At 40.0% G+C, this 72,089-nt stretch overlaps 2 protein-coding genes across 2 annotated transcripts in view; both read right to left on the bottom strand.

The window, feature by feature from the left end:
- The window catches only part of B73 (molybdopterin biosynthesis CNX1 protein / molybdenum cofactor biosynthesis enzyme CNX1 (CNX1)), a 13,593-nt gene extending 4,239 nt beyond the window's left edge, over positions 1-9,354 (bottom strand). Inside the window, exons 1-10 of the mRNA XM_078578263.1 lie at positions 9,105-9,354; positions 8,409-8,535; positions 8,048-8,178; positions 3,989-4,090; positions 3,799-3,882; positions 3,086-3,313; positions 1,974-2,164; positions 1,532-1,636; positions 1,142-1,435; positions 496-653 (exon numbers count right to left, since the gene is read on the bottom strand). Coding sequence (XP_078434389.1) covers positions 496-653; positions 1,142-1,435; positions 1,532-1,636; positions 1,974-2,164; positions 3,086-3,313; positions 3,799-3,882; positions 3,989-4,090; positions 8,048-8,178; positions 8,409-8,535; positions 9,105-9,257 — 1,573 coding nt within the window. The 5' untranslated portion in view covers positions 9,258-9,354. The remainder of the gene's footprint in view (positions 1-495; positions 654-1,141; positions 1,436-1,531; positions 1,637-1,973; positions 2,165-3,085; positions 3,314-3,798; positions 3,883-3,988; positions 4,091-8,047; positions 8,179-8,408; positions 8,536-9,104) is intronic.
- A 24,736-nt stretch (positions 9,355-34,090) lies between these two features.
- LOC144705836 (cytidine/deoxycytidylate deaminase family protein) lies at positions 34,091-44,035 on the bottom strand. The gene is made up of 9 exons (XM_078578666.1): positions 43,649-44,035; positions 42,847-42,981; positions 42,557-42,656; positions 42,318-42,443; positions 41,427-41,740; positions 40,263-40,382; positions 39,680-39,913; positions 39,465-39,590; positions 34,091-34,550 (listed from the first exon to the last, which is right to left on the bottom strand). Exons 1-9 carry the CDS (start codon positions 44,012-44,014, stop codon positions 34,314-34,316), a joined length of 1,758 nt encoding a protein of 585 aa, XP_078434792.1. The 5' UTR covers positions 44,015-44,035; the 3' UTR covers positions 34,091-34,313.
- Between the last annotated feature and the right edge of the window lie 28,054 nt (positions 44,036-72,089).

Here is a 72,089-nt window from a genome sequence, read left to right as displayed (position 1 = left end):
CTTATTCACACGCGTGCGAATTAAGCCATGCCTAGTCCGCTGTTGTATGTCATGGGTAATCAATCCTAGAGTCTTAGTAAGAAAGGGGACTGTCTTTTCTAAAACTAGTCTGTTCTGCTCCAGCAGAACAGACAGCTATCTCAATCGATTTACCTGACTAGATCTAGATGTCTGACTGATCCCACGTACCAATCATTCCCATAGATAGAAGGCAATAGGGATTATCCTGATTAAAGAGCGTATTGGATCTCGCTGATCTGAATCACACCAAATTCCCAAACACTACTCTGCCCAAGCGAGTGATGATGATGATTTTGTCTCCAGTCATCAGAGGAAGGTTAAAAAACGAACAATGATGATGTTGTCTTGTCATCATTGTTGTCTTCCTGGCTAGAACAAACGACAAAGGCAATGATTCATCATCATCATCATAGGACAGTGAACAATAGTGTTAGGTCCAAAGGCAAAGAAGAAATTTGCTGATAGCACACTCACCAAGAGTCAGAATAAGATCAACTCTGTCGACATCACACCACTGCAGCAGCGTGCTCTTGATTCGATCAAGTTCATCGGGCACGACAGAAGTTGCAACAACTGTTGCTCCTCCGAGCTTTTCAGACATGGAATTCACAACAGAAATTGCTCTTGGCCCACTGAGAAGAATGAAGACAACATCAATTTACGCTTTTAAATCAGTGCGTGAAATCAACTGCAGAAGGAAATAATCTACGATATTTAATCAGATAAAGTTGTTGACTAAGCATGATCTTTACTCCGTTGTCTTCTCAAGCAAAGATAATTGATTAAGCTCAGCCATATTTGATTTAGCATCAGGAAAGTGGCCCCATTGAAACAAACATTCAAAGGGGTGTATCCAAATGCATGTCTTGAAACGAAGAATACAATTTTAAACATGAAATTAGCGTTTGTCGATTATGACCAATCCACCATCGTCATCCTCATGCTTGAATGATCATGACGATTTTTCATTGTCTCTTGCAATCAGAGAGAAGCTATGGGAAACTGATGAGAGCCAATTACAACTTTTTCTCATAATTGTCACCCTGCTGAATCATGGGTACATTAATGACTTGTCAACGTCAATGGTGAACAATATTTAGAATGAAGAAGTTTTTATTACCTTCTATCAGGTCCTTCTCCGGAGCTAACAGTGTCACTCACAGTAAGAATGGCGACTTTGGCCACCAAAGGTCCCGTCGCTTTGTGTGCATGATCAACACTGGATGTGATGGGGACCTTGACTTGTTCTAACTTTCCCGGAGGAAAACCAACGATATCTGAAATCAAGACGGCAGACACTAAGGTTCCTGGTGCAATCACACTGTCTACTGCGGGCAGTTCTAACAAAGAGTTGGCGCTTTTCATGCTCAATAAACGGCTGCTAGCTTGATTGCCGGTGCTCTCAGCGACAAAGCTGCAGACAAGATAAGAAATTACTTGATTCTAAGTTTCTAGCAGGATAAAATGGAAATTAAGAAAAATTATCAGTACCAAGAAGAGTAGCACTCACCCCGGATGGCCACTTCCATCATTAGCTGCCCATTGAATTATGGCACGATGAAATTCTGCACGAGAAGGGTCTGCCCTTATGGGATGACATATTCGGGCTTGGACTCTGTTGATATCATAGCAATCGAGGTTAAACAGTGGAGTTAAAATGTCGCTCCTTAAGACGGTTTTATGTAAAAGTGTATGTTTCTTTCTGTCTATCTAAGGCTGATCGAGTGAATGAAAAGATGAGTGATTCTACTGACAGTAAGAGGAACAGGGCATCAGTCCCTGTTTACCCTGACTCCTCTCTCTCCACAGATCATCCAAAAAGAAACATCTGGGAATCACTGGATTATCTTAAAAGGTTCAGTTCTATAAAAGATAATTTATTATCAGTATTTCTAATAAAGGGTCAAAGGAAATGATTTTTTAAAGAAATATAATAGAACGAAATAAATCACCTTTGAGGGAAAGGATGGTCCCATCCAGAAAGCTGACGAATAGCAGGAACAACGAAAAGATGGAAGCAGACTAAGCAGCTGACAGGATTTCCAGGTAAACCAAAGGCAAGAGCTTTCTTTGAAATTGTATCTTCTCTTGTTTGGACAGATACTTCTGCAAAAGTTAGTGGCTTGCCAGGCTTCATTGAAATCTGTTTCAGACATGCATTGGGTATCAATGTTGTATGATAAATTTATTTTTAAAGTCTACACAAATTAGAAGATTAGGGCATATCAAGAAATCATTTCAAAAGAGAAAGAGGATGAACTTCAAATCATTTGTGTTGTCCTATCATCAAATATTTCGATAAGATCATGATCCATATATCTTGATCAGATTGGTGAATGATAGCTTGGTGATGATCGGAAGAATAAAAAACGGAAAATCAAAAATGACCTCTCTCTCTTCTCATCTCACCACTTCTGATTAATGACACTCTGTTTCTCTTCACATCAGTCTCCACTCTGCATGTATCTCCTCCAGGAATGCTCTTCTCACCACCTACCTCCACCCATCCCTCAAAAGTATGTCTATCCCTGCGACAATAATACTGTAAAGCAGTGCTTCTGGGTGCTCCCTCCATTAGAAAAACAGCCGCAGCATTATTGGTCTATCAGAGGGCAGGAGATAGAGATTAATTGGTCTGCCATGTGCGTCATCTGATTGGACTATCCAGCCTATTCCACATTAGGCTGATCGGATGATCAACAATCACACAGCACTCTTGATAGGATCTTATTGATGGCCCAAGAATAACCCGAACACTTTTTTTCTGAAAATTAAGAACCCGACCATTCTGATCGAATGGGCTGATCAGATCACCATCTGGACTACCCGATGGATCAAAAAGTTTGTCAGGACTGATCCAATCAGTACCACTCACCAACCCATAGTGTTACAATTTCATTATGCCGTACTTTTCAAAAGGTTCCACTATCTTTGAAATGTTCAAACATTTGGAAAAACCATACAAGAACTTCCGATCAAAAGCATATGTCCATGCAGGGCAGTGCATCAAGATTACTTAACAAAAAATGCAGCGGTGAAGATAAACAACACACTGTGTACGCACCTTATCAAAGAGAATGGTGCCTTTCTTTTTGAGGATAGGCTTGACAAAGTCCCTGTCTCCCATTGACACACCACCAGAGGTCAAAAGTATGTCGATCCCAGAGGAGAAGGCATCACTTAGAACTTTATCGATATGCTCTTCACTGTCAGGAACAATTCCTAGGTCAACTATTTTGCAGTCTTGCTGTAGTGAAGATGCTATAAGCATGGAACGGTTGGAGTCTCTGATCTACAAAGTGACCAGTAGGTATCAAAATTCATTATGAAATGCTTACAAGTTCTAGAGCATTATTTGAGACCAGAAAAATAAGGCCACAAAACTCGAATTTGACAGTAGGTCTTGGCACCAATTCGTTATCAACACTCATTGGCACTGGCGTTTACAGCTTCAAGGCACGTTGAAGATGACACTGACAGGTGACCAAGTTGGCCAATGTTGATGGTTGATGATACCGTCAACGATAATGTCAACCGGATAACCCAAATAGACAGAGGCAGCCATTAATCACTGTCAGACACTCTGACATTGATGTTAATGTTGACGATTTTTCGTGGTTAAAGATGATCATGATGGTGATAAATATCCCTGGATGGTTGATGTCAAAGTTAACAGTGGTTGACGCAAATTGTCAACTGGTTGTCAACGTCCCAACTCAACGAGACAGAATCTCAGTTACTTATTTATTCTTCTTAATTTTTTTGAGAGAACGTAACCTGCCCTCCATGTAGATTCTGTGTAGCTGGCTCCACAATCTCATCGCCTGTAGATAGCACTGCAACAGTGGGCGTTGGATAGACCTGCGTGCACTTGGGCTCAGAGAACAGAAAGATATAATATTTTCTTTTCTGGAAACAGAGAACATTCGAGAAGGAAAAGTAACGGCTAAGAAAAGTGGGTCAGCACCTTAACAGTCATAATTCCAATCGTGGCAAGTAACCCTAGTTCGGCAGGTCCTATTCTCTCTCCAGACTTCAGAACAGTCACGTCCGTCTCGATGTCAGAGCCCTGGTCAGCAAATAGAGCGATGAAAATAAAGAAAACGTATCAATTCAGCAAAAACCCCGAAATTGAACAGATCACGCAAATTTGCATTTTTTGATTTTTTGACAAAAAACTAATTTTTGTTTGATGAATCAAAACCTGAGTACAGATAAGCAGTGAAATATGCATTCTAAAGTATTGCTTGGCGATAGTCTTGGGAAATAATAAGACAGATTATAGAAGAGCCCAAATTACATGATAGCTAATGCACTGTTTTGATATTAGGAATATGCCTGCATGGACTCGCAAAACAATGAAGTTACACCATCAGAAATGCACTGCAATGATAAACCATTGAAGTAGTTTGATCCCGGAATTCTCATCCTCTGATTGGCTCAACGCGCTAGCACTGGATTTCTCGTTTCAAAAACCAATGATAAATCATTGGATTTTATTTTTTTAATAAACCAAGGAACTGGCCGCTCTTTTAGGTAACTTCTCTTCTCCTAAGAATTTTCCTGATATCAGCGTCAAATGACATTTCTCTCTAAACGAAATGTGGTGAAAATTTAACTCGCAAGTATATAGTTGTACTAAGCGATTTAACATTACACTTGTAAAATAAAGGATCAGGGCCCTAAAAATCATGAAAATTATACAAACCAGATATGAAAGAAATTTAGCGCTTCTGATTTAATCCATTGCGGCAGATTTTTCTGGAACATATTTAATTATTTCCATGATTAAGAGAGTGATCATATAAACGGATTTAATAAGATAGACTTTCATAAAAGTAGACATTGAAAGGCCCTTTATGGGCTCTCGTAATCTCCATTTTGAGACTCTCAGAATAGCTTTAGTCAAGGTTCGTAACTTATCCTCTTGAAGGTTATGAGATAGGCCAGGATTTTGAAGGTTATGATATAGGCACGTTGGATGGCCTAACTGTCAGCAGACGTCCACTTTTTCTCTCTCTCTCTCTCTCTCTTTTATGTTTCTTACCCATGTATTTTCATTATTGGATATCTACCCTTATAATAATGGGTATACCCGATCCTTCATATTGGGTCCACGAGACCCAATACGAGTAAACCCAGTATAAATACTGGGTTATGATGGAACCCTAAGTGAATATGAATGTTATCCTAATTTCTTTGGGTTCTTCCTCGGGCGACTAGGGTTTGGACTGGTGGAGAAGAAGCCTCTCCATTGCTTTTCTCCAAGATCAGCTGAGAGCTGACACTAACCGTGCTTGCCTGCTGATCTCTCATAGCCACTTCCTAAAAAAATAAACTTGCCTAAAGCTCATCCTCAGAATCTCTCTAGCCTTCATTTATCATACATGACAGCTTGGATGGTGTCAGATTCTGCCATAGTCTGCCCTGGAACAAAAAATTCTCGACTAAGAACCACTATTTTTCTTTTTCTTACACCATCATTAAGTCTACACTAAAACAATAACTAGATCATCACAAACACAAAATTGGCATCAATCCAAACCTGACAACCACTCATTTGCAAATGAGGTTCAATCGCTGCCATCGCCACAGCCGCTGCCGACATCTACACGTGATGGTGACGCGAGGCGATGCGACAGGAGTCACAGGAAGGGAGGATGGAGGGAGGTGATGAGGAGGCATTGGAGAGAGCACAGAGGTTGATGGCGAAGATCGTGGAGAAGCGACCAAACCCTAGCCTTAGCATATTCATGTTCTTGCGACTATGCTGTAGTCTCAGGAGTCCGGGTGTTGGGCGAAGTCCATGGGCGAGGGAGATGTGAGGCAGAAACACTAGCCAACGTGGTGGAGAGGACCCCTGGCCACGCGATGGTGAGGGGATCCCGCTGGAGAAGGCATTGCAGTGGCTGGGGCATTGCGAGGGAGGGAACTTCAGCCACAAATCCGCGACACAATGGTGGGAAGGGCGTCAAGAGGTGCTCCCTGGCCGTCATGCATCACGAGAGGAAGGTTTCGTGAACCGTAGCCTTATGAGGCGAAGTGTCCATGTTGAGGAAAGCACCACAATGGAGGGAAGGACAATGCATGGGGAGGCATGGTAGCAGCGTGAGGCGTTCGCACTGATGCTGGCAAAGGCGGAGGGAAGGAGGCAGAGTGGAAATTCATGATTGCTAGTCACACCGCGACCACAACAATGTGAGGAGGTGGTCAAGCCAAGATCTTGGCGAAAACCGACGAGGGGTATTGGGAAATGCGGAGATATGGAGACAAAGTATTCTGGGCCGTGAATGGGAGATGCACAGATGAACCCTTGAGACACGGGTGGAAGAGCATCAGAACGGAGTAAGATTGCCAGGCCCCTCATTAGTTGCCACCAGCCGAGATATCGAGGAACAAGCGCCAGAAGATGGAGATGTAGAAGGTTAGTTGTGAGTCAGACCACGAGTAGTCAACTCCCCACCAACCTTTGACATACAAGATATAATGAAGGGGAGAGCAATGTTATCGGTGCCTAGAACGCAGACATCAGGTGAGGGAGTGTCGAGGCTTGCTGGTATGTCACAGGTATGGCCCATCAAATGGAGTGCCCAAGAGGAGGTAGAGAAACCACTGGTCTGATGGCCCACAAACCGGATGCTAAAGTCCTCGGGCCCCCCCAGTGGAAAGAAGAACCCCCAATGAAGAGAGGAGAGATGATGTGCTACCAGGGAGCTCAGACAAGCTGCCTATTAGGGGAGGTGTGGACGAACGCTGGGAAAAGCGGAAGACTGATGTTAGCAGCCGAGAGCAGGACAAGAGGCACCTTGTCACAGGGCAGTTATGGTTGGGGATTCAACTGGGATAAGAAAGCTGCCCTAGTCACAGGGCATTGCCATTCTGGCGGGGTCTGAGACAGATTTTCCCCTTAGTCAGAGACTTCTTCTCTTGCAGGTTAGGAGAAGGTCCGATATTTCAATTCTGGTCCGATATATGGTTCCTGTGTGGCCCTTTTGCGAGAGGCATTCCCTCGGCCTTTTGTGTTAGCCTGATGTCCAGATGCCATTGTGGAGGACCGCTGGAATAGCACATGGAACCCCTTGGTAGATGGAGCTCTGTCAGACTGGCGGGTGTGAGGTTCATGGTCATGCAACAAGCTTTGAATGTGAGCAGCCCACAACCTGGAAAAAAAGACAATTGGATATGGACTAGTGCTGCATTTTTTGTCCGAAGGCCATACACAAGGATCCAAGAGGGACCTGAGGGGGAGCAATCGAATTATCCGGGCATGTCACGTTATATGGTCACTAAAGGTTCTGTTGAAGGTAAAGATTTTCATGTGGCCTTTACAACAAAAGAAACTGATGACTTGCATAGTTTGTCAAAGGATGTACCCAGTTACATCAGCAGTTTGCACGTTATATACACGAGGCAATGAGCGTTGCAATAATCTATTATTTGACTGCCCCGTTGCCCACACGATCTAGGCCACCCAACTGCAAATGACGGCTGATGTGACATTGGAGGAGGCCTTCTGGGAGTCCCTCTGGAAAGGCGTCCCTAGGAGGAAGGAATAGAGGGGCTGAGAAATGGCAGTGCTCTAGGCAATATGGCTCAATCAGAATGAGGTGAAGTTTAGGGGGAGGAAGGTTTTTACGGACGACTTGTCCACGAGTCCGATGTCCTCATGGTGTCACGGTTTTCTCAAGATGTATACAGAGAGGGGAGAAGATGACCATGTATGGGTAGAGCTTTAGGGGCCTTCATGCCTATGGCGGGTGGTTACTGCTTCGGCCTGTGACTGGCTTTTTAATCATCTTCCAAAAGAAAATTGGCATTTATCCCTAAGAGAAAATTCCACACAGCAAAAATTCTCTAGCAAAGGAAGGCCATGCAAACCTATCTATGACCTCAAGATGAGCTGATTTGACAATATTAGAAAAAATTTGAACTTTGGGAAATCAACCCTGAATTCCATGATTTAGCTTGAATTTATGTTTGGTTCTGATAATAACACGGCAATGTAATTTAACATGTATTATCATACCACAGGACGGATGTGAAGTCCTTCAGTAGCCATCCTCAACACTCTTATCCGTCTCAATCCGCCAGATTTCTCTTCTATTTCTTCAGTGTCCTCAACTTGTACGACGGCATTGGCACCATTAGGTATTGGCCCTGAATAGAAAAAATAGAAATAAAGAAATGCAAGTAGATTACTGGTTCTTAAACCATGCAGGCCAAGATCAAAGCCCGCCACCAAATTAGTCTAAGATACTGGGTTTCTGTTTTGGGATTCAGACAAGCTGCCAATTTTCCAAGTTGGAGCGCCATAAATAGAATATAGTATCAATAAGAATCAAGATAAGCAGAATATCAACAGATACGTTTTTCAAGAAAAAATTTACCTCCAGTCGTTACATATGCGACAGTTCCAGGAATAACAGCAACACCAGAGCCATCATTTCCTGCTCTTAATTCAGTAATTACTGGATACTCTCCCGGGCCATCAGAAGCGATTACAGCATACCCATCCTAAAAAGGAAAAAAAGCCAGATAAAAATCTACCCAAATGAAAACAAGAAGAAGAAAGCACAATTGCCAGATGAATCCACTGAAACAACACAATTTCGGAATTATGGTATTTGCAGTAAAAAAAATACTCCTATTGTAGGAACTTGCCGATGAACAACGGGAAATCATTTAGACAGAGGGAAATATTAAGATCCTAAACTAAGTAGGAACTGTGAAACGTGAGTAGAAGAAAAGATTGAATTGCTTTTCCAACGCTGATACATTGAACTAATATTAAAACATCACCGCTATTTTCGTTACAGTTCAGGTAAGAAACCAACAAAATCCCATACCACAGCGTCCTCCATTCGAGTTTCTTCCTTAATCAGCGAAGAAACTCAATTTAAAATGCCCGATAGTAAATACCTCATCTTCAACCTCACACGAAATCCCCAAAATCCACTCATCAGCGCATCAGACAAGCGAAAAATTCATTTACATTCAAACCCTCGATCACTGTTTCGAAGAAACGATGAAATCATTTCACGAAAAGCCCAAGAACGCTTCATCAGTCACTTCCCTTGACCCACCTTGACAGAAGCACGATATGGAGGGAGAGGTTCGCGACCGCGAACATCCTCTGCAAGAATCCGGCCCAAAGCATTCTCGATAGGCAGAATTACGGGGTCGAGGCGCCGCGCCGCGCCAAGGACAATGCACAGAGCTTCTTCCGCGGTGATCATGGCGCCGGCGAAGGAATTCCGGAGTGGAAACGAAGTCTGGAAGAGATTTGTACTTCGCACACTGTCGATCTCCGCTGTCGGAGGCCATTGAATAAATAAAAAATATTCACAGACTTGCGTCGTTTCATGCCGCCGGAGATTTCGTATTTATTGGAGGAAACAGATTATTGCCATGGTTAATGACATAACACATTCACAGTATCATGTGTCTCAAATCTCAAAAACTAAGGTATCAAAAGGTCTAAAGTTAAAGAATAAAAGAAGTGTTTTACTTGCTAATATGCCCTGAATAATTTTTTTCGTCACATCCTTGTTCTTCCAGCAAGAGTCACCCTTCTCTCTCTCTCTCTCTCTCTCTCTCTCTCTCTCTCTCTCTCTCTCTCTCTCTCTCTCTCTCTCTCTCTCTCTCTCTCTCTCTCTCTCTCTCTCTCTCTCAATGTCTCATAATTTCTCTCCGTCTCTTGCACTCTCTCTCTCTCTCTCAATGTCTCATAATTTCTCTCCGTCTCTTGCACTCTCTCTCTCTCTCTCTCATTCATTTAAGTGCCTCATTCTTTCTCTCAGCCTTTTCCTCTATATCTTCAGATTCAGACGCGACAGATGGAGCGAAGATGAACTAAGGCGCGAGCAAGAAAGGAAGATTCATGTGTTACGAAGTCAATTCAGATTCAGATTCTAAGATATCTCTCATTGCTGTCACAACTCAGTGGTAGAGTGTCACCTTGACGTAGTGGAAGTCATCAGTTTGAGCCTGATTATCCCTAAACCTAATATGAGTTTTTTTTATTTTGACTTGCTCCCTTAGAGTGATCAAACGAGAATTAATAAGATGCTCATGGGATTGATTTGATAGGGTAGGGATGGCTATATTTCTGCGAGCAAACTCCAGGCTAATATGAAACTTTGCAAAGAGTCAAGGAAACTTTACAATGTTACAAAGAACTGTAGGACATTATCGCTATCATTAGATTAGATGAATTTATCCGAAGAGGATCGTTTAACCATAGCACGAGCACAAAAAAATTGAGTGTTTCTTATCACAATCATTCGTTGTAGTGGAAGTATTTGCTCGTTCTCCAGGGAAATATGTTGGCCTTGAAGAAACCCTTAGGGGCTTGAAACTTATTCAAGCAGTTAATGTACCTGCAGACGATTTGACTGACCCTGCGCTTGCAACAACATTTGCACATTTAGATGTGACTACCATACTATCGAGAGGATTAGCTGTTAAGTGGATTCTTTAGATTCAACGTCAGCAGCCAGAGATGTCTCTGCAACTTGTGAACATGTCAAAAGAGAGGAGCAAAGAGAGAGAGAGCCAGAAAAGGAGGAAGTGGAGGGAGGGAGAGAGAGCGAGAGAGAGAGAGAGCACAAGGGAGACATGGAAAGAGAGAGAAGAGAGCGAGAGGTCTAGTGAGACAGGGAAAGAGAGAGAGAGAGAGGAGAGCAAGAGGTCTAGGGAGACAGGGAAAGAGAGAGAGGAGAGAGAGGTGTAGGGAGAGAGAGGGAGAGGGAGAAGGAAAGGGAGATAGCTTTTGTTTTTTATGATTATTTCACGTAAAAAATCTAATTAAAACTTATATATGAAACAGCCTCATAGCATCATTTCATAATGTTATTAATGATAGGAAATTAATATCAATCTTTGGCATCATCCAATACACATAATAATGCCTTGTTCCACGGGGTTAATAAACTAACATTCTTATTTTTCAGTTTGATAAAAACTAAAATTTATTTAGAAATAAGTATTTGTTAATACGAGAAAATATTGAATAAGAAAATTGTATCATTAATTTATTCTTTTTTGGATTTTTATACATATATTGTTTGAAATATAAAAGGGATGACCACCCGACAAATAGGTGAACCTCCCAATTTTTATATTTATTTTAAAAACTAAATCTAGTTTAATGAAAGAAAACTAGAGAATATTAATTCAAAATAATTTTAGCAAATTCATAAAGTATTATCCTATTAATCTAAGTTTATTTTAAATTTATAAATAAATATTGAAATTCTATATTAGTTATCGTTGAAAGTACTAAGTATTTCTAATTAAAATACCTTAACCCCTGCTTGGGTAGCATTGAGTGATGGTTGGCAGTGGTGGAGTGAGTGAACTGAAGCAGAGGAATGAAATACCACCACTGATTTTGGCAGAGATGGTGGTGGATACATGTCAATGAACAATGGATTCAAAGCAGCAATAATAATATTATCATTGTCGATGGTGACGGAGATGTAGGCAGATGCACACTAACGAGTGACGGAATTGGAGGTGCGTATGTGAGTATTGAAAACCTACAATATCAGTGATGATAACCTATGAAAAAAGACGAAGGCGTGAGACATAAAACAATAATATCACACCAGCCTCATCATCGCATGTCTAAGGGACTAATCGGTGTTTTTTCTCCCTGAATCTTGATCTAAATGTCACCCCTTCAATCCTTTTCTCTAAGAGTCCAAAAGTAGACTGAAATGAGATTTTGAATGAGAAAACCACTATGTAAATCATAATTAGGAAAAAAATCCAAGGGTGCCCTTTTACAAGTATCAGGGGTCCCATTTTATAGATCCAAGAGAGTGGATGGATAAAGGAGGAAAAGACAGAACAGCCCTCAAAATTCCCTTTGGACCAATAGATACCATCATTTGAATTTGGAGCTATCCAAGCCATCTGATTTTCTCTCTCTGATTTGTGTGGCCGACTACCAGTGTGGCACACACTTCTAGGAGGAAAAAATTCCATAATTTCATTAAAAAATGTTTAAATGAACTTAAAGTTATACTTTCTGACTTAAAATTTTTTTCTCTATAAATTTAACACCTGAAAATTCTGTAGAATTTTCAAAAAAATACAAAAAATCAATAAATCAGAGAAACATTATAAAAATCTAATCAACCCCAGAGAAGTTTTATTTTAAAATATAAATTTATATTTTATGACCTATAAGAATATATTATTCTATAAATTTATGTCAGAAAATTATACTAACTACTACAAAATAGAGAAAGTTTTGAAACTCATTCAAAATATATAATAATTTTTTAAAACTTTAATAACATGGATTCATGATAATTTTAACGGAATGTACACAAAATACATGAAATTACTATGAAAATTGACATAATTTTTTGACCTATAATTTATTTTTTTTAGATCAAGAAAAATTACTCTATTTAGGAAATTATATCCGAAAATTATGTTAAGGATTAGAAAGTAGAGAAAAATTGAAATTCATTCAAAATACATAATAAATCTTTTTAACCTTTAATAACATGGATTCGTGATAATTTTAATGGAATATACACAAAATACATGAAATTACTATGAAAATTGACATTATCTTTTGACCTATAATTTATTTTTTGGATCAAGAAAAATACTCTATTTAGGAATTTATATCAGAAAATTATGTTAAGGATTAGAATGTAGAGAAAATTGAAATTCATTCAAAATATACAATAAATCTTTTAACCTTTAATAACATGGATTCGTGATAATTTTAATGGAATATACACAAAATAAATGAAATTACTATGAGAATTGACATAATTTTTCGACCTATAATTTATTTTTGGATCAAGAAAGATACTCTATTTAGGAATTTATATCAGAAAATTATGTTAAGGATTAGAATGTAGAGAAACATTGAAATTCATTCAAAATATACAATAAATCTTTTAACCTTTAATAACATGGATTCGTGATAATTTTAATGGAATATACACAAAATACATGAAATTACTATGAAAATTGACATTATCTTTTGACCTATAATTTATTTTTTGGATCAAGAAAAATACTCTATTTAGGAATTTATATCAGAAAATTATGTTAAGGATTAGAAAGTAGAGAAAAATTGAAATTCATTCAAAATATACAATAAATCTTTTTAACCTTTAATAACATGGATTCGTGATAATTTTAATGGAATATACACAAAATAAATGAAATTACTATGAGAATTGACATAATTTTTCGACCTATAATTTATTTTTTTGGATCAAGAAAGATACTCTATTTAGGAATTTATATCAGAAAATTATGTTAAGGATTAGAATGTAGAGAAACATTGAACCTCATTCAAAATATACAATAAATCTTTTAAAACTTTAATAACATGGATTCGCGATAATTTTAATGGAATATACACAAAATACATGAAATTACTATGAAAATTGACATTATCTTTTGACCTATAATTTATTTTTTGGATCAAGAAAAATACTCTATTTAGGAATTTATATCAGAAAATTATGTTAAGGATTAGAAAGTAGAGAAAAATTGAAATTCATTCAAAATATACAATAAATCTTTTTAACCTTTAATAACATGGATTCGTGATAATTTTAATGGAATATACACAAAATACATGAAATTACTATGAAAATTGACATTATCTTTTGACCTATAATTTATTTTTTGGATCAAGAAAAATACTCTATTTAGGAATTTATATCAGAAAATTATGTTAAGGATTAGAAAGTAGAGAAAATTGAAATTCATTCAAAATATACAATAAATCTTTTAACCTTTAATAACATGGATTAAGTGATAATTTTAATGGAATATACACAAAATAAATGAAATTACTATGAGAATTGACATAATTTTTCGACCTATAATTTATTTTTTTGGATCAAGAAAGATACTCTATTTAGGAATTTATATCAGAAAATTATGTTAAGGATTAGAATGTAGAGAAACATTGAAATTCATTCAAAATATACAATAAATCTTTTTAACCTTTAATAACATGGATTCGTGATAATTTTAATGGAATATACACAAAATACATGAAATTACTATGAAAATTGACATTATCTTTTGACCTATAATTTATTTTTTGGATCAAGAAAAATACTCTATTTAGGAATTTATATCAGAAAATTATGTTAAGGATTAGAAAGTAGAGAAAAATTGAAATTCATTCAAAATATACAATAAATCTTTTTAACCTTTAATAACATGGATTCGTGATAATTTTAATGGAATATACACAAAATAAATGAAATTACTATGAGAATTGACATAATTTTTCGACCTATAATTTATTTTTTTGGATCAAGAAAGATACTCTATTTAGGAATTTATATCAGAAAATTATGTTAAGGATTAGAATGTAGAGAAACATTGAACCTCATTCAAAATATACAATAAATCTTTTAAAACTTTAATAACATGGATTCGCGATAATTTTAATGGAATATACACAAAATACATGAAATTACTATGAAAATTGACATTATCTTTTGACCTATAATTTATTTTTTGGATCAAGAAAAATACTCTATTTAGGAATTTATATCAGAAAATTATGTTAAGGATTAGAAAGTAGAGAAAAATTGAAATTCATTCAAAATATACAATAAATCTTTTTAACCTTTAATAACATGGATTCGTGATAATTTTAATGGAATATACACAAAATAAATGAAATTACTATGAGAATTGACATAATTTTTCGACCTATAATTTATTTTTTTGGATCAAGAAAAATACTCTATTTAGGAATTTATATCAGAAAATTATGTTAAGGATTAGAAAGTAGAGAAAAATTGAAATTCATTCAAAATATACAATAAATCTTTTTAACCTTTAATAACATGGATTCTTAATAAAGTTAATGGAATATACACAAAATACATGAAATTACTATGAAAATTGACATTATCTTTTGACCTATAATTTTTTTTTTGGATCGAGGAAAATAATCTATTTAGGAATTTATATCAGAAAATTATGTTAAGGATTAGAAAGTAGAGAAAAATTGAAATTCATTCAAAATATTTAATAAATCTTTATAAACTTTAATAACATGGATTCATGATAGTTTTAATGGAATATACACAAAATACATGAAATTACTATGAAAATTGACATAATTTAATGACCTGTTATTTATTTTTTGGATCGAGAAAAATACTCTATTTAGGAATTTATATCAGAAATTTATGTTAAGGATTCGAATAGAGAAAAAATGAAATTCATTCAAAATATATAATAAATCTTTGTAAACTTTAATAACATGGATTCATGATAATTTTAATGGAAATACACAAAATACATGAAATTACTATGAAAATTGACATAATTTTGTGACCTATAAATTTTTATATTTGAACCTGTAAAAATATTTTTTATGTCAGAGAATTATGTTAACTATGATAAAATAGAGAAAGTTTTGAAATTCACTCAATATAAGAAATCATCTTATGCCTTAACAACTCGGATTTATGATAATCTTAATGGGAATATACACATACAATACATGATATTTCTATGAAAAAAAGAATGTTATTTGTGATTATCAAAATTATTGAAAAATGCTTCACATTGAAATAATATAAATTATCCACAAACGTGAAAACTAGGAATTCAACATGGACTCATTTTCACCTTATATATTGCCTTTGCATCTTTATATCAGAGCCATAAGGCTCACAAGATATGCAGATTGGAACATGGTGCTGCCTAGCAAGCTCTCAGTGCTTCATGAGTCAAGTTCCAACCTTCATCATGCCGAGAACAATCGTGCTAATATAGATTATGTTATAGAAGTTTTGGTATGAAAAAGAATATCAATCCCATTTTGAATGGCTGTGAGTTGAAGTTTTTTCAGAAAATGACCCTCTGAACAGAATTGTTATTCAACAAACTTGATGATGCAGGATGACGTCGGTGACGTCATCTAGAGGGTATCAAGTTGATGCTCGGATACGACGGTGGTAGCGGACGTCGTCGAATATGTTGTATGTCGGGTATGGATCTATAGAGATGCAACTACGTGATGCGAAGACTCCTAGGCGGATGTATGTGCCGGCCCCGACTCATGGGGATTCGCTGAGTTCCGAGCTCCGGGGTGGGTGATGGATGACAGTGACGGTGACCTTCTGACCTTCGTCAGAGCAACGATGGCAACTACAACGCCGAACGGAATATTTCGTTTTGGCGCTAGCACGTAACGAATGGGCTCGACCCATACCTAGGAAAACACTCGATTTGTAGTTTTCTCGAAAGTAACCTCACATCTAAACTAACCCGAGCGCGGCGGAGTGCAGTCGGAATGCATATGACAAAATATAAATTAACTGGCGAGCAAGGGGAACAAGGTACCTTTGGAGTCGTGACTTCCCCATGTCGATATACTTGTTTGTGCAGGAACTGGAGGGCAGATTTGGTGGAGCTATGCCGGAGACGGGCACTACGTTGTGCGACTGGCGGTGGATTTGCAGCTCAGGACATGTGACAATGAAGAAGAGAGATGAGCAACGACGGCAACGGCGTGGGGCGTAGCGGCAATGACGCAAGGCATGGTAGTGTGCAATGTGGCAGAAACATCGCGGCGAGGCGGTGGTGTTCCGGTGCATGGGTGCACCGACAGTGGCCCGCGGGCGCGATGTCGACAGCGACAGTGGTGCAGACAAATGAAGATTCTACGGACAAATGAAGATTTGCATCGTTGACAGGCGACGATGGCTGTTCTTCAGGCGACAGAAAAGGCTTCAGTGGCGGTGAACTTGACAACAGTGGATTGTCCAGCATCGTCTACATCTAAAATACTCTAGAAAATGGGAAGATACTTCTCCATGAAGGAGAAGGGTGGGAAACCCAAAGAGAGCAGAACACTCAAATTTCAGTTTCTCAAATGGAATCCCAAGGGACACTAGGGGCATACCTTCCCTTTTATAGGATAGGGGTGGTTGGCCTAATGTGCCAAACTAGGGGAAATGTCCAAAGTGACAAGGACATTCCCCTAATGGCCCGAATAAAACCAAAAACATGAAAAAACTGCGGGGAGCCCAAAACATGGGGTTCCTCCATAAAATCCATAAAAACAACGTGCAGAAATAAAACAAACTCTAGGGACCTGTCATCAAGCATGATACTTGAAGCTCGGGTTCTTCGTGTTGGCTCGTGCTCCACGACGCGGCAGCTGAAGAGCTTGGGCTTGGTCTTCCAAATGGTCCTCCATCATCAATTACACATCATCCTCAATGTTCCTTCTTTTTAAAAGATAATTGCTATTAGTTCGTCAAACCAGTTCATTGAGCGAGGGTTCACGCACGAGACCCAACCTTCGGAGTACCCGCCTAGTCAATGGGCCACAAAGGTTTGACGTTATATTTCCTTACATTTTCCTTGTTTAGTAGGCTATGTATGTCGGCCGCATATGTGTTTGTTTTTGTTTGTTCGCACATGTTTGGACCGCTGTATGGACCTACAAGTTTGCGTGTGTGTGAGCCCATGTGTGAGCATGTTAGGGGTCTCTCTCTCCTATTAGAGGGCCCTAATTATAATTGGGCCTTCTCCCATTTATTTCTAAGGGGAAGGACCATATTTGCCCCTATAAAAGGTGGGGCCGCCCATAGGAGAGGAGAAGAAAATAAAATATTGAAGAAAATGTGATTTTTTAAGGATTTTTCCTGTTTTAGTGTAATTTTGAGTTTTACCCAAAATTACAAAAATAATACTGTGAAATTGAGGGTCAGAAACCCTAACCGTCAAAAATTGCCGCCGCCGTCTTTGACGGAGCTCCAGCCATAGCCGATTGCCAATGCCCCGCCCACAACTGCGGCGGCCCTCGCCACCCCCAAGGCCTCCAACGGCCGCCCGTGCCGCTCCTATGGTTTCCCATGGCCGCCCTCGCGGCTGTCCCTTGGCCGCTGGCCCGCGGCTGTTCCGTGGCTGCCAATTTGTGGCTCTTCCACGGCCGCCGTGCCACAATCGTCCTCTCGGCCGCCCCCTGTCGGTACAGCGGCCGCCCCCTCGGCCTTCCCTTAGACGCCCTACGGTCGTCCCTTGGCCGCCCCTCGGCCGCCTGCGCGGGCCCCCCTTGGCCACCCGCGCGGCCCCGCCCCTCTACTACTCGCCGACTGCTCTTTGGCTGCCCCACAGCTGCCCCTCAGCGCCGGTGCGTCCGCCCCATGTCGCCCCTCGATCGCCTGCGCGGCTGCCCTTCGGCCACCCCACAGCTGCCCATCACCACCCGCGCCCGCCCTTTGGTGCCCCATAGCCGTCTAGTGCCACCTGCGCCAGCCTGTTGCTGCCCTCGGTCGTCTTCAGCCGCCCCGTGGCCGCCCAACGTCACCCGAGGCCGCCCCTTCCCTCTCGCGGCCGCCTTCGGCTGCCCCAAACCGCCTTTGGCCTCCCCACAGCAGCCCAGCCCTCCCACAGCCGCCCGCGCTGCCCTCGGCCATCGCGCGCTATCCTTGGCTGCCTCTCTGCCTCCCTCGACCACCCTGTGTCCTCCTCGGCTGCCTGCACTGGCCGCAGTCACCATCGCCACTCGTGCGGCCTCCCTTGGCCGCTCTCGCCGCTCATGCGGCCCCCCTTTGCCACCCTCGCCGCTATCGCGGCCACCATCGATTGCCCTCGCCGCTCCCTGGGCCACCAACGGCTGCCCGTGGCACTTTTGCGGCCGCCCGTGGCTACCCTTGACGCTTCCGCAGAGTCATCATCGCTCCCGCAACTGCTAGCAACACTGCACGCTCTGCTCCTATGGCTGCCATCGACCGACCGCCACTGCGCTATCGCTGCAATGCTACCATGTTGTCGTGCTGCCGTGATGCCGCGTTGCCACACTACCATGCCTCCTCGCATTGTTGCATCCACCAGTGAAGTCATCGCGCCTACGTGCGGCTCATTGCCCGCTGCTGCCAAACCAGTCATCGCCTCACTTGCTGCTACTGGTACACTCATAAAATCCTTCTTGACGTTATATTGTTTCTTTTAGTGCCTCCCGAGCATGTCTCCACCGTCGGGGTTAGGTTAGTGATACATAGGAAGATGTCAGTGGGAATAAGTTTCTATCGGTACGATCTTGGTTGGCACTTCAAAAGGTGCACACACGAACAACATTAGTCATACTCGCACAGTCCGCCCTCAATCCGTCTTGTGGGTCATCGGGAGCCTAGTGGCATTCCCAGGTCACACTTACTATAGCGTAGTGGTCGTTGGTGACCGTCGATGCCAAATTTATACTTCTCAGTGATTTCATCGTTACATCATCACTTGCATTACGCCCTTCCTGTGATGTAACACGAACCGTACGATCCCAGTGTCTGTCGTGTTACATTAGATAAGTCTATGTAGCATTTCAGCTGATTGTAATTTTTTGAAGAACAATAATACATCATGCTTAGTGTAACCTCTATGCATGGGCTATATATGTTGGAGTCTTCACCTAATAACTGCTGAAACTTCTAGGCAAAAAGTCTATTCACACATTGGCAACATTGTCTCGGACATCCCCACTTCAAAATTATGCGATGTGCCATAAAACAATGAACTCTACATGCCACTCATATTCCCAAGAATTTTCTCTGTGATGATTGTTGTGTGTCTGAATATCACAAACTAAAATTTTGAAATCAAATGTAGTTTCAAAATATCCCCTAGAACTAGTTCATTCTGAGTTATTGGGAACTTCCCTGGTTTATCGCATTTCATTTTTTAATTATGTGGTATTGGTTGATGCCTTTAGTTAATATACCTAGATTTATCCTTTAAGTTAAATTGATGTTGTCTTGGTTTGACTTAAATTTCAAGAAAGAGTACAATGTCAGTTATAAATTAAAATCATTTCTCAATCTGGTTGGGGTGGTGAATATCAATGTCTGCATGAAAATTAAAAAATACAAGGATCATCTACAGACTGTCATGTCCCCACAAACCAGAACAAAGCAGCATCATAGAAAGAAAATGTATGAACGTTATTGAAACTTATCTGTCACTTCTCCATCAATCCAAATAAATTTTGGGAAGGGGCTGTCACCACATAAACCCAACATATTGATAGAAAGATAGCACCCATTCTGCAAAACAAGTCTCCATATGAACTTTTATTTCACCTTGCACCTGGTTATTAAATTTTCAAGTATTTTGGATGTTTATGTCATCCTAGACTTTGTCATTATGTTGCTAGATATAAGCTTTTTATAGGTATGATCTATTTATTTTGGGCTATATCTCTCCATGATGGGCATTGATGTCTCTTTTTTTTCTTTGGAAGGATTTTTATTTCTAGTTATGTTGTGTTCACGAAAAAAATATTTTCCATTCTCTCTTCATCTGAGCATACCATTCTCTCATTTGTATTACTTGAGCATTCTTGGATTTCACCTCTTTCTTCCCAAGTCTCCTACTTTGGCTCATCCAAAATCCGTGCCATCAACCTCACTATGCGCATTAGCTCTAGCCAAAGTCCCTGATACTCCACTCAGCCCAACGTCCCACAACCCAACACTCCCCTTACCTTGACTACCCTTCGTTATCTTTTCTTTTGTGGTGCCCCCCACATCCTCTCATTTTCCTGAACAAAAACCTCTTCAAGATGTTTATGCCACTAACCATATTGACCTTGAAAATATCAAATTTCCCATCATGGCAAAAAGTGTAATCATCCGAGGACTGATACACACATATCCACCTCACTTCCAAGCATCCTCTCCATGCGTTCCCCTTTGTTACTCTAACTTGTCCCACTAGACCCTTCAGTTTTGCACTTGGATCTAAACATCCTCTTTGTTTTTTTTTAAGTTATACAGACATGAAAGCTATATCTGACAAGTTCCATGACCTATTCCAAAACACATGGACTATTGTTACTCTCTCATGCCAACAATGTGTGATTTAATGGAAATGGTTTCTTTTTCTTAAAATATAACGCTGATGATACAAGTGCACATTACAAGGCTTGTCTTTTCATAAGGGCTACACACAGTAAAAATTCATTGATTATTTAAACATATAGATTTTGTATTCTTCTGTTCCTTATCATTAATTGTAATTAAAAAATCCACCAGCTAGCTGCCTTTTTACACCAGGCAGGCATTTAGCTGAAACCATTTTTAGCTGAAACCATTTTTTTGGAACAACAGGCATTTATCATCCCTCTCTTTCAAATCATCATTTTCTTTAAAAAATATTCTCATCATGTGATTTTATTCTCCTTACTCTTGCTTTTGCATAAGAAATCTTAAGGCCAGCTAATTATGTTCTAGGAACTGAATTCCTCCTCAGCCTTACATTTACATTCTTTTTCAAACAAAGTACATTGCCTCCTGGCTTAAAAAGTCCAATATGAAGAGATGAACTCAATTTTGTGAGTTTTTTTGTCGTTGATAATTGAGTTAATTAATAAATTATATAAAAACAAGACTCTAAAAAGTATGATTGGCCAGTGATGAGAATGGGTTATCTCCAGAGTGAACAGGTATTACAGAATTAATGAGGTCATGTATACAAATGAAATAGGTCATGATAAAGGATAGTAATATATCGGTAGGTACTCAGGGTTCTTTAAGATATAAAGAGACGGTGATAAACACAGATGGCATTGAAAGCCTGCTGCCCATTCTCTCTCTCTCTCTCTCTCTCTCTCTCTCTCTCTCTCCGTCTCCCTCTCCCTCTCTCCCACTATCCCTCTCTGCGTCTCTGCCTCTCTATCCCTCTTTTTAACTCTATCTTTTGCTCCCTCTCCCCCCATCTCTCTCCCTCTCTATCTTTCTAACTGTTGGGCGCAAACACTTGCGAAAGCGTACTTGGACATGGAAAAATACAGAAGATGTTGAGGATGATCACCAACCCCATCCGAGGAGGACAAACACTGAGGCATAGTCGTCAGCCTCGTCACATCCCCACATCATCACCGTCAAGAGAGCACCAACTCCACGAGAGAGAGGGTGATGTCGGACGTCGTCGATGATGTCCCCCGATAGGTGATTTCCCTAACGAGATGCAACTATGTGATGTAGTGTCCTAGGTGGATGTACGTGCAGGCCCCAACTCATGGGGTTTCGTCGAGTTCTGAACTTCAGATGGGCGACCGGTGATAGTGACAGTGACCTTCTGACCCGCGTCGGAGCGACGACGGTGACTACGACGTCAAACGGACTAAGTCCATTGACGCTTGCATGTAACGGACGAGTTCAACCCATACCTAGGAAATCACTTGTGATGTAGTTTTCTCGATAAATTCTGTCACCTATCTCTAACCCGAGCGCGGTGGAATACAACCGAAAATATACTAGAAGAATAATGTAACTGACGAGCAGGGGGAATGGCTTACCTCGTCAGTGGCGGCGTCCTCATGGTCGGTGTCTTCGTCGGCACGAACTGGTACGGATGAGTGTGGTGGAGGAGTGCCAGAGACAGGCACGTGGTAGCTCAGCAGGCGACCACGACACAACGCTGTAGCGGGGTGTAGGAGGTTGGAGGCAAGCAAGAGAACAGGTCACGAGGAAGGATGGCGTCACAGCAGCACGACCCAGAGCAGGGATTGGGCAGCTCGAACGGTGCGGACGGCGCGTGACTGACAGATCAGCTGCATGGATTGCATGGTTGCGGCTGGCGCGATCGGTCGAGTTTTGCGGCTGGGTGCTTGGCTGCACGGCTGCGCAGACCCCGTCGCGTAGTAGACGGATTGACTGCGTGTGTCGCAAGACTGTGACTAAGTTGATCGTGTTCTGGGCGGCGTCGTGATCTGGACAACACAAAATAGCGACCCTGGCAGAATGGTCGTGGCAGGAAGACGCCATAGATGGCGCAACGGGAAAGATTCGGCACAGGCGATCCTAGTTGACAGCCTATCGTCAATGACCCCGATCTAATTCTGTGTTGTACAAACGCAACTGTTGATCATTGTCAGCGTTTGGCGGATACCAAGCGACACTGGTATGCACGGACGACCAAGGGCAATATGCTTCATAGTGAATGCCTGTGGGTTGACTTCAGCGCATGCACGACCGTTCACGACGGCCACAACATTGACCGATCGTGAATGGGTCTTGCGAGGGGCACGCGGAGTGCCTCATGATGGTCGTGCTTGGCAGAAGTCGCTCAGACAATCGAGCATAAGAGCGGTCGGTGCACGAACGCAGCCGCTCGATCTAGCGGCTCGTGTTGACCATTGGGCACCACTGCAACTCTTCATAGAGATCAGGCGTAGCAGAAGATAATCTGCCGAATGAATAGAGGAGCGTCTTGCGCACGAACGCAACCACTCAATCTAGCAGTCGAGTTGACCACCGGTGGAACTTGCAAGGGCAGATGAAAAGAATAGGCAGCGCTGTTGAGAGGGCTAGTGTCAAGCAGGCAAGCCTCCTTCCCTTTTTTTTACTTCTCTTCTCCTCCTTTTCCTCCTCCTCTTCTTACGGTGAGATCTGAACGATAGAGTGTAACTGCAACAACTGAAAATCCAGATCTGAAAACATTTGGTGCCCATCATGGCCTTATATAGGACCATGACGGGCCCTAACAAAGAGTCTAAATAAGGGGGTCCATTACGGGGCTCCATATACATAAGGACTACCTTTTAATACAAACACAAAACATTAAAATTAAATGACACGATGATGCATGACGATACATACACGACACGGCGATATGGACGAACACGACGCGATGAATACCTAAACTCGACGCAAACAAAAACGCGAACACGATAAAACAACGAATAGGACCAGCATGAGCCAGCGAGAAATTCAAAATATGTGAGGGTGCGGTCGTGCTTATCACCTGAGGTGTTAAACCCGAATGTCTTCACCGTAGCCTTGGCATGCCGGTTGTGTAGGGAGCGAGCCAACAGGGGTCTACGGTGATGATGAATGACATCTTTGAAGACGTGGCGACAATCTCGGGTGGGTGCTCTCCATCAGAGGGGGGGGGATAGAGAATGAGACTTCTAGTTCAAAAGAACTTTCAAGAAACTCAACTCAAAGGAATCAAGGAGAATACATCAAGAATTTAGAAAACAAGAGGAATGAAGGGCCTTTTATCAGCACATCCCAGCCCTAACTGCCCCCTCAAAACTAGGCACAAACCTAGAAAGTAGGCAAGATGTGTCAAGTGAACCCCCAGAAATCGAAAATATAGGGCTGGAGGGTTCCCGTCCAAAGTTTTCGGCCAGTGTGGACTTTTTCGATCGCACGAAAAAGTCCCTAGAGGCCGAACTCCCTATTGGCCGGTGCAAATTTGAGCAGAAAAATTGCATCGCACATCGCACAAAAGATTGGGAACAGAGACAGAGGGAAGAGAGAGAACCAGCGAAAGAGAAAAATGATAAAGAAAGAGAGAGTTACAGAGGAACGAGAGCAAGAAAGAGAATGAGCGGTAGGGAGCGCTAGAGAGAGAAAGAGAGTGTCGTAGAGATTAGAGAAGGATGAGAAAGAGAGAGTTACAGAGGAACGAGAGCAAGAAAGAGAATTAGCGGTAGGGAGGCTAGAGAGACAAAGAGAGTATCCTAGAGATTAGAGAAGAATAAGAAAGAGAGAGGAGAGAGAGAGAGGGAGAGAGAGCGAGAAAGAGGGAGAGAGAGCGAGAAAGAGGGAGAGAGAGCGAGAAAGAGGGAGAGAGAGCGAGAAAGAGGACGAGAGAGATGAGCGACCGAGAGTGAGAAAGGGAGAAAGCGCAAGAGAGAGATAGAAGAGCGATAGAGAGAGAGGAGCGGCATAGAGAGACGAGCGCGCGAGAGAAAGAGAGACAGAAGAGCGAGGAAAAAGAGACAGAGAAAGGAGACCGCGAGAGACAAAGGGGGAGAGAGAGGAACGACAGAGAGAGACGGGCGCGAGTGAGAAAGAGAGAGAGGAATGAGAGAGAGAGAGAGAAGACTGCAAGAGAGAAAGAGGGAGAGAGAGGAAACAGAGAGAGAGAAGAGGGAGGAACGAGGGAGGAAGTGGGAGAGAGAGTCAGCCATCGCATTTGAAAGCCTTTATAAATAGGGCAAATACTACCAAACGTCATGAACTCCCGTTTTTGTTCAAAAAACATCATGAGCTTTCCGTCTTGTTCAAAAAATAGCACGGGCCAATAAGAAGACGCCAAGTGGCGTCTTCTTATATTTTCCCAGCGATGGTCAAAATGCTCACGTGGATTCCACCGTGGTAGCCAGGTGGACTCCACGATGGCATCCACGCCAGGTGGACTCCACGTCAGCATTTTGACCATCGTTGGCCGTTCCCGCCGCTGCCCGTTGCGGGCGGCCACCGCGGGCGCCCGTCTCTGGCCGCCGCCGCCCGTCTCCGTCCTGACGTGGGGGAAGGGGGAGGGCGCGCCGCCGCTCCGCCACCCCCTCCCCCTTCCCCCGCCGCGCCGCCTCCCCTTCCTCGGCGCGCGCGCGCCTTCCCGCGCGCGCCCTCCCCCTTCCCATCCCGCGCCGCCGCCCCCTTCCCCTTCCCCCTGGTCGACGGACGGAGTCTGGCGGCGTCGGCGGCGGCCGGAGACGGGCGACGTTGGCGGACGGAGACGGACGGCGTTGGTGGCTGCCGGAGACGGGCGGCGTCGGCGGACGGAGCGCGCGGCGTTGGCTGCGGCTGCTGACGTGGATGCCACAGTGGAGTCCACCTGGCTGCCAAAAAAATAAGAAGACGCCACTTGGCGTCTTCTTATTGGCCCGTGCTATTTTTTGAACAAGACTGAAAGTTCATGATGTTTTTTGAAAAAAAACGGGAGTTCATGACGTTTGGTAGTATTTGCCCTTATAAATAAATCGCATGTAGTAAGTAGTAATCGATGTACTGTTGAACTGCCCGACGTGCTGTCCCGATAATCGAACCGGACCGCACATCGACACTTTTCGCACGAAAAGACCAACCATACTATCTCTCTCCCCCCTCTCTATCTTTCTAACTCTACCGCTCCGTCCCTCCCTCTCTATATATGACGCAAGAAACCATTTCGCTTCCACCCACATGGGCAATACCAGAGAGACACAGAGAGAGAGAGAAAACAAAAACCAGTGAAAGAACAAGCATGCGGCACTGGAGCTCCTACGGCAACACGGTCGTGATCATGGAGGCGCGCATCGGCGACGCCGTCGGCGAGGACTCCGCGACGATGATCTTCACGGCGGAGAAGACTTGGGTCTCGTCGGAGCAAACCCACACAGAGTGGCCCTCCTTGCCTCTAATGGCGGAGGCCTTTTCCTTCCCCCTGGCAGCCCTTCTCTGCCCCTTGTCTGCTGCAAGAGAGGTCTTCGCCATGTTCTCCGCTGTCCCCTTCCTTAGCGCTGCACAGATGAGCTTTCATGGCGAGAAGGTTGCTGGGTTTCTCTCCGGCGTGGCCACGGCTTGCGGTAGCGCGTCTAGCCTCGTCTTTGTCGTTGATCTTGTCGTCTTCCGTCCCGCGCAAGAAAAATGAAACATCACGAAGAGACCCATGTTGGGATATGATGATGAGTTTAGATGTTGATGATGAATAAAAGGCCTCGTCTTCCGCGTTGATCTTGTTGTCTTTAGGCCCTTGGCAGAAGTAGGAAAACAAGCCGAAGAAAGAGAGGAAAGAAAGAGACCCATGTCGGATTATGATGATGGTGATGATATAAGTCTTGTTTTCGCCGTTGGTCATGTTATTTTCAGGCCCTTGCCAGAAATAGGAAACAGGCCGAAGAAAGAGAAGAAAGGAAGAGACCCATGTGGGACGATGATGATGATCATGAATAAAAAGCCTCGTCTTCCCCGTTGATCTTGTTGTCTCCAGGCCCTTGCCAGAAGTAGGAAAACTAGCGGAAGAAATCGAGGAAAGAAAGAGAGTCATGTCTGATTATGATGATGATGATGATGATGGCGACTATAAAAGTCTTGTCTTCGCCTTTGATCACGTTATCCTCGCGTCCTTGCCGGAAATATTAAAACAGGCCGAAGAACGAGAAGAAAGAAAAAGACCCGTGTGGGACGATGCTTATGATCGTGAATAAAAGGCCTCATCTTTGCCTTTGATCTTGTTATCTTCAGCCGATTGCCAGAAATAGGAAAACAGGCCGAAGAAATCCGAGGAAAAAAATGGACCCATGTCGGATGATGATGATGATTACGATGAACATGACGACAATGATGATGGAAATGGAAAATAAGTTCAAGTGGGAAGAGACAATGCGTACGAAGAGGAAGACGATGGTGTAGGTGTTATTGCGGAGTCAGCAACTCGGAGCACAGTCAGTAACCCAGTCAGAACTTCCTCGATCAGCAGGACTTAGTTTGAAGATTACCTTGTGCGAAACGAAACTGTACCCTGTTAGGATTCAATCTAGGTTCAAAGATAATTGTGATAAAACATATATGGTCAGGGTTGAATTTAGAGAGTAAACGTGTAGTGGGCCGGGATTGCATTTAGATGTAGTCAGGCATTTATTCACCAACTATATTATATGTCACGAAACGATTTCCCGAATACAATGATCTTTCTCTTTTTCTAATTTTTATGGAGTCTGTTTGATTCTTTACATGTGACTAAGAAGAACAAGAGTAACAGGAAGATACTGTATCAAGGGCCTTATTTTTCGATGTCCCACGTCTCTCTAAGAGGACGTATGGAATTTTTATGAAATGGATGTACGGAAGGTTTTGTTTCCACTTGTCTCTATCTTGTCTTTCATCTCTTTCCATGAGGTTTCACATCTTTTTTGGTGTCACAACTTAAATCTATATAATGTTGAGAAATATAGTATGCCTGACTGATTTAAACATAGATAGATATAAATACAAAAGTCAGCTTCCAAATATTTTTTTATCGATCAATAGCGAGAAATCCTTATTCGTGACAATGTAGATTCTATGAGTCTTGTCTGGACATTAACTCAAACAAAGTCAAGGAACTTGTTAATGGATGTATTGTGCTTATGTGTATTGTCAATAATCCACTCGAGTGATAGACATGCATAAGGCTACAAATTTCAGGTCATAATTGTTAGATCCGCAGGAGGCTTGCATCGATTCTAAAGGATGATGAAGATCCTACATGAATGTAAATCAATGCAAAACATACCTCGATCCATCACGTCTTCTCTAGTTGAATCGAACAAGCTTGAGGGGATGCCTTTTGGATCAATACCGGATGACTTCCTGAAGTCTCTCTGAGTAATGGGATGTTTAGGAGAAAAGTCAATTGCCTTATGACCCAAGGACCCGGCCCCTATTTATAGGAAGATGAGATACTTAAGCCTCTTAAGCCTATCTTAATTAATCCCATCATTATAATTAAGACAGGCTTAGCCTCTACATAATTAATTACCACAGTTATTGTTATAAATGTCTTAATCCCTTCATTAAGTGAATCATATATAAATTGGGATTTATAACTGATAGCTTAACATTATGCAATTATATACATGCATATATATAATTCTCCATAGATTAAGAAATTAATCTAACAATCTCCCACTTGGACAATATATATATATATATATATATATATATATATATATATATGTTAATAAAATATTGCATACCATTACTTTAGGAGCTCAAATTCATGCTATCATTACTAAGACATTTCAACCAATCTCGTCCATCATAAAATGGCACAGAACCAAGGGACTTTTGTCACAATAATTGTATTTAAACCCAAACAATGATCGCATACACTAATATAATGAATGACATAGATCAAGTGTGGGTGTGTAGCATGGAAATTACACAACACATGATTCATAGGTGTACATTTCCAACTTAGTCCTCCAGATTCTGAATGGAGATCAACTGAAGTTTGTTCAGACATGCTTAAATTTAGGAGATTACTCATGCATGAAAAGAAACTCCATTATGTGTCTATTACTGAATGAATATCAAAATACAAACTCCCACTGAATTACATATCCACATGAGGTATTAAACCCATATGAGCAGTATACTCATGAAAGACCTTTGGCGACAGTCCTTTTGTGAGTGGATCCGCTACCATGGAGTTTCTCCCAATATGCTCAATAGACAACTGCCTTGTTTGAACTTTTTCTTTCACAACTAGGAACTTGATATCAATGTGCTTTGACTTCGTTAAGCTCCTGTTGTTATTGGCAAACAAAACGACTGATTGACTATCATAATAGAGCTTCAGCGGTCTTTCAATGCCATCAACGATTCTCAAGTTTGTGACAAAATTCTTTAGCCAATTTCCATGATTTGATGCTTCATAGCATGCTATATATTCTGCTGTCATAGTAGAAGATGCTATCAATGCTTGCTTTGCACTTCTCCAAGATATAGCTCCTCTTGCTAACAGAAAAATATAGCGTGAAGTAGATTTTCTACTATCAATGAATTCAGCAAAATCAGAATCAGAATACCCAATGATCTCCAAGTGATCTGATTTCTTGTATGTGAGCATATGTCCTTTTGTTCTCTGAAGGTATCGCATAACTCTCTTGGTTGCTTTCCAATGATCCATACCTGGATTACTTAAATATCGACCAAGTACACCAACAATATGAGCAATATTTGGGCGTGTACAAACTTGTGCATACATAAGACTCCCCACCGATGATGCATAAGGAATCTTTTGCATTTCCTGGCTTTCAAAATTGTTCTTTGGACACTGATCGAGACTAAAATTGTCTCATTTAGCAATAGGGGTGTCTAGAGGTTTACAATCTTCCATGCCATATCGTTTAAGGATTTTTTCAATATACCCTTTTGAGACAAACCTAAGATATTTTGAGAGCGATCACGATATATCTGAATACCCAATACTTATGAGGCTTCACTGAGATCCTTCATCTCAAAATGACTCGATAGAAATTTCTTCGTGTCATGAAGTAGGTATATATCGTTTGTGGCAAGTAATATGTCATCAACATATAAGATGATAGATATGTATTTACTCCCACTAAACTTATGGTACACACATTCATCTGCTAAATTTGCCTCAAAACCGAAAGATACAATAATTCGATGAAATTTTTGATACCATTGACGAGAAGCTTGCTTTAGACCATAGATGGACTTCTTTAATTTGCAGACCATTGACTTTGGATCTACGATCACAAAGTTTTCTGGTTGAACCATATATGGTCTCATTAATGTCTCCATTAAGAAACGCAGTCTTGACATCCATCTGGTGTAGCTCAAGATTAAAATGCGCTACAAGTGCTATTATAATTCTAATGAGTCTTTCGATGAAACTGGAGAAGAAGTCTCATTATAATCTATGCCTTCTCGCTGAGTTAAACCTTTTGCAACAAGACGAGCTTTATATCTTTCCATGTTACCCTTTGAATCCCTTTTGGTTTTAAATATCCATTTGCAGCCAATGGGCTTCTTACCTTCAGGTAATGGGACAAGATCCCAAACGTCATTGTCAACCATAGATTTTATTTCTTCGTTCATGGCATCGATCCACTTATGAGAGTTGAAATTCTGCATGGCCTGTTTTATATTAAGAGGATCATCTTCCATGATCTCAAAATCAGCCTCATGTTCTTGGAGAAAAACAATTTAGTCATCCGGAATCGTAGATTTTCTTTCTCTAGTGGATCTACTTAAGGACACTTGTATTTGAGGTTGTGATGTTTGTTTAACTAGAATAGAGGAGCATGAAGCATTATCCTGAACTAGTGGTGCCTTTGTTGGTGCACCAAGTGTGATTAATTCATCTTCTTGGTCATCAACAATGACTAAAGGGGCATCATCTAATTCTTCAGTAAAGACAATGTCATGAACTTTATCTTCCCCTGCAAACTCAACATCATCAAAGAAATGAGCATTTATTGTCTCAAAAATGGCTTTAGTAGTGGGGTCATAAAATTTAAAACCTTTAGACATTTCAGAATATCCAACAAAATAGCAAGTGATAGTTCTGGAGTCAAGCTTCCGTTCATTAGGCAATAGGGGTCGTGCTTCTGCTTGACAACCCCAAATGTGTAAATGTTTCAAACTTGGTTTGCGAGTCGTCCAAAGCTCATATGGAGTTTTCTTAGTTGCCTTTTTTGGAATTCGATTAAGTAAATAGGCAGCCGTCTTGAGTGCTTCGCCCCAGAGGTTCATTGGAAGAAGCGATTCTGCAAGCATACTTCTAACCATATCTTGGAGTGTTCTATTTTGCCGCTTGGCAACACCATTCATGTAGGGTGAACCTGGCATGGTGTATTGAGGAACATTTATAACAATAATACCATGCACATCACAATTTCTGAATGAAAAAATAAATATATCAAATAACCCAAAACTAACGATGAATGTGTTGAGCTCATGGTCCCTAATAACCCAAAAGAGAGGGGATGTTGAAACTGGGGCTTACTGACTAGTAAATACATCATTTTCTTAAAATGGGTCTTCAATAGAATGGGACCCAACAAAAGCATTCATACAGTGTCAAGTATTGGTTACACTAATGTTTATCATGTAATTTAAGCATATCTAACTTCTCGCAATACTTGCTCCTGTTTCACCCTAGGATTTGAGATTTAGAATAGATGGATGCGAGGCTTCCATCTGTAGTGGTCTCGAACAAGAAATAGAACTGCAGTAGCATGAAGGATTTGGAGTAAAATACCTTTTGGGAAGGATCGGTATGTCTTGACCAAAAATGGTATGTGTGCTTACAGGATGAAATCTGTCCATACATCCATTAAATATTCATTTATTTATAATGATGACACCCTGATTGTGCTATACAATAAGTATAGAGTTATGAATATGACATCTCAGTTAATATTTGGGTTTCAGATGACATATTTGTAAGAAACCAAAGAAATCCTATGATTGGAAATTTTAAGATGTATAGATGAATTTTCTGATTATCCCATGGTACTTATATAAATTGCAATGCACTTAATGCTTATATTCATGAACGGCTTTTTTTTTTTTCAAATTTAAATATTTCAAACAGTGTATTGAAGTTTTTTCAACTTTTAACATTTTTCAGTATGTTTCAAATGTAGTGAGTGCTTCCACTATGAGAGAAAACCCCAATAAAAGCTCATTGGCAGAAGGAAAAGTGGAGCATTAACTTTTCCCCTTTTTCTAAGTATCTTTCTGATATTTAAAAAAATAATGTTGGCTTTGTGAGTTTAATTAACTCTCATATATCATGCATTAAACATAACATCGATCTTATTGTGTAAGATTCAGTAATGGTGTAAATTGAATGTGCTTGAAAGAAAATTTTCATTTTATAATTGAAAATTTTAAATTTGACTTTGAAATTTAAGGCTAAAGAATTTGAAAAAATTTATCCAAATGTGGAAATTTGACGAATATCAGAAAACCAAATAATCTTAAAGAGACATGAAAACCATTGGATAAGGGAATTTGACTTGGTTCAATATATGTTACACCATTTAAGTAATACCCATAACCTATCAATAATAAAAATAGAGAACAAATAAATATTTTTTGGATTAAATACATGGAATTAATACAAAATATATTGAAGCCCTAACTAAAGTTGACTTTTGACAGTTCTGTCAATGGATTAAACCCAATACTTTGTATATGAAAGATTTTGGGACAGGAATATCATTTTACATAATTTCCATTAATCTGACTTTCAATAAATCTGGTTTTATTTAACCAATCATATGACAAGAGCAATAATCATATGTTATATTCGTTTCGTTTTAAGTATATCATTTTATCAGTTAATAAAGAATGGAAAGTGATTTAAATTTATTTTTTTGAATTTATAAAGATTTTAATCATATCTAGTTTAATCATGACTTCTGTAAAAACTTTTGACTTAACTTTGAGGAGTAATCAAAAAGTTTCAGATCACACTAATGTTGGATATACTATCACATTGTCACATCTGAAAATTTCCAGAATTCCCATCATGAAAATATCTGTCATTATAGTATTTACGTCTAAAATAAAAAAGGATAAAGTTATTGGACTATAGTGATTTTTCATGTATGTCTGTCAAACAGGAGACAATGAGCCATTCACACCTATGTTAATATACGGTTTTGAGTGACATCGGAGAGCTATGGAATAAAAGGGCATCTGCCTTTTCTCCTGTCTCTCTCTCAAGAACTAACTTTATCAATTCCACCACATGTTTTGGATGAGATAAATGTAGCTTATTCACAAAATTCATGATCAATTCATTTGTTGAGAATTTTATGGGTAATTGTTTATTAATTAACATTTATTCATTTGTTACAGATCCATAGAGATAATATATTTATTATTTTATGCAGAAACATTGGAGATAAATGATAAATAAAAATAATTTCAAAAGACTTCTAGAGTCATTTTTTTATTTATTTTCAATTCTTCATCTTTTATATTCTTTTGGTTTTCCTGATTTTCTTTTAAAATTAAACGTACATGAAATAAATGAGTCACTTTCAATAACAATGAGAAGAGAAAGAAAAATGAAGAATTTACTGTCACAATTGTTTTTCAAGATAATAACAATTCCATAAAAGATAAATAAATAATAATAAAGAAATAAATAAGGTATATATATTTATCAGTTTAAAAAATAAAGAATAATAAAACATAACGGAGGTATATTTATTCTCATATTGTTTGTGTTTCACAGACTTACCTTGAATGGTATAACTACATATTAGGAGAGATGAGATTTATAGCTAAAAAATTCACAACATTTAATATAAACTGATTGAGGCTCTTACATAACTAAGTTTTGAATAATTGTGGTCTATATTTTAGAGAAAGAAATCCATGTGTGATTTGATGGAGAAAACTAAAATTGGGAAAATATGATTGGAGATTTTTGATATATCCTGAACTGACTTGGACGCCTATATTTAATGAATCCAAAATGGCTTTTAAATTGGAACTGTATGAATAAGGGACGAATTGCGGATATCAGACATTCTTTCTTTGTTCATTTTATTTTCTGCCTCCATCTCACTCAAAGTCTCACCTATCACTCTCAAAAATCACTCCCCCCCCTCTCTAAATTCATTCCTCATTTCATCATCGTTGTCCACCGACAGGTGTGGATGATGATTCATCATTGTCAACCCTAGAGTCACAGATGAGTGACCCTGGCAAATTCATCATCAATATCATCACCAAATATCTATTTGACAACGGCCAAATGGCAAGATATTGGCCTAACCAAAGGAAAGAATCTTAGAATATGTAGGTCAAATGGGCAGTAAGTATAAAATAGCTCATCTTCTGTAGATGTAAACTACTCCAAGTTCTGACTCAAAATCATCATTCTTGACTCTCCTCCTAAAGGGAGGGCTACATATATATTCAAAGGGAAGGGGGGAAACTACCCTAATGACCAAAAAATAAAATGCCTCAGGAGACCAAAGTGCCATTGTATTGCCAAGTAAACTCACCAGAATGTTGATATTATGTTGTTTGCTCCGCCAAAATCTCAGACCGAAGTTGCATTAGTAGCCGGCCTAAATAATTCAAGCCTTCTCCATCACGGCCGCCACCCCAAAAAAGATCGTGTGGCGATGCTTCAACAAGGACAGAACCCATTGTCGAAAGTAGCAGAGAATTCAAGTATAAATAAGTGGAGAACTTGCACTTGAGTGCCTTGTACATCACCTCAACTTTTATGGAGTCCCAATTTGGCTGGACCTGAAAGTAAATGCAGGAATATGTTCAGAATGATTTTTTCAGAATTACACAAAAGTCAAAGAACACGCTCTCACACACACAGTAGACTGGAGTAGTAGACATAAAAATGAGAACCCGTAATTACAAGACTGGAAAATTCGTGAATTCAAATATTCAGAGTAATTTGTGGATAGAAGAAAGAAATAGAAACAAAGGGGACCTTGCAAATGAATATCATTTCTCAACTTTACGTCGAGAGTATCATCTCTGCGTCTTTAATCCTATTCAGACCGACAACTTATGCTACACAGAATAAACACGGGTTTTTCAAACCTCTTCCATGCCCAATTACACTAGTATGAGAAAACAAGGACGATTCTTCAAAACAAACACTTAGTGCCAAGTTATCTGTAGCCGAAGCCAGTGCTCAACAAACTTCCCATCGATGCCCTTATTAAACTTGATTTCCAAACAAAATATCCTCTGTTGATGTTGCTTACTGACCATATCTTCCATTTGAGTTTTTAACTATTCTTATGATACCTCTGTGTTTTTTTAACCTTCTTGTTTTGCCTCTGTAAAAATGCCCTAGTGTTATCCAGAGATATAAGAATCCCATTTTGATCCGAAATATCTTGTCTTTCCAGGCCCTTCTAGTCACTGAATTCTGGGGAAATGTTCAGATAACTCTACATCCCAGATATTCCTGTCCCTGAAGTATGATGGCTTCAACCTTATCCATTGAAGTCAGAATGTAGAGAAATCCTGAGATGGAGAAAGGATCTCATTGGATGTAAAAGAGCAATGCATCCCCTTCGGCCTTTCATATGACGTTCATACTTAAAATAGATGTATGGAACGCAAAAGAGGTACGGTGACTACCTGATCCTGCCATGGAGGCAGATTCCAATAGTGAACTGAGCCTCTCAACTCTCTCCTCAGAGCATGAATTTCACCCCCTGCGTTGCCGGGTATCACTTTAGTCTTCCTCGGCACCTTCTTGAGCTGTAATATTTGCCTTATTACTCTGCTAGAGGGGGCATATTGGAATTTCTAGCATTGGTCAATATTCTGTTTTCACTTCTTGCAATGCTTCCAGAACATGCCCTCAGATGATTGCGGCTGCAGCCGCACTTTCCACTTCTGAACCTTTCACAGCCTGGGTCACAGAGATTTTTGTGGTACTGTCTTTGCCATGAGTCCTGTTCCACTTGTCCTCTCCAGTCAAATCAGACAATAGGCCCAGCCTTCTTCTCTCAGAATTCTAATGGCTTCTTCCAGATTAGATACATTTTCCCAGTTCAAGATCTAATTATTCAGGTTTTTCAGATTCAATATTCAGACCCATAAAGAATTTTTTGGTTCACTCTTTCTTTTTACACAGAAATTCTTCTAAGTCAGGATCTCTGAGAAAATGATAGTGATCAATCTCTCGTCAAAGAGCTTGTAGCTCATTGACAACAACGGCGACAGTCTGGTCTCTTTGTATCCACTTGGCCCCCTGCAACGATCCCCATCACATCTAGGGAAGTCTCTGCATTTTACCCTCTAGGAGTATTTTCATCATTTCCAGTCTGCCTGTATTCCTCTTTAAACAGGGCAGCCCGCCCTTTAGAATGGCAGCCAAAAAGTAAATGGATGTGGTTGGATCTCGTATCTCCTTCTCTGGCGATGTCTTCCCGCTACCTACCTCCCTCTGCCAATGATCTCTCTCTCTCTCTCTCTCAGAGTTCGCAGTGACGATCTTACCACCAGGTCCCTTCTATTCCTATCTTCTACGATAAGAACCCTGGAGTACCTTATCACAGCCTTGGTGACCATGCTGTATACCCGCCAATCTTTCCCTTTAGTTCTGCCTTTAAATGCCTGATCAGAGATCCCCTTTGTAGTTGTCAGCAACATAAAATTCATGCATTCATTATCAAGGATAATCCCTTGGAGCCACACCCCAATAAGGTTGCCGTCTTCGTCCATACGTATGACCTGCAATCTTGGGTTAACTGTGATGAATAAATATTCAGAAAGATCTCTACCTTCAAGAATCATATCCACAGAATTACCCTTATGCCGTGTGTTAAAACCATCAAACTTAAGAAGCTCTGAAAATATAAGGTGTACCATCCTTTCTTGATCCGAGTGATCCTTGATCCTCTGAACTCGCCTTTGTCATATCAGTGGTCTCCTCTAATTCCCTCTTCATAATCTTTACTTTTGATAATAGTCGAATCGACTTCATCAATGCTGGGAAGTCTCGCCTCTTCTCCTAATTGCGCTTCTCGTCCACCTTTGCATTGCAGGTTGTCAGGTATGAGAGAACAGGTGCTAAGCTATTACCTTCACCTGCTTTTCCAACCCAACTGGCATTAAGATCTCCACGTTGCCGCTCTGATGCTATGTCAGTTAGTGTCACCCTAGCCGCCAATGAGAAATTGGCAAAACGAAAAAGCACCACAAGCAAAAGCAACTCAATGAGTCGCATGTGCTAAAAGGTGAGTTGTGGAAACGGAGCAGAGTGGGCATCTTATGTACTGGGCCCACCCTTACAAACAAAGAAAGGAATACAAAGAAATATATACAAAAGAAAGGAAATATCTCAATCCCAGAACAAGACTGGGACATGGCATCATCCAGCATAACAGCTCGGAGCTTGGGAGGTTATCTGGCAGGAAAAAAGTTAAAGCTGGAGAAAACTACATGATGCTTAACAGTAGACCATGATGCACCAAGGGAAAGTGCAAAAGTTTCCATGCCACACCAGCCTCTGGAAGACAATGTCGGTGGGAATTTCCACAATAACGTTGCCCTTTGAAAGAAGACATCAAGCATTGCAGCATCCACACCTGGTCTTTCTCATATGCGAGTTAAGGGAGAATATTCACATCTCAGAATGAAAATTTGAGATCAATTTGCCACCAATCAGGACAGAATCTTTCACCTGCTACAAGACGTTGAGCGTCGAACCAAGGAGAGGGTTGAGAGTCAATGGAGTCAAGCAGAGGCTTAACTTGTGCAACAGGAGAAATATTCCCAAGTCTACCCCTTGCGATGAAGAGAACTAGGAGCATCATAGCAGGAGCATCACCTCCAAAAAGTTTGACAGCATTTGATACAAGGAGACCATTTCCCATTCATCCTCACCTTGCTAATATGTTCGTTTTACTCCCTGCAACCTATCTCTAAGCTGGCAATGAGATTCTTCTCTTACCAGCAAGAGGGGAAAGTGTTAGATGAGAAGGGTAGTTTGCTATTTTTTGTATTTTAGTAGGGTCTTCAGTGTAGTTATTTTCATATTTGGCAGATGGAAAAACTTTTACAACCCAAATCCTGTTCCAGGTAGGGCAGTGGGGATACTACCAGCCGGCCCACATTCTGTCTTCCTGTATTTAATTTCACAGAAAGTGACACAACGAGAATCAGGGTTGGAAGTGCCATCATTCTCAACGACTCTGTTATTTGATAATCAGGCTTGGAAGTGCTTCCCCTGTCGTTTAGTGGCTTCTCTTTAAAAGCCGGTTTCACAGTAACATCGCTTCAAAAGGTCTCGTCAGCCAGACTCTCTACACGATTAAAAAGGACCACGGCTCTTCAGGAAATGTTCGTGGATAAGCGTTAATTTGGCTCTATTAATGGAGGGAACATTTATTCATTGTTTCCCAACATTCCTTTCCTCAGAAGTTACAGAAAATGCCCTCATCATTACTGGCAACTAAGAAAGTGATATGATCAAGAATCCATGCCATTTGAATAAAAAAGACAATGTGAGATTTTTATCAATAGAACACTGATAGATGTAAAAATACAAGGTCTGTGGAGAGTATCAACAATTGAGAGAGACGTAGAATTGAGGTAGGAAGGAGATCAATGGAGATCTCAAGTTGAGAACCTGATACGATCCTCTACCCCCAAAGGGTATCTTAGGAAGTTTACCCCACTATGGGCATTTTAGTCATTTCATGTTTAGGGTAGATTGCTTCCTTTTCTTATAAATTTGTGTAGCCCTCCATTGAGGAGGGCAGTCAAGACTGAAGGTAAGATTGACCTCTTGGCTCACTATCTCAATCCTCTTCGTCTCGGTCCCGACCCATTGACCGTCCAGCGATCCCCTATCCCGTGATCGTCTCACCTGATCTTCAGCCAGCTCCCCTCCAATCCGATCCCTACCATTGCCGTTCAGTTCTCTTCTAGTCTCCTACGATCCCCGTCCCCGCGATCGTCAACCCTTCACCACATCATGAGGCGGCTCGTCCCTGGTCGATCCCTGCCCCGTCTGTTCGACCCCTCCTACCATTCCCGTTTCGACTCTCCTACCCCAGGAACGTCTACCTCGCCTCGCCCTCTACCCTCCTTCCGATACGAACCTAGATCAAGGTTCGTATCAGAACCCCCCCCTTCTGGACACCAGGCCTGATCCTGTTAACCATCCACCGGTTGCTCCCAGCAAGTAATTCTTGTAAAAAGATCGAATGTACCCTGCTCCCTTCCAATCATCCTTATTTATAGCTTTCTCATACATGCTATATTATGGACTTTGTGTCCCTATTTGTTTTTTCTTTTCCCTCTTCGGTAAATCTTGGAAAAGAAGCTGTTTATCAGAAAGCAAGCAGAAAATTCATAAAAGGAGTGAATGCCTATGCACTGTATATAATACGAGCCAAGTCTTCTATCGGAAAATAACGGCGTAACCTTTTTTGCTCATTGTATTCAAACTAGGAAATGGATAAGCACAAAGCAAATAAGAATTGGCGATGGATAATTAAATGGTCGCGTGCAAAGCTGGCAAAGCATCGCATCCTTGTCACATGAAACAAGCGTTTTCTGAGATATCATAAATTAGGTTAAGCTCCCTGCCTTAGCTCGGTTTCAAAAAAAGAAAGACAAAGTATAAATTTATAAGTAAACCAAAACAACTGATCATTAAATCAGAAATTCATTTACCAGATGAGGATATTTCCTCTGCGCAGATCTACCAATTCGTGCAGCTTCCTCAGGGCTCCGTGCCGCCTTTATTTTCTGAACACAGTCAATTGCCAATTGATCATCAACCCCATCAAACTTTTGTGCCTGCGGAAATTGATGGGGTAAAAAAATGGTCAGCAGCTCAATTTATGCCAAAAATTCATATTAATGACTAAACATTATAATGTCTTTACCTGATAATAATGCTCAACCGATGGCCATGTTAGGTCATTTCCATTCTCATCTGGCATTTGTATAGGATGGGGAGAGAAGTTTGAAAATGCTCCATAAGAATCCCAAGTCTTGTAGAAGGATATGATATTTACATCATACGAATCCGTCACCACAACATTGTCAGCTGAAGGGATTACTGGTGAAAGGTCAGGGATAGGATGGAGAAAACCACTAATGAGCATATCTGGTCCTATCTGTCATCAAAAAAAGGAAGAGACCTACATTATGGTGACCCATGAAACGTTAAATGCATATTGGGAACTGATGACAAATATTTTGCTAAAAAAAAGAGAGGATCCTTATAGCCAGATGGTCAGGGATAAAGTTTTCATCCCTACTTTAGCAGAGTGCTTTGTGTAAATTTATCTCTCCATCTGTCTACAGGAGACAAATATTCTGTAGAAAATCACGCTTTTCTAGGGCTTTATTTTTAACATTTATAGCCACTGGATCCTGGAAATCTATTAAAATTTAAGCCCTGCAATATTAAATATCAGGACCTTTAGATGAGCCAAATTAATACTGACAGAACTCAGAAAATACCTGTTCATAAGAGACATCAATCAGATTCAGGGCTTGTGTCATTTCGACCATTCCCAATTCTCCAACAGGAGAAGGGGCCTTTGCACCTCCAATGATTTTTGGAGCAACAAAGGTGAACACCTGCGATGACAGTGGACAACACCTAAAACTAACATTAGAAAATAAACAAATCACATTGACCCAATTTAACATCATGCATGTAGAATTCAACCACTTGAAGGTGGGAAGACAGATATGTCAGAATACCAAAGTAGATAAACATGGAAGAGAACAAGCGTTGAACTCCCTTTATAGGGGTTATAGTCAAAGAACAACAGAGCATCCTTCCTAATCGCACTAACTATCGGCCCTCCTGAAGAACTTAAAGAATGGGATCAATTCAGATATCAACCAAAAACCAGCGTTCGGTTAACTAGAATGATATACCTGTCTCTAGGTTTTAGGAGTGAGAAAGCCCTTGCCGGTTCTAAAATAAAACGAAGCTTTCCTAATTATGATCTAACTTTCAAACTGCATAGCAGCAGCAAAATCTGGAACCAAGATGCAAATCAAGGGGAGCTCAGAGATCTCAAGTTAATGCACAGGGGGTAAAATTTTGCCATCTTTCTTCTGCGTTTGTGTCATCTTTTATCTTGTTCTTCTGTGATAGGATAATTTGATTGAACAACTTCCCTTCTATTTCTCTTATCTTCCTTGATTCGACTACTGAGCACGGAAGGATTAGAACACATACGGCCCTTTACATGAGGTGCCAAAAGACACATAGGATTGGATCTCGAATGATCATCATGAAATGGACGCAGACACATAGCATATATGGGATAAAACTCTGCTTAAACTTGGATCCGCAGATTATCTTTGAATTTGAAGCAATTATCATCCTAATTTTTTATATTTGAATAAATACAGATGGTCCTTAATCCATGAGAAATATGAAAAAAAAAGGACAGTAGGCTAACCATTCTCAATATTAATAGAACAAAGACTAACAAAGACAAAATATTAATAGAGGACACAGAGAAACCGCTCAATCACATTAATCACTCGTTCACAAGTCTTTCTGCTATTTAGTGTCACGACCTTATTTGGATAAATCCTATGCTTTCTCACAAGACTCTTTAGAGCATTAGAACATCAAGTCACGGAAGCTGAATTTGACCATACCTTGTGAATCACTCCGGAAGAAATTGCAGGGGCAGCAAGACTGCCTCCACATTCCCACAGAACAGAGAAATATCCGCGATCATAACAATATTCCATTAGTTCTCTAGGGTTCAACACGTCAAACTCCACCACCTCAACACCCTTGGAAGCAAGAGATTTCTGAAAATCCCTGCGAGCACCCCTTTGTGTGGCGACAATCGTATAAGCCTCAGATGTGTTCCAGAGATTTGCATTTTCGGGAAGGTCAAGACTCCGTGACATGACCATGCGCATAGGGACATGTCCTTCTTTAAGCCTATTAGTCAGCCGTGGATCTGCAGCAAACAGAATCGTTAGTGTTAGGAGAAAAGATAGAGATGGATAGGATCCCCAAATCGTGACAGTGGTATTTCCGTCTTTAGCCATATAAGACATCTATAAATACATCTAGCTTCTCTCACTGAGGGCCGGCAAGAAGTAGTTTGTGACTTTTCAAGGGAAATCCTTCCAAGGAGTACAGATGCGGATCTGTATCTGTTGTCATTATTTTTTTATACCTTCCTTTTTATCCCATTCTCTCTTACCTGCCACAAACCTTCCTTGATAGAGTCCTTGTTAGAGTGCTAGATCTCTATCAATGGAGAATCTCAGATGGGATGAGAGATAGATTGTGAAAAAAGATAAAAGAAATCAAATGACAAAACACCCTGAACGGTGCATGCAACCTCTTTGGGAGGATATCCAGGCAAATTCATGAACTACTTCTTGTGTGCCCTCAAATGATGGAGCTACATGTATTTATAGAGGTCTAATAAGGATGAAAGAGAGAAATTTCCCTGTCAAGGTTTTGGGGTTCATATCAAGACTTTATCACATTTGCCTAGAGGACTTGAGTGTAGATAAAACACACACCATCACAACGTACAGTGTTTCCTCCCACAATTACAGCATCACTTCTAGCCCGTAATTCAAAAACTCGGGCCCGGGACTGCGCGCTGCTAACCCAAGATGCATGTCCACTGCTCGTAGCAATTTTTCCTACATCCCGCACAGATAAAAAGGTATCACGATATGCACTATAGCTATTTTATTTTTAAATTAAATAGAATTTCCATAAAAATAAATGACAAGCGAGTAAGGACAAACCTCACCATCCAACGTCATAGCATATTTAAGAATCGAGAATGGCACATGATGCGCAGCTCTAAAAAGCAAGGGAGTATTGACGAGAAGGCAGGATTTTAGAGCCTCCTGGAACATGCACCTTAGAACTATTATTCAATTGCCCAAGGGTAAATCAATAGGCACGACTCGTGCAGGTGAATTTTTAAAAATAAATATGAATAGCATGATAAAAGTATATACGATGTTTATAAAAATGCTTGAGTAAATTGCATCATGAAATTTGAAAGGTTCCCATAAACATTGATTCTTTTCTCACCTCATAAACATTGCTCTGCAAATTCTCTCCGAGAACATCAACCTGCACTCCTTCCGTTCTAAGAACATTGATTGCTTGGCCTCTTAAATGTGAAAGCGGATGCCTAAGTCCAACCACAACTCTTGAGATTCCTGCCTAATTGAGAAAAAGCCCGTTTACAGAAAAACAATAAATTTTCATTTTCTCAGAGAAAATAATAATAGAACTAATATATAATTTTGAAGAAAAAACATAAAACCAACATGCAGAAAAAATGGACATTTTCGTCAAAAAATAGGCACGACTTGTTCTACAGATAAATATCTCTCGCTCATGAAAATAACATACTCAAGTAGGCAGTAATGTCAATATGAAGAAACGAGAGCCAGAAACCAAATCAGATAAGATAAAAAATGCAATAGGCAAAAAATGAAGGGCGGAGATGAATTGCAGATCCATTAGTCAGTCAAACATTTCTAGTGGTTGAAATATTTTGTCTGGATCAATGTCCACCAAATTCTGAAGTCTTAAGAGAAACTGTCCAGGGCAATTATTCCCTAGAAATGTAATTATCCCACCGCAAGGACACGAAGATCTAAACGATATGTTCCAAGTAAAAACGGCAAGTATCAGTCCAAATCACATCGTATTTCAGCGAACCATATGGCTCAAAAACTGAGATACTTCACGAAGAATGCCAAGACCGTAGAATCCGGCTACCAGTACCACGACGTAAAACGGAATTTGGATCTTAAATACCCATAAAAAATGCAGAGGTTCAAAAGAATCAAATATACAGGCATTTCATGCAAGACCGCCACACCTTCAGAAGAGCAGTGACCGGAGTCTGATCAGCGTAACAGTCTCCCGGTTCCAAATTAAGGTACGCCGTAGCACCCCGGCATCGTTCGCCCGCTGCCTCCACCGCCTGCAACTCAGCACACTTCGTGCCCTGCGCGTAGAGGAATCCTTCTCCTGCAACGTTGCCACCATTGACTATCACGCAGCCGTAATTGGGATGCGGAGAAGTCAATCCCGAGGAGAAATCCGCCATCTCCGCTGCTCGGCGGAGGTGAACAGCATCCACCGCCTGGCTGGCGGCGAGGGGAGATCGATCGGTAGGCGAACCTCGGCCCAAGCATGATACTGCCCGAAAAACTCCGCCGCCGCTTGAGAATGATAGCGCCATCAGTCGTCTAAGGTGGTGAGAGGACAATATATCAACATAGCGTAGATAGATAGGACAGAGAGATAGCTAGATATATAAATATATATAGGTAGAGATATATATATAGATAGGCAGACAGATAGATAGATATATATATATATATATAGATAGGCAGACAGACATGCGCGTTCTGTTCGGATGGTGCGAATTGGCGCGAATTGCCCGAACTGTTCGGATTTACGAACAGAACACAACTGAAAAAGAACAGAATTCGCACACGGGGCTGTGCGGTTCGCTTTGTTCGAATGGTGCGAATTAATTCAAGGGGTTTTTTTAAGGGAAAAAAAACCTGTTACCCTTTGTTCGACAGTTCGAGTGTGTTTCTTCAGAGTTTTTTTCAGTCTCCCTCCCCTGCTCTTGAATCCCGTCTCCTCTCTACAACGGTGGTTTCACGCATTTCTCCCCGCCTCCTCGTGTGGACTCCTTCACGTCTTCCTCCCGCGGATTTGGCAGCTCTGTACTGTATCAGCGGAATCAGAGGACGGTCAAAGTGAGGGCAACTCGATCTGGGCGTTCTTCTCCAATTACTCTTCAGTCTTCACCTGCTCAATCCTGCAAGTAAGCAAATGCCACACGATTTCTCTCTTAGACCAGGGGTTTTGCGATTCTGGTTCTCCATTATGAATTCTATTGCAAGCGGACTACATTTTCAGAGTGCTCCGCAAAGAGTATTTGTTTGATTAGGGATTCAGTTAATCCCAAATCTCCTGGTTGAATATTGTTTGATTGGTTGATTAAATTGCTGACACTGTTTGCACCGAAATTTTACTCTCTTGTAATGCAGATTGATAGTTTCAACGGCTCTGGTGTTATTTCGTTTTATTTTGTTTTATTTAGGAATCAGAATTCGTTTTTTCCAGAGTTTTCCACCTGAGCATTCCTGAACTGTTTCTTAAACAACAATTGAATCTCTGGAAACGAGCTCTCTTGCAGCCAAAATGACTTTTTCTCCTTCATAAGAGTGTATTTTCATTCTCCATTTCTATCTTTTTGTCTGTTTCTCTTGGTCCCTCTCTCCTACGATTGTTTTGTTACTATTGTTTTCTCCCTCTCTCTTAGTCCCTTTCTCTTTCTGTTCCTCTTGCTCGCTCTCTCTATATCAGTCTTCCACCATTCTTTCAGTCTCTCTTGCCCTCTCTCTATGTGTCTCTATCCCTTGTTCTATTTCTCTTGCGCTCTCTACCTATATCTGTATATCTTTCTGTTTCTCCTGTCCTGTCTCTCTGTAATTCTTTAGTCTTTATGTTTCTCTACCTCTCTATCTCTCTCCCTCTCTCTTAGTCTCTTTCTCTTTCTGTTCCTCTTGCTCGCTTTCTCTATATCAGTCTTCCACCATTCTTTCAGTCTCTCTTGCCCTCTCTCTATGTGTCTCTATTCCTTGTTCTATTTCTCTTGCGCTCTCTACCTCTCTTTATGTGTCTCTATCCCTTGTTCTATTTATCTTTGCGTTTCATCTGTCAGTCAGCATCACCATGGAACATTGTGTGTAAGAAATATTTTATCCGACTGCTTCGATACATTGCTCAAGAAGAGATCTCCATTCCATCGACAAGGGCTGTTAAGGAAAAGGCTTTCAAGATGTATGTTGAGTTGAAGAGCAGTATTCGTGACTCTCTAGAGAGTGCTGATAGAGTCGCCATCCCTATAGATTGTTGGACTTCGCAGAATCGAATATCATTTGTAGGGCTCACTGTTCATTGGGTGGACACGGAATGGAAAATGTGTGAATGTGTACTGGCGATACGACAGTTGGAGGGATCCCACACTGGCGAGTGCTTGAGCGAGATTGTACTAGAAGTTTTGGCAGAATTTAAGCTGTCGGAGAAGCTCTGCGCTATTACGACGGACAATGCTTCAAATAATGCAACAATGATGGCGATATTGGAACGAGAGTTGCTGCCATTGAATGCCCGTTTCACTGCAAAGAGGCATGTTCTGTGCATTGCGCATGTCATCAACTTGGTTATGCAGGCCGGATTGAAGGCTCTCAATGTCGTCGAAGATGACCCGAGCCAAGTTTCGTCGACGAAGTAGACCTCACAGCCCTAGATGCTCCGATCGATGCAGAGGAAAATGATTTTCAAGAAATTTCCTTGGGGGATGTGGTTCGACGCCTAAGAGAGGTGGTGATTGCTGTACGAGGATCGACGAGGCAAGAGGCGAAGTACTTCGCATACTACAGACTGCTAAATATGTCGAATGTAAGGAGGATCCCCATAGACTGCCCTACTAGATGGTCTTCCACCGATGATGAACCAGAACATATGAATATTTTCAAGCCCCAGAATGAAATCACAATTTTTTTCAGTATAGTCTTCTCTTCTTATTAAATTGCCAAATGAATTCATTAAATCATTCCAATTTATTTTCCTTTAATCAAAGTTACAACAGTAGCGTAAATGCCATTATCACTAGATTTAATTACTGTTAGATTTATTCTGACACTACTTTACATATTACGGTGTTTCAGGACTAGCAATCGTAAATTAAGATAACGTCAACCTGAACATATTTTACATAATTCGTGCATTTTATGCAATTTGGAAACAGTTATGTTCTTTCTGTGCGAATTTTGTTCACTTGTTCGCATTTGTTCGTTTGTTCGAATTTGTTCGTTTGTTCGGATTTGTATGTTTGTTCTAATTTTGTTCGGATGCACGAATTTGTTCGGATGTGCGCTTTATGTTCAGTTGTGCGAATTTGTTCGGATGTGCGAATTTTGTTTGGTTGTGCGAATTTTGTTCGTTTGCTCGAATTGTTCGAACATTTGATCGAATTTTCACACATAAAACGAACAGCACACCGAACACACCCCTTTGCGGTTCGTTTGTGCGAATTTTCTGTTCGTTTAAAGCGAACAGAACAGAACACCCATGTCTAATAGATTGGTAGAGAGGTAGATAACTTCATAGATGCATAGATGGATGGATGGATGGATGGATGGGTGGGTGGATGAATGGATAGATAAATAGATAAATACATAGATAGATAAATTAGATAGATAGATAGATATATAGATAGGTAGATAAGTACATCGATAGATAAGTAGATAAGTACATAGATAGATAAATTAAATAGATGGAAGTACATAGATGGATAAATTAAATAGATGGAAGTACATAGATGGATAAATTAGATAGATAGATAGATAGATAGATAGATAGATAGATGGATAGATGGATAGATGGATAGATGGATAGATGGATAGATGGATAGATGGATAGATGGGTAGATGGGTAGATGGGTAGATGGGTAGATGGGTAGATGGGTAGATGGGTAGATGGGATAGATGGGATAGATGGGATAGATGGGATAGATGGGATAGATGGGGTAGATGGGATAGATAGGATAGATAAGATAAGATATATAAGATAGATTAGATAGATAGATAGATACATAGATAGATAGATAGATACATACATACATAGATAGATACATAGATTGATTGATAGATAGATAGATAGATTGATTGATTGATATATATATATATATATTTATATAGATAGATAGATAGATAATGGACTTTTTTATATAAAACATGTAGATTTTAAGTATATACTACAACATCTAATAACCTTGTCTATGTGACCCTCTAGGCTCATATAAGATTAAACTCTATAAGTACTATATTTATTTCTTGGCCAGTTCAATTAATTAACTCTATTCAAATATGCCAACATGATGAAATGACATGCTATAGTGCATGCTCTGGAAGTGAAAAGGGAATCCATTAATTATTTCATCAAACATTGTGTCACCGGCTACTAACCAAGTATAATCACATTTTAGGGAAGTGGTTGCCCAGGTTATTCTGCCTGATATCCTGTTCATGCATGATATCTACATTCAACTGTGCTTCAAAGACACAGTCGAAGAAAACTAGTGTGAGTCTTTCCTGACATGCTCTTGTCCTGATTGTCTTCCTGATGGGGGACCATCTCGTCAACGACACGAAGAGATGCCAGCAACCTCTTCGAGCTGCCAGAGCTGACACCGACAACCAATATTTCAAGTACACCACCTAACGACGGCAGTGAGCATTTATGTTATCATATTTTCATGTCTTTTGTCTTTTCGTTTTGAATTGTGGATGGGCCTTCATGTTTGGCCTCGTCCATCATGCTTTTTTATTTTTTTTTTATGTTTGTTAAGGGGAGACCTCTAGTCACAAGACGGTTTCTACCCGTTCGGCCCAATTGGGTATTCCCCCCTACAATATATAAAGGGAGACATGCCCAAGGGAGACTTTGGAGTTGATTGAAAGTTGATTTTTTCCTCAATTGGCTCCCGCCTTCCTCCCCTTGGGTGTTTCTATTGTTTTCTTAATCTAGAGTAAATCGTGGAATGCCTGCCACGTTGCCCAGTCCACGTCAAGATTTACCCGTTGAAGGATTTATCAGAGCCGCGCCCACCCATAGATGTTTTCTTGAAGCCTACATCAAGAACCTGAATTCTTGATTTGTTGTTGTTCAAGAACTGCCAAGAGATACCTTCTTGGGCAGTTCTTGGAGACATCGCTGCCGCCATTGCTGCCATCACCATCGTCGTCTTCTTTGACACCATCAACAACTTGGTGATTGTGGCCCCCTACATCGTTGCTGCCGCCGCCGTGCACATCTACACGGTTTGATCGTCTGCCCCAAGCGCGCCCGCTTCCGCCGGCGCACCCACACGACTCACGCGCATATGTGCGCTACCCATGTGCCAGCACGCCCCCCCGCGTGCCAGTGCACCCTGCACGCACACCCTGCCCACTAGTGCGCTTGAGCGCGCACCCGGTCACCCGCACACCAGTGTGTGCCCATGCGCGCCCGCACACCAGCGCTCATAGTATTGTCCCTGCACGCACAAGCGTCCATGCTCGCTTCACCTGCGCACTCCATCTCACCTGCATAGGCGCTCACCGTGTTGCCCGCGTGTGTACAATTTTCCAGCTCGTCAGGGCGCGCATGACCCTAGAGCACCCATGCCACAGCATGCGTCATACCCTGTGCGCCTCCGACTTCTGAAGCCCGCCAGCCGTGCCAGCCACGAGTCAACTTGCCACTGTCAACCGTGATCCCACGTGAACTCCATTTCTACCTCACCATGGACATCAGGTATTACCCATACGGGTTCTATCCGTTCCCCTATGCTCACAATAAATTTGTGATGAAGGCAAAAATGGGGTGTAAATTGTCGTTGTTATTTTCGCTTCAATCAAATAAAAATTTGTATGTGTAAACTTATTCAAAATTGTATAGCAATGAGCAAGGTCGTCTCCACAGGGATTGGCACTTAGAGATAGAATTAGACTAATGAGTAGAATGGTCAAGAAAATATAGGGAGGAATTTATTAATGATGTTCATAAAGAAAGTCCTTCCTACAGATTTTATATTAATCTCAAACTTTATGTGAAAAGAGGAAGTAGATTAGTGATTTTGGAATATTTTTATGGAATTTTTAGAGATCAAATGATAGGGGAAAAAGAAAGTTGAATTTACTGTTACAAGGTGTTTGTTGAAATGTCTGAAAGAGGATTTCGGAAGTTTTTTATGTTTTAACTCGGAATCGATTTCATTCAATTTCGAGGAATAAGTTTGATGAGATTATTTGTTATTTCTTGAAACTATATGAGTTGGGAATGGAAAGAAATCTAAATCAACATACTTACCGGATTTCTGCGCCGACTAGAAGTCGCCAACAGCTCCAGAGCCCGCTCCGGTCGCTTCGTCCTTCAGGTAAGCCTTTTCTTAATTCTCTCTTCTTCTATCACTCTCATCGCGCTCTCCCTTCAGGTCGCAGCACTGTCACTGCCGTTGATCGAGAGAATCTGAAGAAAATGGAAAAGAAGGAGGATCTTCCTCCATAATTTTATTTCAAACGTTCAATTCAGTTTGGCGGTGAAAGATAATGTTTTGAGTGATTCATGATCCTTTTATAGGTCAGGAATGGTCGGATGACCTTCCTGACTGGTATGGGATCATTCCGGCAAAGTTTCCGGCGATGAATTGGCAAAAATCCGCCTTCTCGTCATCGGATTGACTTCGCCGGCGACGGCGGCAGAGGTGGGATGAAGAGGACGATCGGAAAGTTTTCTGATCATCCGATCTCCCGTTTAGAGGGTCCAACAGCTACGATTAAATCATAGCCGTGGACCCCGTTAGTTCTGGTGGACCCATGCTGCATCAACAACGCCTCGTCAGCTCCATATTGCTACGTGGCCGTTTTCGATTCGTCCACGAAGGCATCCCGTGCTGAGCTCTCCGCCTGAAAATAACAGAAAGAAAATTAAAAGACTATCTTGACTGTTCGATCTTCCAAAGGAACATCGACGGTCAAGATTATAACACATTTATTAATAAAAGCCCGAGCTGACGCGGCATTCGGGCCAGGATGGCTCGAAGCCCGGACGGGTTTTGTTTTGAATTTTATTTAAGATCGCGGCCCGATGGGTCGCAATCATTCATTTCTATTATCGGCCCGGCCTGAGTGCATTTGGGATATGGGATTTTGCAATCCCATATTGAAAATTTTAAAAGTACGGCTTGGGGTATATATTTTGCACTTCCTTCATATCTGAATTTAAATCCGCACTTACCCTTGGGCACCGCCGAATGACTTACTTTGAGGCACGGCCGTTGGCTGGACTTGTGCTGCGCGTGCTGCCCGGCGGCTGCGGCCTTGGCTGTGCTGCGGGCAGTGCCTGCGGTGCGCTTGGCTAAGGTTGCGCCTTGGCTTGGCTGCAGCCCAATCTTTTAATTTGTTATATTTATGTTATTAATATTTTTTTAATATAATTTTTATTCTTTTATTTAACCATCAAATTCCTTAATATGCTTATAAACGCAAAAACCTATTAAAATGGAACATTTTACACAATGAACGAATATTTTCATAAAAGTGGAATTTAACATAAAATGCATGTTTCTTTCATTTAAAATGACTTCATAACTTCCTAATAAATGTCGATTTACATGCATGTTATGTGACTCGTCAAATACCCCCCTATTTAAACATTGCTAGTCCCTTAGGAATGGTGTACGTAGGGATCAATAAGATCATTAATGTTTTCTCAATCTCAAGAGAGCACTTAGGAGATGATTTCACCAAAAGTGAGTCTAGGATTTGGGGAACTGCAGTCTAGTGTCTCAGAGGTCAGAAATTTAGAAGTTCCCCCAAGTATATACTTCCGTTCACATTGTGATCCTATACAGACATCTCATTATTCCATTTACCTATAAGTACGTATATTGTATAAGTGAAGATGGTAAGTTCACTTCAACTTAATCTCAAGTCACTATCTACCTTCCACTAATAAGAATGGGGCTTGGTGAAAGAAATGTGTCAATCCTCTACTTAATAGCTATAGATACAATGGCTATAACACATGGGTGGCAGGATTTTCTCTTTTTCTTTAATATGTGTGCACTTGTGTACACTATGGCGTTTGCCTTATTCGAATGGAATTTGTGCCTTATTTAGAATTCATGGCTCTGAATTATTTACATGACTGCATCCTTTTATCCATCCCATGTGTTGCCTTAGTAGACAGGCAGCTTATTGCCTCGATGAGGTTTTGTTTCCCCCAATGATTCAAGGAGCTTCACTCTGTCAATAGTAGTAGCGCTTGAGGATTGACATCAATTCTACACCTTGCTAAAAAGATTTTCCTGGAAGGTTTAAGTGACGAGAGCTTAAGATGTTGTGAATGAGTTAGGTGAGAAGTAGAGAAATGGGAATTCATAGCCTAGGATCATGAGATGTCTGAATAGAACACTAGGTGTTCTTAAATCACCCTAGGGAAATATCGAAACCCTAACTCCTTTGACTTGACCACTATTCCACCTCAACCTTCATCATTTAGGTTGCTCTCTTCACAACTTGCCAAAACATTCTCAATCTTGTGAGATATGCTTAGTGATCATGCATGCTACAATTTGTGTAATATGTCAAGTGCTTAGATGAAGTGCATTTCTAGTTATGGTTGGCTTCATATTTCCCTTGTTTAGTATATGTTCATACATTACATATGAGTATGTAAGTAGCTAGGGGTCATGGCAAACCAATCTTGATTAGTCAACTCCGCTATGTTAATTGAACTTCCGAATTTGTCAGCAATGCCGCAAATTGATTCGTTAAATTTTATGTTCTCATTTGATCATCATATTACCATTTAGATAGTTATTTCCATCTCCCTGTGTTGTAACACGTGCCGATCAATCCCAGCCGTACAATGTTACATTACCTCATGTGATCTTTTAGCATTAGAAGAAGTCGTGATCATCCTAGATTCCCACTTTATTTAGTCAAGAGGTGAAAAGACAGACCCATTCAGTGACTTTAGTATCGCCTTTTCACCGTGCAAGTGGATGAATAAGCACAAAATAAAGCTTATTTTCTATTCCAGACCAAGTAATAAACTCAGTGCCCATGGATAGTTTCAACATCAAAAACAACACAAACAAAAGCAAATATTAGGTAGGATTCAAAATGCTAACCAAGCATCCCCATGGGTTCTATACCCAATTCATAAGCTTTACAGCCGATCATGAATATTGGACTATAATATATGTGTGCAGTGAGATTTTCTGAAAAATAATTTGGATAACCTTTGGAACCTATCTACTACCATGCCTTTCTTACAACCCTAAAGGTTATTTACGACAGGTTTTTCTGACTTTTAAGAGCAAGAAGCGGAACAAAAATCAAGCTTTCTTTATAGATAACCAATTCCATTTTCAAATATAGTTGGGAGACTTCACCCAAGAAATGAATAAATAAAATGGAAAGATCGGAACGTGGGAATAGATCTGATACGAATATGGATTACCCATTTAAATTGTTGTTCTTTCTCAAATTTCATACCTATACACAGGTTCTATTTTTGATCCATTTGAAGAGTTGATTATCCCTCTCAAAAACAAAGATGTGAAGTGGTCAATAATTTACTGAGTACTCAGTACAACACACGCATTCGTGTACAAACAATTGCGGAGTAAGGGTTGGGCCACCTCGCATGGCAAGAGCCACATGGGGGGAGACCCTCACGTATAGTTTTTAGAGGGATATGGCCGAGAGAGTGGCCGGCGCCCAACCGGCTTTAGAAACTAAGAAATTAATAGAGTACAAAACTTATCTTCCATCATTAAACCCTCATCAATCATCCTAGTTAGAACTAATATGTTTGGAAAATCATCAGATAACTCTTTTTTGGATATTTCCACTACTTGGGGCACTTCTTCAGTCATATTGACCATCCAGTCATCTTTGTGGACTTATGGTTATATTCAAACCAAGTATAATTTGAATTATGTGATTAGGTATTTGTAAGATGTAATAAAAAAGTCATTTATTCACAAGTATATTTCCACTTACATGCCAATGACATTAATCAAAATGATTGACATTCAGGTATAATACCATTCAAGGATTTAAATGGATCAGTTCAGTGAACTCTTTTCTTAAGAGCACCTACCATATACTTTCTCTACACTAATGGCTACAAGGTTTTAATGCCATCAAATTCTTTCCAGGTATTTTGATATCCGTCCAATTATAATTGGAATAGAAATATTCAGAATACATGTGCAAGGAAGAATTATGATCAGATTATGGTCTATTTTCCTTCATCATTTCATGTATTTAAAGACTCCATCATAACAGTTCCACAAAAAAAAAGAATAAATATATACTTGAATGAACTTAAACATATCACATGATGTTGGTGTGTGATAGTCTCAACAGAAACGTAATCTCTATGAAAAGTAAGGTCATTAGAAAGTCCATCTACTTGGAAACCTAAAAGACTTAGAAAATTTCTAGTTCATTTTTCTTGTGGATACATTTTATTAGAGTTTTGCTGAAATATATTTAACTTTGAGCTACCGACTAAGCACATCAATGACCTTCATATATGATAGCATAGAAATATAAAAATAAAAAAATTCATGAAATTATAAAATAAAAAACTTAAGGGATTGATATTTAAAGTACGTGTATTGCATTAGAGTATGTTGTGTCAGCTGTGTTGAGAAAACTAAGAGATACACCAATAACCACTTTTTATACTAGAAACACACTAACTGATACTCAGTTCCAAAATTTTATTATGGTTTATGAAATTTTAGATGTGATAAGAGTTGTTAAAAAATTATCTTGCACCTTAAAAAGAAATATCAATATCAACCTTTTTAACTATGACATTACCTAAAAGCCTAGACTCGTTATTTGCAGTTTTCTTCTTGAAGATTAAAAGTTTTCGGAGGATAACATAATGCTAACACATTTCCTTTAAAACATGTTCTCTAAGGGACCACTCTACAATTTGCAAACTGTACTACATATAGTGGGTGGCTTACTTAGATTTATCTTAAATAAACATGATAATAATAATTTGTCTTTATAAATTAAATTATTCCACTAGTAAGGAACCATTGTTGATTTTAAGAGTTAATTGACTTTATTAGTGAACCATGATACAAGAAGAGTATCATGGTATTATTACATCATGAAATTTATTTCGGAGAAAATTTTATATTGTTTCTAACAAGACAGGACAGAAGGCTATCAAAAGGGCTTCTACTTGCCTAGTGTCTTTGAAGATGCAAATATAACTTTCAAGACAGGCTCCAATGCCAACACAAACTTAAATATGTTTTAATGATATGATATGCCCTCAGACCCATAATCACTTAATCTGTTTTTCATGTGTCTTGTTAATGGGTCTAATTTAATACATGAAATGACTATAAATACATCCTCATATATTTTTTATTATGTCTAAAATCATGTAGAAGTTATTTCACTTGAACAATAACCATAGAGTTGTGATAAATTTTAGTTCTGACAATCTATTTGGTAAATTTTTATGTTACTAGGTAATTAAAATAAATGTAGGTTTACTTTTCAAAAACTTCCAATTTTAGTTATTTTGGAGGAATTTTGGGTTCATTTTGGACTAGTCACATTCCATCATGCTCAAGTTGAATTTGGAAATAGTGAAATGAAGAAATTTCAAGATAGATAATTTATTAATCCATAAATGTGGACCTGAAAAGCTATCCAATGCATTTTAAATGAGCCCATGGGCATGTATCTATGTATACTAGCCAATGGCTAATACCTCATAAAATTCACATCTCTTAATTGATGTGGAACGCAAAGAATATTGGGATATATAAAAAACTCTTGATAACTCTTAATATTTAATTAATTTAATCCAATGAAAGACATAAAATTAATGGACCATATAAATAAAAGACAAATGCATTTCATGAGAATTGTATCACAAGGAAAACCATTAATGACAGTTTGAAACTTTAAACTTAAAGCATAAATTTATTTTGAAGAAAGACAAAGATGGCATGGTTTGGGATGCATGTCACCCATAAGGTATATGAGCATGGGTTATTATTATTTCAAAAATCTGTTAAAATGAGGTTTTTAACTGAAAGGAGAAACACCATCACCTTTATATGCACTCAAACTATATTTAATGACACATAAAATGAGTTTACTTCAACTCCAACCTATCATTGAATTAGACTATTTACATGGACATAATAGTCTAATAGTATTCATTTATAGAGCTTATTTCCCAAATATTTTTCTTATTTTATTATTTATATTCAAATATATTGGCTGAAGACTTAGGATGCCTTCTTTTGATCCATTCAGATTATATAAATTAAAATTGCATTTTGGGCAAAATTTTCATTCATGATAATTCATAAGGGACAGTCTAAGCTTCATTTATAAAATTAGGTTATCTCTTCCTTTTTTACGCCCTAGGGATACACCATTAAGTAATCAATGAAAAAAATTCATAAATTTCATTCATACATTTAATTTCAAATATTTTCTCCTAAAATAACAAAGCTACATGATGTTTTGAGTGTAAGTCAAACAGACGAGGTATCTAGTCTTAATTAATGGCTTAGATATCATGTAAAATAAAAAGGGAATCCCTTAAGATAATTTATAATTATTTGATAACTGTTTTAATTTAGGTATATTCCTAGTTATATTTCTATAGGCCACAACGGGATATGATGGATGGAACTGATAGAATTCAATATCATTATTGATTTGTTGTTCCTATATTTTCAAATAATTATCCTTAGGTGTGCTTATATAATACATGATGAGTAAAATACAGTATAAATGTATAAATGAAAAGGAAAAATAAAAAAATGGGGAAAATGGTAAAAGAGCAGGGTGTAAAAGTGAATTACATGCTGAATATGTCATGGATTGAATTGATATAACTCTACTTTGTATTGACTCCACACCAAATCTTAGACCCTGGTCTAAATACACATTATAAAGAAAAAAATTTAAAATTTAACTACCCTAACAATAGAAAATTAATATAGCATGAATGAATTTTAAAAGAGAGGAAAAGTTAAAGCTAAATAATTTTTATTGGGATGAATGAGGGAAAAGCAGAAACTCATTAAATGTTAGTGGGAAATTTATTGAAGAATTATCCCTATACTACAATATTCAAATCCTTAATTTTCTTAACTAAAAAACTCTTAATTAATCACAATGTAATGATTCAATCTCACGTGAAATTTGTTTGTTTTGAATGCCAAGATATCATTATATTAAGGATTTATATTCAATAAAACATCCCAAAGTTCCCTATTAACTTTATTTTTATTTCTTTTTAATGATCTTTGAAAATTTTCCAGTTCACGAAATCAAAGCAATCTTAAATGCCATACTTTTTATCCGGAAGACTCCTAAGACATGGACAATTATTATGAATTAAAAACCAAAACTAAGCATTCCTTTTTAAATTTACCTTGTTCGTATCACTCTATAGTAATATCATATTTCACTTGTCAGTTTAGAGGCAAAGTAAGTTTTGAAAATTCCAAGGTCCATATCTACTATCTCACTAAAATATACTAGGCTGCCAAATTGGTAGTTCATGGAGCTCGAGGCATATCATCATATCCTAATTTAAAGGACATTTAAGCACTCCATAACTTTCTCATGTAGGGCACTATGAATTTCTGATCATTCCATTTTGATTGAAGCATGATGTGGTTCCTTGAGTTGACAATGCATATTTCATATCCTCTACAGCGATGCATAAATATGTGTTTGTGTTTGTTGATGACACTATTCCCTACGGAAAGACCATTCAAGAGAATGTGAAACTCCTTCAAAAACTATTAATAATTCTTCGCAAACTTTTATTATCACTACATTAAAATAATTGTGCATTTGAGTGCAAAAAATCTTGCATTAGAGGAGTTTGATTCAGAGAGTCTGAACAATCAAATAGTCAGAAACCATATTGAGTATACAAGAATCCTTGGAGTTTCCATGCATCAACTACTTCAGAGATTTCATGGTGTACCATTGTAAGGCATCATCGGCTCTTTCACAGAAATTGAACATATATGTGTTCCTCTAGAGAAAGGATGCCAGTGACACCTTCCAACCTGTGAGGTAACTATTGGATATGATCCCCATTATTTCCCTTGAATTTATTTTTCAACCATTTCCCATTAAGGGGGAGACTCAATGATTGCCTTGATCCAATTAGAAATATCCATTTCTTATTTAATCACTATAGTAAAAAATCCCATGTGGCTTATCCACAAGTTTGAGATGGTATCATTGTGTTGGGCACTCAAAAGTAGATTAATATCTTCTAGGTCAGCCGTTTGGAACACACATATCACACATTAGCCACAAGACCTAGTAAGATAAAAAGATCTAACTAGAACAACATAAATGGGTATATATGGTTATCGACTAATATTTGATTATTGTTTATCATAGAGAAAAACAAAAAAATTATAACATCCCCTTTCCAAACTGGTATATGTATGATTTAACATGATTTATATCTCATTTTATCTGGTACTCAATCGTGAAAGCTTTCCCAACCCCAATTATTTTGTTGCACTATAAGAGAATCATGTTTTGAGTACCCAATGAGCATAATCCCCCATGAATTGTACAATCTTGGGCCATTGTGGGGGGTTTTGGGACCTCTGACGACTCAGCTTAATGAACAAAATGACATACTGTGTGAGTTAACGTTTTGCATCTTATACGTTCAAATTTCGAAAATATCCTAGGCATCTCAACAAAGATGAGATATTCAAATTTATAGAGACGGTTGATAGACCCAAAATGTGTCATGTAATCATACACATTTTAAGGTTATTTTAGGATAATTTCATGTGTATTTTCTTCAATTTCATAAGAATTTTGTATTTCATGCATTAAGTAGAGCAAGTAATGAAGTAATGCTTTTTATGTCATTTTTATGCATGTTCTACAACTTCAAGTATTTCTTAGTAAAAATATATTTAAGACATTTTTAATTTTCTAATGTTCTATTTAGTATGTAGGCTATTACAGTGAAGCATACGAAGTTGGAGAAAGAGATACATCGAAAGAAAGAGATGGAATGAAATGAAGAAGAAAGAAGAGAAATATATAAATATATATATAAAAAAAATTGGGCCAGTTAAGGAACTGACCAGGCACATCAGCGCTCAAGCCAGCCACATGCAGGCGAGCATGCAGGGCGCGCAAGCTCACCAGCAGCCAGCAAGGGGCGACACCCAGCAAGGCCAGCCAACCCGTAGAGAGAACAGAAGAGCCCAAATAGGCACAGAGAGGAGATCAAGTGCTATAGGTAAGGTATGGCATTTTAACTCAATAGACAGGGAACCTGCGACAGTTATAAAGTGTCACAGTTTTTAAGATTTTACAATATGGTATTCAGATACCATAGGCTATTTTATCTCCGCGCGGGCCGGGTCACCATGTAACCAAGCGATTGCGGCCCGATGGGCCGCGAACTTAAGAAACAAAAGAAAAAAAATGAGGCTGGGCTTTGAGCCAACCCGGCCCAAAGTGTTTGTCTTTTCGGGCCATTTTAAAAGGAGGATATGATCTACCCCATTTTAACATACATATATTTTTAATATGAAGATCAGACAGTGATATCTATCCCATTTTAATATACATATATTTTTATTATGAAGATCGGACTGTGAGATCTATCCCATTTTAATATACATATATTTTTAATATGAAGATCGGATTGTGAGATCTATCCCACTTTAATATATATATATATATATTTATTTTTTTTGTACTTTTTTAACTTCGCCTTGCCCTTACTGCTGCGCTCCTCTTCTCAGAGATATATTTACCACTGTCTTTCTTGCTTTCCACATTTTTACGACATGCTTTGTTGATGATCCCCCATTTGATTCCATTTGGCTCCTTCCAATTTTCCATCGCTGATTTTGGTTCCCTCGTTCGTAGGCTCTTGTTCTGGTTACATCAGTCATTGGTACAAGCTTACACCATGAGTCATCTTTGGAGCAAAACATGCTCTATTCCAGGAGTGACAAGTACATGCCCCTTCCAGAATGACCACATTAGACCGTAGTTCCTATCTTATTTCCACTGCAAGTTAACTCTGGCTGTCTAACATGATGGTGTCATATAAACATGAAATAGGATGAAAGTAGGATAAATGGTGATTTTGAAAATTTTGATGTTGAATCAAACATGCTATGTTGAGTAGAGATATTTAGATGTTTAATATATGGAAATAATATCATGGATGACCTGAGTTATAATTAGGCTAACAAACTTAAAACACATTCGAAAAGGAGAGATTTCACCTGGTAGTCCATTAAGCTGGGTGGTATCTCTCTGATCATGTATCCCTTGATGCTAAGTTGCTAATTATTCTATCCTTCTCTTAATTCATTTAGCCAGTTTTTTAGTTTGTTTGAGTTGTGGTAGCCCGAGCTTGTCCGTACGGTATGCACCCTTGGCATTTATGGGAAGTTCCTCACTCCTGCAGAATATGTAGTTGCTTTCCTGCAAAATAGCATGATTAGCCAAAGAATCTGCAACCATATTACCTTCGCAACAAACATGGTTGATGTTGATTCTTCTCGTGAAATGCGCTTGGATTTTCTCCCACCATGCGGCTAACCTCCAGGCCCTGCAATTGTTAGTCTTAATAAAATGAACTAGAACCATTGAATCCGTTTCCACAACAATCTCATTTATTCCCTTTTCGGCACAAATATCCAGTCCATCTAACATGGCTTGGCATTCCACTTCCATACTCAAGGCAATCTGATAATAGTGTGAAAATGCAAAGACCATCGAGTGACCGCTCACGTGCAATACCTCCGCACCCAGCTTTTCCTGGGTTAGTTTTCGATGCTTCATCTATATTAAGTTTGATGATTGATTGTGGAGGAGGTATCCAGCGTATGATTGTTGTTGTGACCATGTAGTTGCCGCTCCCTGGCTCTAGGTTCCAATTTTCTAATCCTTCCATCTCAGTTCTTGAGGAAATTTTCTTTGGGTTTGTCATCTTATCCATGCATTTTAAACCGAGTTTGACACCTAGTAGTATTGACCTATTCATCATTTCCATCTTCCCACTTCTTTTTGTTTCGTTTTTTCCAGATTTCCCAAAGTAAGAGCATGAAAGAATATATTTTTAGCAAAGATGCTTTGCTTTCTCTGATTTTTAGCTGTGTAAACACATTTAACCGTTCTGCTAACATTCGGAATACTCGAGGATGCATATTCCATTTCTGTGCAAACCAATTCCAAGTTCTTTCTGCCCATTTACTCATGAAATAAGATGTTCTGTAGATTCCAACTGTGGTTCTATGCTACAACATTCACATTTAGACACTATGTGTATTCCTATTTTCTGTATATTCTGATCTATTGGTAGTACATTCCATAACAATTCTGACCAAAGTGAGGGTTTGGAATGAAAAAGCCAGGCTCTTTTCATTCTCATAACTTTCATAATATCCTCTAAAGCGTGTATCCCTAACCCTTTCTCATCTTTAGGATAACATAGTTTATTCCAAGAGATCCAATGTCGTTTCAATTCTCCTCCATTAGTAGACCATAAAAAGTTAGCCATAAGTTTTTTAAGAGCATCCAGCACCTTTTTGGGGACATCAAATACGGATAGCGTGTGGATTGGTAAACTATTTAGAACATGGTTTATCAAGATCAATTGACCACCTGGAGATAACAGCTTGCCTTTCCAACCGTCTAGTTTTTCCTAACGTTTGTCAGCATATGGTCAAAATATATGGATTTTTCTTGCCCCGTAAATATGGCACATCCTAAATACATAAATGGCAGTGTTCCAGCAGTAAATGAGGTGATCCTAGTAATTTGGTTCTTTTGATGCAAGGAAATTCTTTTGGAAGTATAGAATGCACTTTTTCCTACTATTGATTTTTTTACCTGATGCCTGTTCATATTTTTGTAACAGAATCATCAATTTGTGAACTGATTGTTTTTTCCCATTTATAAAAATGATCGTGTCATCAGCAAAGAGACAGTGAGAAACAATGGGAGCACCATGTTTTGTGTAATACGAACCAATTTCTGATGCAACAACTGATTTCCTTATATTTCTACTTAGAACTTCCTCTGCCAGGATAAACGGGCTTGGAGATATTGGGTCCCTTTGTCGTAGGCCCCTGGTAGCTTGGAAAAAAGGTGATGAGTTACCATCAACAATCATTGAGAAGTTATTCAACTCAATACACTCAGCAATCATATTTAACCAATCCCTACCGAAACCAAATTTTGTTAATACGGTTAGCAGAAAGTTCCATTCAATACGATCATATGCTTTTTTCATGTCGAGTTTGAGAATTAAGTTATGTCCAGGTATTTTTGCATTCAGTGACTGGGTAACTTCATGGACTAGATTCACACTTTCATGGATTGTTTTCTTTCTAATAAAGCCATATTGTTCCTCGGATATGAGTCGGGGTAGCAGTGTCTTAACCGATGGTTTAGCATTTTTGAAATTAATTTATATATTACATTACATAAACTAATAGGTTGCATATTTGTAAAGGATCCTGAATGTTGCATTTTGGGTATCAGGACTAGAAATGTTGCTTTCCATGCTTTTGGTATTTTCTTTGTTTTAAAGAAATGCCGAATGGCTAAGCATACATCATGTTTCACAATCTCCCAACAATGAGTGAAAAAATGAGTGAATCCATCGGGTCCTGGTGCACCATCAGGATTCATCGTGTACAAGGCATCCTCTATTTCTTTTGTGGTAGGAGTGCAACATAATCGTTTGTTGTCTTCTTCACTCCATGTGTATAACTTCTAGTAGAGATGTATCCATTCTGGTGGGTTGGGATGAAAGTAAATTCTTATAAAAGTTAACTGCATCGTTAGACATGTTTCCACCTTGATTGTATTTCGCTCTCATTTTGGAGTAAATGTCTCTTTTGGATCTCTGATTGACTACAGCATGAAAATATTTTGTATTTTTGTCTCCTTCAAGTAACCACTTTTGATTGGCTTTTTGTTTAAGATATAATTCATATTGTTCTTCTCTCAATTCTTGTTCCTTTTTTAGGAACGTGAGTCGGTCACCATTTGTCTCATCCCACCTAATTTTTAATTCATCTTCCAGATTTTCTATTTAATCCTTGAGTTTCTCTTTTTCCTCATGGATGTTCCCGAATACTGTATGAATCCAACTTTTTAATATTATTTTTATCGACCGTAGCTTGTTGCTAAGATTAGTCATGGGGTTGTCGTTGACCGTGTTTCCCCATGATCTTCTAATCAAATTGAGGAATTGAGGATGTTTTGACCACATAGCTTGAAATCTGAATGGAGGTCTCCATACTGTGTGTATTATCTGTGTAACTCTCAAAATCATTGGTGTATGATCTGACAGTCGTTGGGGTAAATACTGCACCTCATAATTGGTTATCTTCTGTGCCTCTACATTCACCAGAATCCTGTGCAATCTTTCATAAATTCTGTGGGTGCCTTTACGTCCATTACACCATGAAAAAAGGTTCTCATCATAAGGGGGCTCAATTAATTCTAGCGGCATAATGGCCGAATTGAATTCCTCCATATCTATCGTTTTTGGTACATTGCCTCCTTTTTTTTCTGTCCCACTTCTAATGACATTAAAGTCACCCCCCAAAATCCATGGTATGTTAAGCATGCTAAATCTTTGAATCAAGTGGTTCCATAGGACTCTTCGAGTATCTCAAAGGTATGAGGCATTAATAAATGAAATCATCGTGGATTGTCCTTCACAACAGGTTTCGATAGTCAAACTTTGAGCACATTCATCGACATACCTGAGATCTATATTACTCTCCCAAAAGAGCCATATTTTCCCTTCTTTTTGTGCCCAACATCCATCAAACCCCAATTGTAGCTACACTTTTCGATTTTGGCATTTTTGGCCATTGGTTCTAGGACCCAACAACTCTAATTTTGGATTCTTTAACAATGTGCTTGATCTGTAATCTCGTCTCAGCTTTTGTAATGCCTCAACAGTACCATATGAGGATGTTTATCATTTAATTATACATTAATATGGCCTCATTATCTCTAAGGGGGCTTCTTATATCTGGGGGTTTTGTGTGTCCACTGCTATGTGGGGTTGCGAATTTTGCAGTTTCATATCCTATTGTGTGATATTGTGTTTGTGAGACATTGGCCTCCTCTGAGCTAACAAATTCTAGGTAATCTTCAATAGTCTTGCAGTCTCATTCTGTAAGGGCATCCATTGATTTTGATTTCCTGATATTAGCCCTTCTCAAATCTGCACGAGGTGATTCTGGAAAGCTTTAGGTTAGCTGCCTCAGGACTGGTGATTCTTGGTACCCATTTCATAACTTTTGTCTCCACTTTTGTATGGTGGGATACCAGTGAGCTACTAGTATTGTACACATTGGTTCCATTTTTGTTTTTAATGACCTTTGACTTCTCTCCCTGTTTTAGATCTAAGGTCTCTGGGTTCCTCGGATGTGGTCTCTTAGTTGATAGTTCCTCAGCATAGTGCATGGTGTTCATGTTAACCTAGGTCTATGTCTTTCTAGTTTCACCGGATATTTTATCGGATGGCGTTTGAGTCTGGGTGTTTTTCCTTCTCCATTGAAACTTTGGATTCTCATCGCTTCTCTTGTGATATTGTATCTGGCTAGCTTTTTTCTGTCTCACAGATAAATGCTCCCTCGAGTGTCTATCTTGTGTCCATCGGGGATTACTAACATGGTATTTGCGCCTACACTGATTTTCCTTATGGCCTACTATTTGGCAATGTCTGCAGAAAAGAGGATACTATTCTACTATAACTTTTTGTTTGATAATTTCAGATGAGCCATTTTGAATCATAATGACCTCTGGGATTGGTTCTGCACACTCGAGCGTATCCTGGTCTAGTGTACTTGCTAACACCTTCATCCGTGGTAATGAATGTTCCTAGCATGAACACGATAGATTTAAATGGATTAGGGTTAAAGAATTGGGATCTTAGGCCTGGGAATCCTACCCATATAGGAACTAATGTTGATTCTCTTTCTGAAGAGAAACTTGGGGTCCATCTAAAAGTTCTCATTGTTAAGTGCCCTATGGGCCATATATTTTTACTCCAGGCCCTTTTAAAATCATTTGGTGTTCCAAATCTGATGATAATATGTCTCTCATCCATCACGGATATAGAGACAGCATTCACAAATTGATAAGTTTTGTCCATTTCAGCGTGAATAAAATTGATGTCCGGTCTTCCATGTGTAAACTTACCCACTAAGGATTCTTCAAATGATCTTGCCATTTCCGAAATTTCTTCATCCAAAAATCTGATTATTTTCAACCCATGTTGGACATCATAAGCCCGTTGAGGTATCAAGTAGGTAAATTTTGGAATGAAGTTATATGATTGACCCTGGTTTATAGATTCATTTGTCCTTCCACTGCCTCTTTATATGTTTGGGCTTGGCTGGTATCTCTTCCTACAGCCCTTGTAGTTCCCCCCCCAAGATTGGATATATAATCTTTAGTGAAGGCAGTCCTGGATGTTTTGCCCATCATAGTCAGTTTTGGCTTCAATTTCCTTGTCTTCTTGATTATTATTTTCTTGAATAGCTTATTAGTAAGCCTTCTTCTATGTGCCCCTTTACCAGCCAGGTTTTTGAATTTGAACACCTTTTGTTTTAGGCGTTTGGAGGAAAGCTTCATGGGGATTGTTTTATGGACGTTCCTTCTCTGACCTCGGTCCTCACCATTCCATTCTTCTATATCTTCTTGGCCCTGAGGCACTGAGATATTTTCTCCTTCCTCCCTAATTCCACTAGGACGCTTTAGCTGGGATAAGCTCTCTTTAATAGATTGTCCATTTTCTTGTAGATCCTTGTTGACAGGCGTACCTACATTTTCTAATTCTCTTCCAGGTTCTTCTACGTACCTTTCATTTGAATTATGTAGGGTTTTGGACTTGTTTTCCTCAAATATGTTTCTCCAGTTTCCGGTCTTACTAGGTCTACTTGACACATCCATACATATCCTGTGTGCCTTCCCCAATAGATTCATAGGGGGATCCTCCTGCGGTTCAGACCTATTAAATAACATTGGTTTTTTAGTATATGGCATAAGAAGCCACATTTGGCTTAAATGACATTTCCCTGTATTCAAAACATCCTTGATTTCTCATTCCATTAAGGCCCATAGTATATGGCTGACCACTCAATTCTGATAATGTTCCGTTCATCTATCCATTTGGATGCCAAATCAAATATTTCCCATGGATATGTAGAATATTCTCCCCCCAGCGTTCGCTAATGTTCTAGAAGATGCCTCAGTAATTTACGGATCTTTTTCCACTCTCCAGTATGAGGTTCTATTTGATCCACTCTGTTATTGCAAAATTTCTCCATTTTCCACTGTATTCCAACAGCTCTAGCCACATCCGGTCGACTAACTGATATTCTTGAGTTATGTACCCAACTTCTCTGATGTTGTGTCTCATAAGTTGTGAAAAGTTGTACAAGCAGATTCTTCTCCACTAGGAAATCAGATTTGCGTTCCAGGATATTTATGAGACCAAATCTTTCCAGGTTGGATTTAGCCTTTCCAATATCACAACAAAGTTTAAAGTTGACAATTTGAATGTTTTTTTCTAAGTATGCTATTCGGGAGTCATGCTCCATACTTTGCTTTTGTGAAGATAATTTCTTTTTTGCTCGGGGTCTCTGTGTAGTCTGTGCTTACTTCCTCCAAACTTCTCTCGAGTTTGGATGGTCAGTTTTTTTTATTAAACCAACTCTAAATGTCCTTGTAATTTTCACACTTCTAAAGACGCTAAAAATAGGTATGATAGAAAGATTTAGAAACAAAGGATGTTATGGTCTGGTTTTGTGTCTATCCTTACGTTCTGGCTGGAGTCCCTTAATTTTACTTCACTTAGGGATCAGAAAAGCAGTTGATAAGGAGACACTACTGCCGTCTTATGAATTATATGAAAAATATATCTGTAATAGCCGGAATTATATAATTTGTTTATCACCTTACACATCTATAATTCGCAAGATAATTCAATTGATATCCCAGATACGTCTCTAACACAAAATTTCTCTAAAGCAACATAGAAAACTGTAGAAACACTCACCTGAGAGAATACCTGGATCCTGGGTTCCAATGGTGGATTAGACTGTAAGCTATTATGCGTCTCAATTGTCCCCTTCAACGTGCAGACTATCTTTTGGCAATCAGCACAGCTCCCCAGTTTCTGGTCGTCAATTGCGAAAGTGCCTCCACCGAGTCCCAAATCCCCCTTCAATGTCACTCACGCCTTTCTTCAGACCTCCCTCATCCTTCACTGACCTAACCCAAACTCCCTCCTCCTCCCTTCCTTGACCAAGCACTCTACCTCCTTCTTCCTCCCTTCCTTGCCCTCAGCCCCCCTCACCCTCTCTCGTCCTCCCTCATCCTCCTTCTCTCCCTCGTCCTTCCTTGCCCTAGCCCGAACTCTGCCTCCTCCCTTCCTCGACCTAGCACTCTACCTCCTTCTTCCTTCCTTCCTCCCCCTCAGCCCCCCTTGCCCTCTCTCATCCTCCCTCATCCTCCTTCCCTCCCTTGTCCTTCCTTGCCCTAGCCCAAACTCCGTCCTCCTCCCTTCTATCTATCTATCTATCTATCTATCTATCTATCTATCTATCTATCTATCTATCTATCTATCTATCTATCTATCTATCTATCTATCTATCTATCTATCTATATATCTATCTATCTATATATCTATCTATCTATCTATCTGTTTATCTGTCTATCTGTCCATCTATTTGTCTATCTGTCTATCTATCAATCTATCTTTTTTTTGTAATAGACATTTTATTGATATAAACGTGACAATACATTGTGTAGTAGTGCCATTAGGCATAAACGCGATAGGTATTACATTCTTTATGCTTGTCTATATTAACTTTAGCATTCACCACTTTCTCCAAATGTGCATATGACTGTTGCGACATTTATCCTTTGTGTCAGTCGTCATCATGTCATGTAGCTTTGTTCTGCTGCCTGTGTTGCTCTTAGGTTGAATTTGCTTGGGCTCCATATATTATTCTTGATATCTCTTCATTTGACTTGAACTCTTCCTCTAGCTCTTCAACTTCCTTTCATATTATAAATTTAGCATTGATGCCCCTTAATCTTTGTGTGGCGTTCCACTCTGGACAATAAGCTGAATTCTCTTGTGTTGACGTTGCTACTGTCGGCATATCTTCTTCTTGGTTAGCTCTTCATCTAGCTTTAATTCTTCCTCCATCTCTTCCTCGTCACATTACCATCCAGATAATATAGATGTCTCTACCTCCTTCTTTATGTTGTTTTCCAGTGTATTCAGTTATCTGCACAAAATTCCAAACTTGTGAAATAGAGAGGTATCTAAAACAGTTGGGGACAAACTCTTCACAAGTGCTTTTACAAAATTTAACTCGGTTTATGATATTAGTTCATGCCATTATGTAATTTTCGGAATAAAAGATATATGAATTTGAAAAACAGAATGGATCCATATTTCACCTATGTTCTCTTAGGTATAGGCCTGGATGTTGTCAACCCATTGCTAGAGCATGATTTGAATCAAATGAAAACTCATTTTGTACTCCTGTTCCCCCAACTTCAGTTCCCAAAGCCAAACCTCTTTGAAGAAGGTTAGCGTCGATCTTTGATGAATGACTGAGAATCTTGTTGATACTAATGAGAAGACCTGTGGCACCTTGGATAGCAATATTTTCTACTTTCTTGTGTGTGTAAGCTCCTTCTCCCAGGTAATAGTAGTTGTATGGCGTTTCTTTCATTTTTTGGTTTTAACTTCTTTTTTTTATATTTTTTCTCTTTGCACCATACTTCTGTGATCCTTTTCTTGGAGATAGCTTCATCACTTACTTTCTTGCTTTCTTCATTTGTACTCCATTCCTTGGTGATGGTCCCCCATTTAACTTCGATAGGCTCCTCCCAGTTTTCATCTCTGATTTTGGTTCCCTCGTTTGTTGAGTATTGTTCTAGTTACATCCGTCATTGGCCCAAGCTTACACCATAAGTTACAGTTGACTCAGATCATGCTCTAATTCCTTGAATGATTAGTACCTGCCACTCCCAGATTAAACATAGAAGACCATAGTTCCTATCTTGTTTCCTCTGCAATTTATCGCTAACTATCTAAAATGATATTGTCATTTAAACATGATATAGAGTAAAGGGATGGTAAATGATAGTTTTGAAAATTTTTGATGTTAACTAAAAATCTGCTATAGGAATAGATATATTTGGATATGTAAATGGATGGGGCCAGTGTAAGCATCGATCAATCACGTTAAAGAAAGGTTAAAGAAAACCTTTTTTTTTTTAAAGAAACTTTGTCAAAGGAAATATTTCACCGAATATTCATTTAAGCTCTTGATTTCCATCTTCTTGCATTTTCTTGGTTGCTCTGATTCCTCCTCGTGTCACTTGTGATAGTTCTTCTATTCCTTGGTATGTCAAACTTTGTTTTGCCAGCGGCTTGATGAACGTGATTCCCATCCGTTCCATGTGAGGGATGCCTCTTATCTTCATAGCCTGAATACAAAAAATCTCCATCTTTTTTACTATATTTCTATCTTCCTATCTAACTCTCTATCTTTCTATCTCTATGTTAGCTGTCTATCTATCCATCCATCCATCCCTCCTTCCTCTCTCCATCCATCCATCCATCTATCCATCTATCTAAATATCTATCTATTTAACTATCTATCTATCTATCTATCTATTTATCTATCTATCTATCTATCTATCTATCTATCTTTCTATCTATCTTTCCATCTATCTGTCTATCTGTCTATCTGTCTATCTGTCTATCTATCTATCTATGTACCTATATATGACGTAGGACGACTAAGGAATGGACGACTGGAGTACGGGGAAGGCTACGGATGGATGGACGGCGATGGATGGGTTGAGTACTGGAGGGATAAAACAGCCAACAGAAATACACACGGTCGGATTCGAACTTTAAAACAGATGAAGAAACTGGTGGTGCAGCTCCGACCCTTGTCGAGGGCGGGAGTACTGTCTTCACCCACTGCGATGATGCCTAAGTACCAAAATCAATACCCGAATTCGCGTCATGAAGAAACACTCGGAAGAAAGGGAGGAAGTGGAAATCCAAACCAAATCTAATTCTGACAGCGGTGTAAACTTCTCCAGAAAATACTGAACGGGGAACACTTTGACACCAAAGAGTTCAGGCGTACCTCGGCACCGTAGTGCGTGAAGAGGATGCGAGAAATTCTGCTCGTGAGGAGGCTGGGCAAATCCGGGCATTGAGAGGCCCAGTGGACGATGGGATCTGGACGTTCCAGGCATTGAACGGCCATGGTGAAGAGTGAGACGAACGATCGCAGGCACGGCGAGGCAGGGCAGGAGACCTGGCCAAGCGGCGGAGCAGCCTAAGGGCGACCCTCGGCGGGCTGCCAGGGGTGGCCCTTAAGTGGCCTTGGACAGGAGTCCTGGGGGGATGGCCTGGGGCAGCCTTGGTAGCCCTGGTTGGGGCAGCCTGGGTGGCCTTTGGGCGACCCCAAGCGGGCAGCCTGGGGGCGGCCTTGGGTGGCCCTGGCAGGGGGCAGCCTGGGTGGCCCTTGGGCGGCCTAGTGTGGGCTGCCTGGGGCGGCCCTTGATGGGGCGGCCTTGGGCGGCCTTGGGTGGCCTTGCGTGAGCTGCCTGGGGCGGCCCTGGGCGGTCTTGGGCGGCCTTGGGTGGCCCTACGTGGGCTGCCTTGGGCGGCCTTGGGTGGCCCTGCGTGGGCTGCCTGGGGCGATCCTGGGTGGCCCTGCGTGGGCTGCTTGGGGCGGCCCTGGGCGGCCCTAGGCAGTCCTTGATGGGGCGGCTTTGGGCAGCCTTGGGCGGTCTTGTAGGGGTGGCTTGGGGCGGTCTTGGGCGGGCCTTGATGGGGCGGTCTTGGGCAGCCCTGGGCGGGGCAGCCTGGGGCGTCCTTGGTGGTCCAAGGTGGGCGTTCTGGGTGGCGACCTATGGTTGCCAAGGGCGAGGGACGAGAAGGGGGAGAGAAAGAGAGAGGAGAAGGGAAAGGAGGAAAGGAGAGGAATGGAGAGGAGGAAGACGGCGACCGATGACTTGAGGCGGTGGCGGCGAAGACCGCGGAGTCGGTGGAGGTAGATCGAGGAAGGGATAGGGAGGCTTGGGCAGTCCTCCAAGAAGAGTTAAACAAAAACTTGATTCTTGAATTATGACTGCCTAACTGTTTCTTGAAACAATGGCCTATACATATAGGCCTCGGAGAAAAGAGAAAATACAACTTAAAGACGAAAAATTAAAGGCGAGACGTGCTTCATGTCACACTAAGGGGCAGTTGTTGATCCGCCCTTGGCGACATGTCATGATGCGCATAGGAAGGTGCGTGCGTGGAGACATGCGTAGCTGAGACGGTTGCGGCATGTCCGTAGCGGGAGTGTTGACATGCGTGCGTGGAGACGTGAGTAGCTGAGACGGTTGCGGCATGTCCGTAGCGGGAGTGTTGACGTGCGTTGACTGTGGCGGCATATCCGTGGTGGAGACGTTGACTTCGGTTGACCGTGGCGACACGTCCGAAGGTGATGTGTTGGCGTCCTTGCCATCAATATATCTATCTATCTATATATCTATCGATCTGTCTATCTATCGATCTATCTATCTATCTATCTATCTATCTACCTATCTATCTATCTATCTACCTATCTATCTATCTATCTATCTACCTATCTATCTATCTATCTACCTATCTATCTATCTATCTACCTATCTATCTATCTATCTATCTATCTATCTACCTATCTATCTATCTCTCTCTCTCTCTCTATCTATCTGTCTATCTATTTGTCTATATGTCTATTTGTTTGTCTATCTGTCTCTCTGCCTATCTGCCTATCTGCCTATCTGCCTATCTGCCTATCTGCCTATCCGCCTATCTTCCTATCTGCCCATCTGCCTATCTACCTATCTGATCTGCCTATGTGCTGATCTGCCTATGTACCTATCTGCCTATCTGCCTATTTGTCGATCTGCCAATAAGATTTGTCTATCTATCTATCTATCTGTATATCTGTCTATTTGTCTATCTATCTGTCTGTCTGTCTATCTCTTTGTCTATGTGTCTATCTGTCTCTCTGCCTATCTGCCTATTTGCGTATCCACCTATCTTCCTATATGGCCATCTGCCTATCTCCTGATCTGCGTATCTGCCTATCTGCCTATCTGCCGATCTGCCGATCTGCCAATCTGCCGATCTGCCAATCTGCCTATCTGCTTATCTGCCTATCTTCCTATCTGCCTATTTTCTCTTCTTCCTATCTGCCTATCTACCTATCTACCTATCTGATCTGCCTATCTGCCTCTCTGCCTATCTACCTATCTGCCTATCTACCTATGTTCCTATCTGCCTATGTGCCAATCTGCCTATCTGCCTATCTACCTATCTGATATGCCCATCTGCCTATCTGAGATGCCAATCTGCCTAAGTACCTATCTGATATGCCTATCTGCCTATCTGCCTATCTACCGATCTGCCTATCTGATCTGCCTATCTTCCTATCTACCTATCTGCCTATCTTCCTATCTGCCTATCTGCCTATCTGCCTATCTACCTATATTCCTATCTGCCTATGTGCCAATCTGCCTATCTGCCTATCTGCTTATCTACCTATC

Source organism: Wolffia australiana, chromosome 7, assembly GCF_029677425.1.
Source record: "Wolffia australiana isolate 7733 chromosome 7, ASM2967742v1".
In the NCBI taxonomy this organism is placed as follows: Eukaryota; Viridiplantae; Streptophyta; class Magnoliopsida; order Alismatales; family Araceae; genus Wolffia; species Wolffia australiana.
This window is presented reverse-complemented; position numbering and strand designations above follow the sequence as displayed.

Bases quoted from the DNA above. Each gene is read 5' to 3' on its own strand.
- LOC144705836 (XM_078578666.1), bottom strand. From the start codon at position 44,014: ATGGCGCTATCATTCTCAAGCGGCGGCGGAGTTTTTCGGGCAGTATCA. The intron at 39,914-40,262 runs GTATTTTCTGAG...TTTTGATGACAG, and splicing joins TTGATGTCTCTTATGAACAG to ATAGGACCAGATATGCTCAT. The intron at 39,591-39,679 runs GTAAAGACATTA...CAATTTCCGCAG, and splicing joins CGGTTGAGCATTATTATCAG to GCACAAAAGTTTGATGGGGT.